At 39.1% G+C, this 71,629-nt stretch overlaps 3 protein-coding genes across 7 annotated transcripts; 1 reads left to right on the forward strand and 2 right to left on the reverse strand.

Moving 5' to 3' along the window:
* Positions 1–15,359: 15,359 nt before the first annotated feature.
* On the reverse strand, positions 15,360–17,889 carry LOC114286368 (uncharacterized). Its single transcript, XM_028229534.2, has 2 exons — positions 17,433–17,889; positions 15,360–17,305 (listed from the first exon to the last, which is right to left on the reverse strand). Exons 1-2 carry the CDS (start codon positions 17,887–17,889, stop codon positions 15,360–15,362), a joined length of 2,403 nt encoding a protein of 800 aa, XP_028085335.2.
* Positions 17,890–28,933: 11,044 nt separating this feature from the next.
* On the forward strand, positions 28,934–51,719 carry LOC114286354 (Leucine-rich repeat (LRR) family protein). 5 transcript variants are annotated; one of them, XR_014338778.1, is made up of 21 exons: positions 28,934–29,387; positions 36,984–37,047; positions 37,180–37,316; positions 37,451–37,537; positions 37,799–37,874; positions 42,121–42,195; positions 42,298–42,367; positions 42,479–42,556; positions 42,870–42,933; positions 43,062–43,140; positions 43,363–43,453; positions 44,185–44,245; positions 44,333–44,400; positions 44,591–44,661; positions 45,661–46,482; positions 46,573–46,777; positions 47,908–48,032; positions 48,126–48,222; positions 49,356–49,430; positions 49,956–50,011; positions 51,218–51,719. XR_014338778.1 is itself a non-coding variant. In XM_028229514.2 (21 exons), the coding sequence occupies exons 1-21, from the start codon at positions 29,323–29,325 to the stop codon at positions 51,291–51,293; spliced, it is 1,758 nt and encodes a 585-aa protein (XP_028085315.1). In that variant the 5' UTR covers positions 28,934–29,322; the 3' UTR covers positions 51,294–51,719. The 5 variants fall into 5 exon arrangements, 2 of the variants coding, with proteins under 2 accessions (XP_028085315.1, XP_028085316.1); XR_014338779.1 differs by having other exon boundaries at positions 42,873–42,933; XR_014338780.1 differs by having other exon boundaries at positions 42,873–42,933; positions 46,673–46,777.
* Positions 51,720–52,466: 747 nt separating this feature from the next.
* On the reverse strand, positions 52,467–56,308 carry LOC114286355 (multiple organellar RNA editing factor 8, chloroplastic/mitochondrial). The gene is made up of 4 exons (XM_082884243.1): positions 55,808–56,308; positions 55,072–55,169; positions 54,920–54,985; positions 52,467–53,800 (listed from the first exon to the last, which is right to left on the reverse strand). Exons 1-4 carry the CDS (start codon positions 56,206–56,208, stop codon positions 53,415–53,417), a joined length of 951 nt encoding a protein of 316 aa, XP_082740369.1. The 5' UTR covers positions 56,209–56,308; the 3' UTR covers positions 52,467–53,414.
* Positions 56,309–71,629: the final 15,321 nt, after the last annotated feature.

The following is a 71,629-nucleotide window of genomic DNA, read 5'->3' on the forward strand; positions in this document are numbered from 1 at the left end:
CCAAAAGTTAAATAAATAAATAAATATAATAATAATAATAATAATAATAATAATAATAATAATAAGATAGTTATCCAAACAAATTTGTAAGTTACTTAGGAGGGAATGTGGCATTTGTGAGCGAAGACACCTATACAGAATATATATAATTTTGGATTTAGTCATCATGATGAAGATACTCACCAGATGATGAGTCATCACGAGCACGAGCCTTGTGTATATAAGGCAAGCCGAGGCAACAAAGTTGAAGGTACCAAAAAGAAGGAAAATTAGAAGAGGTACTGCATAGAAGGGAGCCTCGAAAAGATAGGAAAAATATGAAGGAAATAGTAAGACTCAATCTTAAGGTGAGTTATATTATACCTTGAGTCACCATAATATATTTTACGTATGTTTTGAACTACTATGATTTATTTTATACAAGTTATATTTTATAACTTATATTTATATTTCAATTACTTTAATTATTTTCTGAATTCTATTTACTTAAATTGAAACCCATGGATATGTTTGTTTAAATTTTAGAAATTATTTGACAATGATTTTGTAAACAATTATTTTCTGTAAGTACTACCGCAGGAGTCCTATGCCTTGGGGGAGTTAAATAACCATTGGCCTCTGTTTGGCTACTTTGTGGTCCTCTGTTTGTCATGGATCTATTGAATTTTGTTCTAACTGTCAGTGACCTCTGTTTTATTCTGTTTTGTACTGTGGATCTGGTTATTTATTTACGTAACTTTTGTATTTCAGTTTCTACCATGTACATAATTTGTTTATTCAAATTACGTTTTTTTAGCTTAATAACCATCCATGGTTATTTTTGTGTTCCCCTATACTCTTGGCATAATATTCTCACTCTGCTATGTGCTTATAGTTGTTACCCTTTCAGGTGATAAAATGTAAGGAAGACCCGTAACCTCGTGTAGTGGAAGCCACACAAGAATTTGATGTTGATCCGTTATTTGTTTTTCCCTTCCTTTTCTCTTCTTTTTTGTTTTGTTTTGTTTTTTTTTTTCTTCTGAGGGTCAGTCACTAAATACAAAATAAATTTTAAAAAAAGGGCCTTATAGATGCATTTTCTTTTATCAAAATAGTCGAATGAAGTTAATTTTTTGTTTAATTTTTTTTCCTTACTTTCATCTTGTCTCTACCCCTGCTATTTAATTTGTTACGATTAGAATTATGTAATAAGTTGTGATTCCAGCCCTAATCCCTTGGGGTTGGGTTGTGACAAGGTGGTATCAGAGTAATGGTTTTATCAAAAAATATATATGTATACATACACACCTAGAACTACATAACCTGTGACGTTAGTCATTTTTTGTAAAATCTCACGTTTATTCTGGTGATGTAGGAATGTTCGAGATTAACCTTGATGAGGTATTTTGGGAGGAGCTTGGGGCTATCAATTTGGATGATATTTTAGCAGAGCACCTCGCACCCGCCTCACCGGAAGAATGGAGAGACTTAGAGGATATAGTTAGAAGATTACACCCAGGCCTTGCCCAATTGATGGGTCGGCCAATCTATATACACACTGATCTTACTGATGTACCATACTTACTGTGGAGGCAGAGCCGTGCCTATACGCGTGGATGATTTCTCGGACCCACTCGTGTCATCGGCCTTGCCCCAGGCTATGACCATCCGCACTACATCGTTGGCCCTTTGCCCCTAGATTTTGCAGCAAGAAGGGGAAATGTGTACCCTGAGGACTACATTTTTACCACTGTCCCTAACCCGTTGGAAATTATTAATATTCAAAATGTTGATTTTAGTAATGACGTATCATACATTGAACAACTAGGACGGATAGTCGACCAAGCTTTTTAGTGCTACATACAGTCCGCCCCTGTTTACACTGTCCAGGCAGCATGGATGTGTTTTGGTGTAGTACAGTTAGGATGGGAATTTGAGCTTTTTATGTGATACTACTTCCCGTGGTTGTTTGACCTGTTTGACCCACCACTATAGATTTGGTAGAAGAAAACCTCTTTTGTACGCTAATCATGATGCATTCTAATCCCTTTTTTTGTTATTTTTTGTTTTTGTTTTTTGTTGTACCACTAGGATGAGACACTAACATATTTTGACTTTTGAACAAGGATATAATATTAATTGTAAAAATAGTAAAATTGGTATTTTATATATATTGCGCTATATATGCTTATATATATGTTGCGTTATGGATGTAATGCCTCATTTATTACTTTGTAGAATGGCCAATAATGGTAACGGAAGCGAGTCATCAGTCAGTGGCACTGAATCGACGGAAAGAATCATGGAAAGAGCAGTTATTAGCTTTTTGCAAGCCTTGCAAACTAACATCAACAATGGGATGCCAGAACGGCGAGAAGAGCCGGTTACCATAAAACAATTCCAGGATTTGAAACCCATCACATTTATTGGTAGTCCAGACCTAATGGTAGCGGACGCTTGGGTAAAGACATGAAAAAGATTTTTTGTGCGCTACCCTACACCGAAAGACAGAAGGTGACTTTCGCTACTTTCACTTTTAAAGATAATGCGCAGGAATGGTGGCTTCTCACTCTGGAGAAAGAAGAAATTGTGACTTGGGCAAGATTCTTGAAAGTATTTTATGCAAAATACTTTCCAGATTCATTGCAGGAACAAAAGGCGTCGAAATTCATACATCTAAAGTAAGGAATCATAACGGTTGCCGAATACAAGAGCAAGTTCACACAACTCGCTCGGTTTGTGACATATGTTATCCCCACCAAAGCTCAAAAAGTAAGAAAATTCGAAGCAGAATTAGATGCTGAAATCAAAGATAGGCTTAAGGTTTTGAAACTACCAACCTATGTAGAAGTGGTAGACCGAGTATACATTGCAGAAAAAGGAATTAAAGCCTCTCATTCTGGGGAACCAAGCTAAAAGAAACGATCCTGGGAAAGAGACAACAAAAGATCTAGTGTTGCACCTCCCAAGAGGGTGAATACGGGCACAACCAGCTCAGGTAATCAAGGTTCTACTAACTCTGGAAGTGGCACTATTCCAACTTGCCCTACGTGTGGAAAGGCTTATTGGAGACAATGCCATCGAGATACAGACGCATGCTTTAAATACGGTCAAGTTGGCCATTTGCTGAGGAATTGTCCAAAGTTGACCAATCCTACAGCCAGCCCTTCTGGCCTAGTCAGAAAACCCATAGGACCTAGAGGAAAGAGAAAGAGCCAAAAAGGGCAAGGAAGGGCTTTTGCCTAGGTACCTAGAAAACCAGAAGTCACCGAAAACGTTGTGTCAGGTATACTTTCTGTCTGTGGTCATTTAGCTCATGCCTTATTGACTTTAGGTCAACTCATTCTTTTGTTGCACCATACTTTGCTGCTAAGTTGGCATCAACACCTGAGCCCTTAGGATATATATTGTCTGTGTCTTTTCCTTCTAGTAATTCTGTCTGTAGTACTGATGTGTGCAGATCATGCACTATATCCTTAAAAGGCAAAACCTTATACGTAGACTTGATTCCCTTCCGTATTGGGAACTTTGATATGATCTTAGGGATGGATTGGTTGGCTGCCAACTACGCCTCTATTGATTGTAAAGCCAAAAAGGTCTCCCTTCGAGTACCAAACCAACTTGAGCTTATCTTTGATGGGACTGGAGTTTCCAACCCTCCCTGTATTATATCCTCCATGAGAGCCCAACGACTTCTAAGAAAGGGTTGTTGTATTTATATTTGTTATGTGATCGATAAACAAAAAGAGGTCCCCACCGTTGATGCAATCCCCGTGGTTCGAGAATTCCCGAATGTCTTTCTTGAAGATCTACCCGGCACCCCGGTTGATTGGGAAATTGAATTCACCATTGAAACTTAACCTGATACCCAACCAGTATCAAAAGCCCCTTATCGCATGCCAATGACAGAATTGAAAGAACTGAATACTTAACTCTATGAACTACTAAACAAAGGCTTCATTCGACCTAATACCTCACCCTGAGGAGCTCCAGTATTGTTCGTGAAGAAAAAGGATGGCACGATAAGGTTATGCATCGATTACCAGGAGCTAAACAAGGTCACCATCAAGAATCGGTACCCTCTGCCATGAATCGATGACTTGTTCAATCAACTTCAAGGTGCTCATGTATTCTCCAAAATTGACTTGCATTCTGGCTATCATTAACTAAAAGTCAAAATGAAAAGCATAAAAAATACTGCCTTTAGAACCTATTACGGGCACTACAAGTTTCTCATCATGCCATTTGGCGTCACAAATGCTCCAGCGGCCTTCATGGATCTCATGAACCGAGTGTTCAAACCCTATTTTTACGAGTTCGTCATTGTTTTCATTGGCGACGTTCTCATATACTCCAATTCATCGGAAGACCATAAATAGCACTTACGAACGATTCTACAGACACTACGTGATCACAAACTTTATGCCAAGTTGAAAAAATACGAATTCTGGATCATTAGTGTACACTTCCTCGGTCATGTCATTAACAAAGATGGCATCTCGGTTGACCCCCAAAAAGTTGCAGTAGTCGTGGACTGGCCAGACCTACTAATGTGTCAGAAATTTGAAGTTTCTTGGGTCTAGCTAGCTATTATCGACGTTTCGTGCAAAATTTCTCAAAGATAACATCACACTTGACCCAACTAACTCAGAAGAGCACACCCTTTAAATGGACTGACAAATAGAAGTGTTGCTTCCAAGAGTTAAAAAGTAGACTGGTGTTAGCTCCTATATTAGCACTCCCCGTGGGAACAGCTGGATTCGTCATTTATAGTGATGCTTCATATAATGGTTTGGGTTGCATTCTTATGCAAAACGGAAAAGTCATTGCTATGCCTCATGACAATTAAAGACTCACAAGAGAAACTACCCAACCCATGATCTAGAATTGGCCGTGGTAATTTTCGCCCTCAAGATCTGGCGTCATTATCTCTACGACACAACATGCGAGATTTACACTGATCACAAGAGTCTTAAATATTTGTTTACGCAGAAGGAGCTGAATATGAGGCAACGACTGTGGCTAGAATTTATGAAAGATTATGATTTAGAGATCTATCACCATCCAGGTAAAGATAATGTGGTAGCAGACGCACTAAGCCGAAAGACGACCAGAAGTTTGACATGTACTCTCGTTTTCCCGCAAAATCAATGGACTGCTCGCCAACATAATCGTGGAACCTTCCTTGATTGAAGAAATTAGAGCACACCAATGTGAAGATAAACTTTTAAAGAAAAAGTACGAAAAGCAAAGTAGTACGCCTAATCCTGATTTCACTATAAGCAATGGAATACTAAAATTTCAAAGTCAAATTTGCGTACCCGACATTCTGGAACACAATAAGAAGATATTGGTAAAAGCTCATAGCTCGAGATTTGCAATCCACCTTGGCAACACAAAGATATACCATGATATGAAGGAACACTACTGGTGGATAGGAATGAAAAGAGACGTAGCAAGCCACGTCTCCAAATGCCTACATTGTCAGCGTGTTAAAACAGAACATCAGAAACCTGCAGGAATGCTATAACCACTCCCTATTCCTGAATGAAAATGAGAGTACATTACTATGGATTTCATGGTTGGGCTGCCACAGTCATTTTCAAAAAATGATGCAATATGGGTTATAGTCGACCGATTGACGAAGTCGGCGTATTTTCTACCAATTAAAATAACGCACTCCCTTAATAAGTTTGCCACTTTATACATCAAGGAAATTATTCGTTTGCATGGCATCCCAGTATCAATTTTGTTTAACCGAGACCCCCGTTTTGTGTCTCACTTCTAGAACAAATTACAGGAGGCTTTGGAGACTACACTGAAGTTTAGCACTGCTTATCATTCGCAAACTGATGGACAGTCCGAAAGAACAATCCAAACTTTGGAAGACATGCTACATGTGTACATGTTGGACCTCAAGGGTAATTGGGATGAACACCTACCTTTTTGTGGAATTCGCCTATAACAACAGCTACCAAGCAAGCATTGGACTGGCACCGTACGAAACACTGTATGGAATGAGGTGTCGATCACCTCTGTGTTGGACGGAAGTCGGAGACAAGAAACTGTTGGGCCCTAAGATCGTGCAAATAACAAGTGATAAAATTCAACTCATCCAGCAGTGAATTTGCACTGTCTAGAGCCGCCAGAAAAACTATATAGATACACAGAGACGGGACTTGAAATTCCAAGTATGGGATCATGTGTTTCTCAAGATCTCACCAACAAGAAGAGTTATTCGATTTGGAAAGCGAGGAAAGTTAAACCCACGATACATCGAGCCATTTGAGATATTATAAAGGATTGGTCCTGTAGCATATTGCCTTACACTACCACCTAAATTGTCCAATGTTCAAAATGTGTTTCACGTTTCGATGTTTCGGCGATATCTTCGAGATCCAGAGCATGTCGTGGAGTATGAGGATCTAAAGGTTCAAGAAGATCTCTTGTATGAAGAACAACCAGTGCAGATTCTCGACCGTCGTAATCAGGTTCTTTGAAACAAGACCATACCTCTTGTAAGAGTCTTATGGAGAAATCATCGTATCGAAGAAGCAACGTGGGAAACTGAAAGTCAAATGCAGACCAAGTACTTACACCTCTTCGAAAACCAAGGTATGTCAAGTTTGAGGACAAACTTTTATTTAGGAGGGGAGAAATGTGACGCCATGAATGTTTAATTAAATACCACTTAAATATTTATAATTATGGTTGTATGTGATATATATTATTAAAACAATAAATAAATAACTAAATAAATAAATAGGATAGAATCCAAACAAATCTCTGAGTTAATTAGGAGGGAATGTGGCATTTGTGAGTAAAGACATCTGTACAAAATATATATAATTTTGGAGTTAGTCATCATGATGAAGATACTCACCAGATGGTGAGTCATCAGGAGCATGGGCCTTGTGTATATAAGGCAAGCCGAGACAGCAAAGTTGAAGGTACCAAAAATAAGGAAAATTATGAGAGGTACTGCATAAAAGAGAGTCTCGAAAAGATAGGAAAAATAGGAAGGAAATAGTAAGACTCGATCTTAAGGTGAGTTATATTATACCTTGAGTCACCATAATATATTTTACGTATGTTTTGAACTACCATGATTTATTTTATACAAGTTATATTTTATAACTTATATTTATATTTCAATTACGTTAATTATTTTTTGAATTTTATTTACTTAAATTGAAACTCATGAATATGTTTGTTTAAATTTTAGAAATTATTTGATAATGATTTTGTAAACAATTATTTTCTGTAAGTACCACCACGAGAGTCCCATGCCTTGAGAGACTTAAATAACTATTGGCCTCTATTTGACCACTTTGTGATGCTCTGTTTGTCATGGATCCATTGACCTCTGTTTTGATTGTCACTATAGGGACCTCTATTCTATTCTATTTTGTACCGTGGATATAGTTATTTATTTACGTAATTTATGTATTTCAGTTTCTGCCTTGTAAATAATTTGTTTATTCAAATCACGTTATGTAAATGTTTTAGCTTAGCTAACCATCCATGGTTATTTTTGTGTTCCCCTATACTCTTGGCGTAATATTCTCACTCTGCAGTGTGCTTATAGCTATTACCCTTTCAGGTGATGAGATGTAAGGAAGACCCGTAACCTCGTGTAGTGGAACCCGCACAAGAATTTGTTGTTGATCTGTTATTTGTTTTTCCTTTTCTTTTTCTTTCTTTTGTTTTTGTTTTTTTTTTTTTTTACTGAGGGCCGGTCACTGAATACAAAATAAATTAAAAAAATGGCCCTATAGATGTATTTTCTTTTATCAAAATAGTCGAATGGAGTTAATTTTCTGTTTAATTTTTTTTCTTACTTCCATCTTGCCTCCGCCTACACTATTTAATTTGTTACGATTAAAATTATTTAATAAGTTGTGATTCCAGCCCTAATCCCCTAGGGTTGGGTCGTGACATCGATCATATGGCCTGTATATTAATATACATAAATTTTTTCATATTTATTTATTTTTAATCAAATTAATAATTCGGCTATCTCTTTCACCTATTTAAAAATAGTAGTCAAATTTCACAATTCATTATAATACGTAATTTATGCATGGAACATATATATATATATATATATATAAGAATTAGGATTAATTAGTGATAAATCCAATCTAAGAATGGTATAAGGCATTAGATCTAAGGGATATTTTTTGTTGATGGAAGGCCCATACTTTGTCAAATAATTTGGTGAAAAGTCTTGTAAAACATTCTAATTGTATCCCTTGACTCTTTTTTTTTTTTTTTTGACTTTTTGTTGACTATCTGTTTAAATTTTTTGTCTATCTCTTCAAATTTACATCTATATGTTCAAATTTTTTGTCTATCGTTTCAATTTTCCCTCGTAAATTATATTTATCTGTTCAATTTTCCCTAAATTCTATTTATCATTTCATTTTTTTTCTTGAATTATATTTGTTATTTTTTTATTTATTCAAATCTTTGTTATTGAAATACACTAAGCCACTATCTGTTTAGATTTTGAACAGATTTTTTTTTTATTTGTTACAATCGTCGTCATCATTATCAACAACAACAACAATAACAATCTGCTTCATCATTAACAACAATTGCAACTACTAATACTATTAGAACTACTACTACTACCATAAATAAATAAATAAATCAGATCTATAAAAACAACAACAACAAAAATTCAATAGATCTGAAAAAATAAGATCTGAGAATACCTCTCAAAGCCAGACACAGATATACACAACTATCAATATACATACAACAACCACCAAAAAAAAAAAGTGAGAGAAAAAGAAAACAGAGGTTGGTCTCCATAAATTTTCAGCATGAAATTTCACAGTAGAATGAAAGTTTCTTTTCATCATTACCAGAGGCACAAGCAATTAAAAAATCAAAGAGCATAAAAAAGTCATGTAATTAGATTTTCAACATTAAACAACATTCACAAAATTCTTAGCTGAAATCCAGGAAGTCAATTAAAATCCATCAAGAACTTCAATAAATTTGATTGCTAATAAAAAAATATAATGAATTAAACCAAAAGTAAGCTTTAAATCTGATTTGGTTTGCAACCGATTGGCTTCCATGGTTGATGGATCTCAGGTTGCGATGACCAAGAAATAGGTGAATCGGTGCTCAGAATCTCATCATCACAGATCTCAACTTCGTCACCACCATCTCGTTGCCATCAATCTGATCCACAATTTCTTCAATCTCCAAGCTTCGATGATCTGGAAAACATCATAGATTTAATAACCTCACCACCATACCAACCCACAACCCACCTCTCTCTAGAATGAGTTGTAGAAGGATGGTGAGTTGATGCCAGAGGATGGTGGTGCGATGGGGGAGGAGGAGACTAATCATTGTTGATCATTGATGAAGAGAGAAAAGAGGAGGATGACGCTTTCGTCGCTAAGTCAACGGCGATGGCGACACGGCCGTATGCAGCAACGGTAGGGGTGCTAGTAGCGGAGCATTTTCCTAAATAAGCCAAAATACTAAATCAATTCCCAAACTAAGCCTAGTTTTGAAAGAATTCCCAAAATAGGCTAAATCGTGGTTCACAACCACGATTTCAACATATATGTGCCTGTCTCGCGTGAAATTTGGGAAATCTTAAAATCGTGGTTACAAAACGCGCTTTTGATTAAGAAATCGCGGTTACAAAAGGCGCTTTTAATTAAATTTTTTTTCTTCTAAACTCGCTGTTCTAAACCACGCTTTTATCCAAAAAAAAATTTCTTCTGAACTCGTTGTTCTAAACCACTGTTGACACAAATTTTAAAACATGATGTGTTTCAACACATTTCAAAATTTTATGTTACAAATGTCCACTGTTTAGTTTTTTGACTAAACAGTGTTGATTATTTGAATAGCAGGTTCTTATTTCCGATCTGTATTTCAGATCGTTAATTACACATTTTATACAAATGAAGCCTCCGATTAATGAAAAAAACAAAATAAACAACAAAAGACAATTTAAAAAAAAAAAAAAGAAATATTTTATTGAGATTGTTATGGGTTTTGAACCCTCGAATACAAAATACAGTTTGGGTTTGGAACCCTTTACCTATTCATCGCCGTTAGCATAGGCTCTTGAGTTCTCTAGGCTTATCTTCTTCTTTCTTGTAACGATTTGTTTAGCTCTCAATTTCTTTCTCTCTCTCTGATCTTTTCACTTCTGATTCTCCTTCCCCATCTTGTGTGATGGTCCTCATATTTATGGAGGACCATCAGGTGATAGGAATGTTTCATCTTCAATTTGAATTTTAAATTGAATGATAGCGCCATTTAAATTTTGAATAATAGCGCTATCTGATTAATCGTATATCTGATTAACCGGATTGATCTTTGGGGTTTCATCCTGTGTGGTGTCCTTGCTGTAGGCTCTACAGGTGTCATCTTTTGTAGGCTCCACGTGTCATTTGAGCATCTTGAATAACGTCGTTAAGATACGACGTTGTTTTATTTATACACTTCAACGAAGCAAGTTAATCATTTTGGGAAGTGATTGCCTACAACAATCTTATCGTAGGCTCTATGTGTGTCATTGACTGTACTTGAAATTTAAACTTAAATTTGGTTTGAAATTTATGTGCCAACAAATGCCCCTCGTGACTTGCACAAGTGAATTTTCTTAACTGTGCGAGTCATGACAATTTGGCACTTTTATCTGGATGATCTGTAGGTCTTGGGTGGGATTATTTCTTTACTTTGGTCCCTAGCCTTTTTTTTTTTTTTTTTTTTGGGTTGACGGCTTTTTCATGAGCCCTTTTACTTTTGTTGCATGGGCCCTTTTTGTGGATTTGATTTTTTTTTTATTTTTTTATTTTTTTATTTTTTATTTTTTAAGGGTCATGAGTAAGGTCCAAGATTTAATTGGACGTTTCCTTTTGTGGACCTCCAACTTGCCACCATTTCTCTTTTTTTTTTTTTTTTTTTTAGGCCATAATGAACCTTTCCTTTTCTAAGCCACCATTTTTAATTGGGCCTTTTCTTTTGTGAGCCTCCAACTTGCCACTTTTTTCTATACAACAGATTTTTTTTCCCTAGGCCATCATGGACCTTTCCTTTTCTAGGCCACCATTTTTTTTAATTGGGCCTTTTCTTTTGTGGGCCTTCAACTTACCACTTTTATTTTATTTTATTTTATTTTTATTTTTATTATTATCATTTTTTTTAGGAGATTTATATATATATATATATATATTTAGGAGTTTGTCTATATGGAATAAGATGGGTTGGCATTGGTAAGATTTCTAATCCTACACAAACTCTTCTATGGAGTATTTCAAATCCTACATAAACTCTTGCTTCTTTGAAGTATTTTAGGAGACCACTACCTCTTTTCTTAAGCAAGATTTTTTACTTTATATAACACCTATTCATATATTTTTTCCTGCATTCCTTTTTTTTCCCTGCAGATTTTGTAGTGATATTAGGTCTTCATCCTTCTAGCACCTTTCCAGCAGAATTTATTCTTGGTGAACACAAAAGATTCCCTTCTAATCCCTTCATACTTCCAGCAGAAATTGTTCTTCTTATTCTTTTAAGAAAACATAAGGTCATAGCAAGTATGCTTTCCTTCTTTTTTCCTTTTTTTCTTTTTTTTTTATGCAACTAGAATTTTTTTTTTGGCAACATGTATATCACCATGTGACAGCCCTTCTCAAAAATTTTTACTAGACCCTAAGTCCAAGTAGTCCCAACAAAGACCCTTCTTGAAAGGATGAGTCATAACCTACTGCCTTCTTTCATAAACAAAAGTTGTAGGCCCTTTTTTTTTTTTTTTTAACCTAAACAAAAAACCTGCTGCCTTTCAAACAGATTTTTCCTAGCCCAAAGTCCTTCCTGAACAAAGACCCCCTTTTTTTTTTTTTTTTGGGTCACAGTTTAATCTGCTTGCTGCCTTATATATATATATATATATATATATATATATTTTGTTGTTAGATCATGAACTTAACTAGCCCAGATAAAGTCCTTGCCCTATACAAACAAAAGAGCCCCCCCCCCTTTTTTTTTAAGCAGCAAGAATTTTTGTTTTGTTTTGTTTTTTTTTATTTTTTTATTTATTCTTATGATAGAACCAACCAACACAGGTTGCTTTGCCTATCATTCGGGGAACAAACTAGCACAAGATTTACAGAGTTTGATTACTCTGTTTTGTTGCTGCTATGTTTTTTTAAAAAAAACATGAGCCCAAACAAAGACTTTTCCTGTTTTTTTATGATAACAGGAAAAATTATTTTTTACAGCAGCAACCTATTCGTTGCAGAATTTTTATTTTTTTATTTTTTTTCAAACTGTTTAGCAGGTTTTTCTTTTTAGACCATGAATCTAAATAGGCCAAACAAAGTTTCAAAATTTTTTTTTTTTTAAGCTTGCTACCTTGTATTTTATTTTGTATTAGTAGCAGCCCTTTATACAATTGGCCAAATTTTTTTGTTAAAAGTCAAATCAGCCTTGCCCCCTCGTGATTGGTACAAGTGAATTTTAATTGTACGAATCATGATGACTAATTTCACTTTTTTTTTTTTTTGTTAACAATTATTTCATATCTTTTTATCTCTTTTGCAGGCAACACGCAAGGCGTCATAGTTTGTTTGCAGGTATCATTGCCCCTTCTAGCCTAATGGCAATGAGTGGTTTGAATCATTGGCAGTGATTGTGTCCTTTCACCCCAATGGCTTGAATCCTTGGCAGTGATTATGTCCTTCACCCCAATGGGTTGAATCTTTGGCAGTGAATGTGTCCGTCACCCCAATGGCTTGAATCCTTGGCAGTGATTGTGTCCGTCACCCCAACGGCTTGAATCCTTGGCAGTGATTGTGTCTTTCACCCCAACGGCTTGAATCCTTGGCAGTGATTGTGTCCGTCACCCCAACGGCTTGAATCCTTGGCAGTGAATGTGTCCGTCACCCCAACGGCTTGAATCCTTGGCAATGATTATGTCTTTCACCCCAACGACTTGAAACCTTGGCAGTGATTGTGTCCGTCACCCCAACGGCTTGAATCCTTGGCAGTGATTGTGTCCGTCACCCCAACGGCTTGAATCCTTGGCAGTGATTGTGTCCGTCACCCCAACAGCTTGAATCTTTAGCAGTGAATGTGTCCGTCACCCCAATGGCTTGAAACCTTGGCAGTGATTGCGTCCTTCACCCCCAATGGCTTGAATCCTTGGCAGTGATTGTGTCCGTCACCCCAACGGCTTGAATCCTTGGCAGTGATTGTGTCCGTCACCCCAATGGCTTGAATCCTTGGCAGTGATTGTGTCCTTCACCCCAACGGCTTGAATCCTTGGCAGTGATTGTGTCCTTCACCCCAACGGCTTGAATCCTTGACAGTGATTGTGTCCTTCACCCCAACGGCTTGAATCTTTGGCGGTGAATGTGTTTGTCACCCCAACGGCTTGAATCCTTGGCAGTGATTGTGTCCATCACCCCAACGGCTTGAATCCTTGGCAGTGAATGTGTCCGTCACCCCAACGGCTTGAAACCTTGGCAGTGAACGTGTCCGTCACCCAACGGCTTGAATCCTTGGCAGTGAACGTGTCCGTCACCCCAACGGCTTGTGTCCTTGGCAAGGGGTTTTCATCAATTTCTTTATATTATGACATTTTGCCTCAACTAACCTCTTTGAGGCCCAATACCATGAGAAGAAGCTTCATTTCGACAAGGTTTCTAGCAAACATGAACAGTTGTTTGCTTCAATTATCAAGTCGGATGAGCACAATGCAGGTCTTAATCAAAGGTTTATTCAAACCAAAGAGTTACTCAAACAACTTGAAGAGGAATTGTCATCCACCCAAGCGGAACATGCATCCTTTATGTGTGATTTTGCACAAGCTTCCGAGAGTGTTTCTAAATCAGAAGAAGACGTGCAAACTGCTCTGAATGTTTTGAGCCAACACAAGAAGAAGAATGGACAACACAGTGAACGTGCCTTTGAAAGGGCTAAGGCTTCTCTTAATGAATGAATGCACTTTTTATTTTGTTATTCATCCGAACATAATGTATTTATGAAACTTCGCTCAGTGATGGATTTATTTGTTTTTCGAAATTTCTAAATACAATACATTGATTTGTCTTATTTTAGCCGCACACAATAGATTTATTTGTTATATGAAATTTCTCAATACAATACATTTATTTGTCTTATTTTGGCCGTACACAGTTTATACTCTTGCGGGCCAAGAGTATCCAATGTTTTATCACCTTAGATTTCAGTGAGGTATTTTAGCAGTTTAACCACATACAATACCGTTGGTGGTTTTTGACTTTTGTTTGGCAGTACACAGTTTATACTCTTGCGGGCCAGGAGTATCCAATGTTTTACCACCTTAGATTTCGATGGGATATTTTAGCAGTTTAACCACATACAATACCGTTGGTGGTTTTTTTTTTTCTTTTTTCTTTTTTCTTTGCCCTAACTTTTACCTAGGCCGCCCTTTCGGGTTTTCAACCTAGCAGGCTTTCTTAAGGGTAATATCTCTTAAAGAACCTTGCATTGGTTGGGGGAATGATTCTGTCACCATCCATCGTTATCAATAAATAGGCCCCATTAGAATAAACCTTCTCAATCACATAAGGTCCCTCCTATTTGGGCTCAAGCTTTCCTTTGGTTCTTCGTGAGACTACTATGGGTGTTCTAACCATTAGTACCAAGCCTCCCTTTTTAAAGGAACGAAGCCTCACTCTTTTATTGAATGCATTTGTCATCCTTTGTTGGTAGATTTCCAAGTTCTGTTGAGCGTACAACCTTCTTTCATCCAGGGTCTCCAGCTCAGCCAACCTCACTCTTGCACTTTCATCTTCTGTTAAGGACTCTTGTATTGCCACTCGTAATGATGGTATTTGAACCTCAAGTGGTAACACTGCTTCTCCTCCAAAAACCAACGAATAAGGGGTTGCTTGAGTAGGAGTTCTGTGCGAAGTCCGATAAGCCCACAAAGCTTCTTGTAACTTTTCATGCCAAGCTTTTTTGTTCTTATCCACCATCTTCTTAAGAATTTTGCACAATGTCTTGTTGAAAGCTTCTGCCAAACCATTGGCAGGTGCATGATATCTTGATGAATGGTTGTTTTTAATTTTGTACTTGGCAAATAACTTGTTCAAAGCATCACTCCTGAATGGCTGTCCATTATCCATGATGATACTTTCTGGAATCCCGAACCTGTAAATGATATGGGTTCGGATGAACTCAGAGAAAACTGTGCTTTTTATATCCTTTAAAGCCACGGCCTCTGCCCATTTTGAGAAATAGTCAGTTGCAGCTAGGATGTATCGATATCCTGTTGAAGATGGAGGTACAAAAGGACCAATAATGTCCATACCCCATGATGCAAATGGCCAAGAAAAACTTGTTAAATGTTAAGGCTTTGGGGGTTGGTGGAGAAAGTTCCCATGGAATTGGTAAACTTGGCATCTTCGAGCATAATCTATGCAATTTGCAATCATAGTCGGCCAATAGTATCCCAACCGTTTTAGCTGCATATGTAATTTAGGACCACTTTGGTGTGCCCCACATACACCTGCATGTATTTCTGCCATTACCTCTTGAATACGGTCATTGGCTATACACCGCATGAACATTCCATCCAAAGACCTTTTGTATAACGTTCCATCTTTCCATAGGACGAATTTGGTAGCCCTGCGTCTCACTTCAATTCTTTTTACTTTATCTTCAGGTAGCCTACCATGTTGGAGGTAAGCTATGAATGGTTTCAGCCAATCCTCCTCGTTTTCTCCTTTCGTGGTGACAACCAAGATTGGAACCAAGTCAGAAACCTCTTTTAAAGGTTGTAACACCCTTCTTTCACCTACCGTGATAGTAATTGTTTTGCTATCTGGTAGGGTGAGTGATGCAGCCAAACTTGCAAGTGAATCAGCTCGAGCATTTGTTCTTCTCTTCACATGGAAAATATGTGTTTTTCTGAATTGCGAAAGCAATTGATCAGCCCTTTCATGATACGGGATGAGACTTGTTTTCTTAACAACGTATTCTCCACGGAGTTGCTTTACCACCAGTTCCGAATCTCCATAAATTGAGAGTTCTTCAATAGGAATTTGTAATGCCAATTCTAATCCAGCAATTACAGCTTCATATTCTGCCTCATTATTGGAGCATTCTTCACTTAAGGCGAAAGAATGGGTGATTATAGCGTTGTCTGAAGTCACAAACACAATTCCAATTCCAGCTTTATTGTTTTTAGGATTTTCTTGCTTTTTGCCATCTGGACTCCTTGAAGCTCCATCAAAATACATCTTCCATCCTTTCTGAATTTCTACTTGCATAACCTCTTCATCTGGTAAATCAGTTACTAGAGGTGAGTCATCAGGTATAGGATGTACTGCCAAAAAATCTGCTAGAGCCTGCCCCTTTACAGCTCTTTGGGGAACATATTCTATTGCGAATTGTTGGAGAATTACAGCCCACTTTGCAATTTTCCCTGAAAGTATGGGCCGTGAAAGTATATATTTCAAGGGGTCTGCTATTGATATCAACTTGACTTCGTGTTCCAAGACATAGTGCTTTAGTTTTTGTAAGGCGAACACCAAGGCAAGACATGTCTTTTCGATAGGGGAGTAATTGACCTCTGCCCCAACCAAAGTACGACTCAAGTAATACAAGGCATTTTCTTTCTCATGCTCATTATGTTGTGCCAACAATGCCCCTAACGAACCATCCAAGGCTGTTGTATACAACAAAAGTGGTTTTCCTTTTATTGGGCTCATAAGTACTGGAGGCTTCAAAAGATACTCCTTAATACTATTAAAAGCATTTTGGCATTGCTGATTCCATTCAAATGGAACACCCTTTTTCATCAATCTTGAGAACGGCAAACATCGACCAGCCAAGTTAGAAATAAATCTTCTGATATAGGCCAATCTCCCTTGTAGCCCTTTCAATTCCCTTAAATTTCGTGGAGGAGGCATTTCGGCAATAGCTTTAATCTTGGTAGGGTCAATTTCAATCCCTTTGTTTCGAACCACAAACCCAAGAAATTTTCCTGATGAAACTCCAAATGCAGATTTTAGTGGGTTCATCTTGAGTTTGTACCTCCTCAAACGTTCGAAGATTTTTCTCAAATCTTCCACATGGTTTTCCTTTTCCTTTGTCTTGACGACAAGATCATCAACATAGCATTCGATGGTGTCATGGAGCATATCACCAAAAATTACAGTCATCGCCCTTTGATACGTGGCCCCAGCATTTTTCAGGTCAAAAGGCATTACCTTATAGCAAAAGACTCCTCTCGGAGTCCTGAATGCAGTCATTTCTTCATCTTTAGGTGCCATTCGGATTTGATTGTATCCTGAGTATCCATCCATAAAAGACAAGGTTTTATACCTAGTAGTTGCATCTACAAGAAGTTCAGTGATGGGCAAAGGAAAGTCATCTTTAGGACAAGCCTCATTGAGATCACGGAAATCAATGCAAACCCTGATTTGACCATTTTTTTTTCTTGACTGGCACTATGTTTGCTAGCCAGGTTGAATATTTGACTTCTCTGATGAATCCTGCATTGATAAGCTTATCGACTTCGGCTTCAATTTGGGCTGTAAGCTCTGGTCGAGTTCGCCTCTGAGGCTGTTTAACTGGCCGTTTCTCAGGGTGAATTGCAAGCTTATGGACTGCAATCTCTAGATTAAGACCAGGCATCTCACTGTAGTTCCATGCGAATATGTCATGATACTCCTTTAAAAAGGAAATATATTGCCGAGCTTCTTTTTCCTTTAAATTTGCACTAATGAAGGTTGGTTTGTTTTCTCCTTCATCACCCAGATTTATTTCACGAAGGTCATCCACGGTGGCTTGGCCTTCTGCTTCAAATTCTGTTGGTGCAGGTTGAGCTTCATATTGGTCAACATCTTCCAACACATCTTGAGTGATAGTCATGTTTACTGGAAATTTTTCCTCATTCCCCTGATAGCCTAACCCCTCTGTCCTGGTGGTGATAATACCGCCTTGTTGGATAGCCTGCCTCTATGAAGGTGTTAATGCAAAGTCAAAGGGTGTCATTGTTCCTGGTATTTTTTCAGGATCTAAACCAACTTTTACCAACATCTGTGTGATTTCTGCACTGAAGGTAGGCTTCTCAAAACTCGAGATGTTTTCTTCTGGCATTTGTTCAACTTTCACTTTCTGTTCAACATCTCCAAGCGAGTGGAATATGATGGGTTTCGACCCTTTTCCTTTAGAAGGGACCACAATCTTATTATATTTTTCCACATAGGTGCATTCTGTCCTCCTTAATGGCAATGTGAACTCACCCTTGAGATCCAAAATTGGATTTATTGGGGCTAGAGCCTTTGCCCCCAGTTTCCTTTCGGATTTTGGCACATATCGAAAAGTTCTTTTTGTTGAAACTGGAGTAGACTCTAGAGCGTCTTTGACATTCGAAGTATCTTCAGACTTCTTCACATCTTTTCCCTTTCTTTGTGAAGTCTTTGTATAGAAGCGAGCATCAGCATAGTAGGCCTCTACTTCTCCAAATGGATCATTGTCAGCCACAATTGTCCCCTCTTTTTTGGGTGAAGGCAACGGGTACTTAATACATTGGTGATAAGTTGATGGCACTGCATGATGATTATGCATCCATGGTCTCCCAAGCAAAGCATTGTAAGAGGTGTCTACATCAATAACCAAGAACTCAGTGCTTTCTTCAATATCTCCAAACTTGGTTTGTAATTCAATTTTCCCCATTGGGTGTTGCTCATTCTGATTAAATCCTTGAATGACCAAACGACTTGGGCAAAGTTGTGAAATTCGAACCCCTAATAAATTTAAGGCCCTCCGAGGCAGAAGGTTCACCACAGATCCTCCATCAACGAGAATTCGAGAAATTTTCACATCATGGATAAGCTCAATGATAAACAAAGGCCGATTATGGTCTGTCATTTCAGCACACATGCCTTTATGCATGTAGTTGCCTTCTCTTGATTGCTACCCTCAATTTCTTTGTGGAAATCCTCTGGCTTGGACAGGGCATATATTAAAGACTTTCGAAGCTCTGGAGACATTTTTAGTGCATCATATACACTCAACAATGCTGGAATTTTCTTTAGATGAGCTAGTACATCATATTTCACTTGCTCTTCCTCCAGCAAAACTTGTGGAACTTCCGACGTTTGAGGGTCCTGAGGATTTCGTAATTTCCTCCGGTAGGTCAAATAAGTCTGGTATACTTCAGCAACCGCCTTTCGTTGACCTCAACTTCTTTTATTCCCTCACTTATTTGGACCATGTTAACTGGTCCAGCTGCAGGGTGATCATCATTATCAATCACTTCTCCATCTTCTTGGAGCTACATTCTTCTCCCATTTCTTAGGTACCGGGAGTCACGCCTATAAAAGCATTGAGATTCTTCAGAACCATTCTTCATGGCCTCCCAGCTAGGCACCACGACTCCATCGAGGGAGCAATACCAGTCAAAGGCGATCCCCTCTAAGGAAAGGGGGAATTGTTTTAGGCAAAGTGCTTCATTTTGAGCTGTTTCCCCACACTGTTTCAAAAAATGCCTAATATGTTTTTGAGGATCTCCATACCCTCATATAGGACAAAATTTGGAAGTTCGTATCCTTCAGGAAATGGTGTTTGCTCTACCCATAAAGGGAACAAATCCCTTGGGCGATAAGTGCCCATCTCTCGAAGGTCAAGGGTAGTTTCAATCTTCTCCTCAATTGTGCCTTCTATGAAATCATATGTTTGAGAAGATGTACCTTCGTCATCCAAATGTTCTGACATCTCAATTTCTATTGGCCATGGTTTATAAAATGTCTTATAAAATCGATCAGCCATGGTGTCCCAATCTGGGATTGAATTAGGTGGCAGGCTGAAGTACCAATCTGTTGCCCATCCTTCCAAAGAAAGAACGAACTGCCGTAGAAGTAACGCCTGGCATTTTACTGTGTTTCCACATTGTGTAAGGAAACGAACCAAATGGCGCCTTGGACAACCTGTCCCATTATATAAAGAAAAATGAGGTACTGCATATCCTCGTGGGAACTGAACCCATTCGACCCAATTAGGGAAAGGGTGTCCAGAAATTTGATTTCTTTCAATACTCAAATTTTGATGGGCTTCAAAACCCTCATCTTTCAAAGAGACTGTTACTTTTACCTGATGTTTCGTTTCCCTTCTAGCTTCAATTTTTGCTTTCTCATCATCACCTGGATTGTGAATGATATGTATTTTTCGCTCTTCAAAATTTATGTCCACAGTGATAACATTACAAGGAAAGTCAAAGTGGTCACTTGATATACTTTCTCCATCGTATGTCCTAGCTGGGGATGTGTATGGTGAATCATCAGGGGAAAAGTCAAGTTCTCAATCTTCATTAGGATCCTCAACTTGAGATGACTTTGCTTGTTTACTTGAATGCTTCCATACTTCATCATCCGACTTACACCTGCCATTCACCTCATCATCCTTGAAATGTAGTCGTTTTTTCGCCTTTTTACAAGCTCAGAGTCGAACCTACACCCAGTGTCTCTTTGTTCTGTTCCCCTTACATATTCTGGAGTGCTTTGATAGTACATTGGTGGTACTGGTGAATACTCTGGAGAAAAGGCTTCTGGTGTATACTCTGGAGAAGCTGGTGTATATTTTGGAGAAGCTGGTGTGTATTCTGGAGAAGTTGGTGTATACTCTGGTGAGTCAGGTATACAGATAGGAGATGTAATGCAATCCCCTTCCCTAACTTTTGAACCAACTTCACCCTCATCTTCTTCGCCATCACTCAAAACAATGATGGTTAGGCAAGGGGCCAAGTAAACTTTTCCTCCCTTCTTTTATCGAAGTATGTCTGTAACTCCACGGATTGAAATTTTGAAGGTAGAAATTCCTCCAATGTGACTGAGACAAGGGGACCTTGCTTTAATTGCTCATCAGGGACCAATTTCTCCCCTTTTTCCTTCTTTGGGTTCTTATTTCCTTGTCTCTTACTTACTTTAGCTTTTTCTGTTTCCTAGAAACTTTTGGTTTTTGCTTTTTGGAAACTTTTGGCCCTTATATTGTTGAATCAACCACACTTCTAGCTTTCACTGTGGCATTTTGTTTTTTCTTCATGCTTTTTGACTGATAAACAACCCATTCACCTTCATTATCATTGTCGATAGTGATTGGGTTAGCAGATGCTTTCTCTTGAGGAGGGAGTTCGATAATTTTAGAGTCCAAAAGTTCTTGAATTTTATCTTTTAGAACAAAGCACTCTTTTATCGGATGGCTAATCAAACGATGATAGGGGCAATACTTTGGATCATTGGTCTTTCCTACCTCATGTGGTCTTTTCACCTCAGGGAGAGCAATCAACTTTTGCTCCAACAGATCTTCAAATAGGTCTTCGACCAGATCATCCATGAAAGAATACTTCTTCTCCAACCTCTCTTTCATAGTCGCCTTTTTAAATTCCTTAGGCTTTTTAGCCCCTACTACAATGGGACCCTTCTTTCTGGTTTCGATTGTAGCTGCAGTCGAGGACTCAACCCTTTCAACGGCCCTAAGCCTCCTTCGTTTAGCTAGATGCAGCTCCATATCATGAGCTTTAGTGCATAGATCATTGAATCCTTCAAAAGTTTGAGCCATAAGAGCCGTAGAAAGCTCATGTCGGAAGTTGTTAAGGCACATCCGAATTAACTCTAATTGTGTAAACTTTTGAGGACAAGCAAATGTCAAAGCTCACCATCTTGCAATGAAATCTGTAACAGACTCATTGTCACGTTGCTTGGTCTCAATCAGTTCTGGTACTCCAACTCGTCTTTGTGTGTTGCAGAACTGTTTAAGGAACTCCTTCACCATGGAATCCCAATTTAGGATTGATCCCTTAGGAAGATTAGCATACCAAGCAAATGTAGAACTTTCAAGCGATTGGACAAATAACTGCAGGCACAGGGCCTCATTCTGGACTATTGGCCCGCATCTTGAAAGGAAATGAGCCACATGTTGTCTTGGATCTCCTGTTCCATCAAACATTTTAAAATCTGGTTGGGAAAAATCAGAAGAGAATGGAACAGCATCTACCCATGCTGGGTAAGGTTTTGTAATTATTCAAAAATTCTCATCATCTTTTTTTTTGACTTTCTTTACTTATCTCCTCACCATATTATCAATCATGGCCATGAGCAATGGATTCATACCACCACTAGTTAGATCGGAGTAACAAGGACCATTGCCCCCTGGGGCTAGTGTGCTTTGTATGCCTACGGATGTCCCCACAACAGGTTGTGTCATTTGTTTGGGTGCACTTCCTGGTCCTGTCATTTGGGCCTGTAACTGTTGCATTTGCTCCAACATAGTAGCCATTTCCCGTTCTCTTCTCTCAAGTTGTTCTTGTAGGACCACCACTTTTTCCTTAAGACCTTGGTCTTGATGGACCTGCGAATTTTCACCTTCTTTCTCAACCTCAGTCATCATAACTGCGACTCTGTTGATATCTTTCAATTCATTGTTTCCAATATTCGTTGAAACAAACGAGATAGAATCATCTTGTTCGTATAAAGGATTATTAACCCCCACAACATTACTCATATTTGAAGCATTTGACTGCGATGCTTTGTTTTGAGCCTGACGGGTTATGGACCTTGTTACAGGCCCTTTTCTTATTCCCTCCATAGATAGTTCAACCAAAGTAGAAATATTTGCCAAGGGTTGCTTACCCTCCTCCACCCTAGATTTTCCAACAAAGACAGGACTTTCAATTTGTTTTTGGGGTTCATCTTTTGTGAGAGCCCTTTCAATAGCTCCTATAACATTTGTTGCCACTGTTCTTAGTTCCAGTTTCTTTAAGGCCTTATTTCTTCTTCGCCTTTGTCTTTTCGAAACTAGACCGGATGACATATCAAGTCGAGCCCCTAAGGGCATAGAAGGAACCACTTGTGCCTTTGTAAATTCCTCATGAATTTTCAAAACAGTCCCTACATTTTTAGAGCGAGTCAATTGATGTTGATTCAAATCCCGTTGGGCCAACAGGTGTTCCTTATTTGAACCTTGTTGGGCCAACGGGTGTTTCTCATTCGAACCCTGTCGAGCCAACGAGTGTTCCTTATTCTGTTGGGCCAACGGGTGTTCCTTATTTGAACCCTGTCGAGCCAACGAGTGTTCCTTTGGCTCTTGAGAGTTGACTGAGATTTGGTTTGACCGATTTTGTGCTCTGAACAGAACTATCGGTTCATAGGCAGCAACTGTTTTTTCAACAACAAGGGCCTTTTTCCATCAACAGGAGTTTGGGTCATTACCCTCCTCCCAATGGCCCTAATGATGGCCATGTTTTCAACAGAAGCTTTCTTCTGGGCAGACTCCACCATTTTAATGGAGTCTTCTACCCTTTTGAGTAGTTGGGCCACAACATTTTTTGTTGCCCCCGTTGAAGCTGCAACAAAAGTCGCAGTTGCAAACTGATTAGCCTCCTTTGCCTGAATTAGAAAGTTCTTCGTTCGGGCTGTGGCCCTCACAATTGCGTACTGCTTTGACACTTTCACATAATCTTCAATAATCTTTCTCAAACTTTCAGCTTTCTGGAGAAATGTGACTTTCTTCGTCACACCAGTTACCTTCGGGACAGCCAAGAGCTTTCGCTCCGGAGCCCCTTGGGTGGCAGGGGAAAGAAGTGCATCTTTCCAGGATTTCGTTGGCTCTACTTTTGGGACAGCCAAGAGCATTCGCTCCGGAGCCCCTTGGGTGATGGGTGTTATCTCCAACCTTGGTGATTTCAGAACCACTGGAGTGTAGGTTTGTCTCCTAACAGTTGCTTCAACATTCCTATTACAAAAGAATACGTCAGTAAGTTTCAACTATATATATATATATTTTTGTTCTTCAAAAGATGGGAGGAGAAATAATGTCCCACTGGGCGTGACAGAATTTGTAGACACAAATTTTAAAACATGATGTGTTTCAACACATTTCAAAATTTTATGTTACAAATGTCCACTGTTTAGTTTTTTGACTAAACAGTGTTGATTATTTGAATAGCAGGTTCTTATTTCCGATCTGAATTTCAGATCGTTAATTACACATTTTATACAAATCAAAACCTCCGATTAATGAAAAAAACAAAATAAACAACAAAAGACAATTTTTTAAAAAAAGAAATATTTTATTGAGATTGTTATGGGTTTTGAACCCTCGAATACAAAATACAGTTTGGGTTTGGAACCCTTTACCTATTCATCGCCATTAGCGTAGGCTCTTGAGTTCTCTAGGCTTCTCCTATTCTTTCTTGTAACGATTTGTTTAGCTCTCAATTTCTTTCTCTCTCTCTCTCTGATCTTTTCACTTCTGATTCTCCTCCCCCGTCTTGTGTGATGGTCCTCATATTTATGAAGGGCCATCAGGTGATAGGAATGTTTCATCTTCAATTTAAATTTTAAATTGAATGATATTTGAATTTCAAATTGGATGATAGCGCCATTTAAATTTTGAATAATAGCGCTATCTGATTAATTGTATATCTGATTAACCGGATTGATCTTTGGGGTTTCATCTTGTGTGGTGTCCTTACTGTAGGCTCTACAGGTGTCATCTTTCATAGGCTCCACGTGTCATTTGAGCATCTTGAATAACGTCGTTAAGATACGACGTTATTTTATTTATACACTTCAACGGAGCAAGTTAATCATTTTGGGAAGTGATTGCCTACAACAATCTTATCGTAGGCTCTATGTGTGTCATTGACTGTATTTGAAATTTAAACTTAAATTTGGTTTGAAATTTATGTGCCAACAACCACAGTTTTAGCCAAAATGTAGAAATGTGTTTTGAAAACACGTTTTCAATACAAAACCACGCTCAACTTTCAATTCATCAAACACACACAAACACTCTCTCTCCCTCTGACAACCCCACGCACAAACATCACTCACACTCAATATATATATATATATATATATTTTAATATATATTTATAATTTAATATATATATATATATATTAATTTTATTTCATAAAATTGAAACTAATGTTAAATGTATATAATAATAATTTATAATAATAAATAATAATCAACTATATAAAATAATTATTTTTTATTTTAATTCTTAATTTTTTTTAATTTTATTGTTCAGGGATAAAATTTATTTATTTTTATTTTAGGGTTTAGATTTATAAAAAAAATAAATTTTAAGAATTAAATTCTAAATTCTAAACCCTAAATTCTAAACTCTAAAATAAAAATAAATAAATTTTAAGAATTAAACCCTAAACCTTAAAATAAAAAAATAAAAAATTTTATCCCTAAACACTAAGGTAGCGTTTGGTAACATTTATGTTTTTGGTTTATGTTTACAAAAATTTTATAAACTAGTTTCTATTTCTTTTTAGAAAAACATAAATTACAAATGTGTTTGGTTTGAACAAAATGTTTAAAAAAAATTTAAAACATAAACTAAAAATATGTTTGTTCAAGCCTAAAATATTAATATTTATACTTATTATTTATGATAGTGGGATCACACATATTATAATTGAAAAACATTAATTAAAAAAATAATTGAAAAAAATTAATTGGAAAAAACGTGATTTGTAAAAATTATTGAAAAAAAATTAATTGGAAAAAACGTGGTTTGTAAAAATTATTGAAAAAAATTTAATTAGAAAAAATTTAATTGAAAAAAATTATTTGAGGAAAAAACGTAAACTCAAAAAATGAGTTTACGGTTTCAATTTTCAAAAAAAATTTTCAAATAAATTTTTTTGAAAAGTAATTTTTTTTTAATTATTTTTTTTTTCAATTATTTTTTTAATTATTTTTTTTTTCAAATATTTTTTTTTCAAATTTTTTTTAATAATTTTTACAAACCACGTTTTTTCCAATTAATTTTTACAAACCACGTTTTTTTTCAATTTTTTTTAATTAATTTTTTTCAATTATAATATGTGTGATCCCACTGTCATAAATAATAAGTATAAATATAAATATTTTGGACTTGAACAAACATATTTTTAGTTTATGTTTTAAATTTTTTAAACATTTTGTTCAAACCAAACACTTTTGTAATTTATGTTTTTCTAAAAATAAAAAGAAACCAGTTTATAATATCTCTAAACAGCAAAATTAAAAAAAATTAAGAATTAAAATATAAAAATAATTATTTTATATAGTTGATTATTATTTATTATTATAAATTATTATTATATATATTTAACATTAGTTTCAATTTTATGAAATAAAATTTATATATATATTAAATTATAAATATATATTAATATATATATATATATATTGAGTGTGAGTGATGTTTGTGCGTGGGGTTGTTAGAGGGAGAGAGAGTGTTTGTGTGTGTTTGATGAATTGAAAGCTGAGCGTGGTTTTGTGTTGAAAACGTGTTTTCAAAACACGTTTCTACATTTTGGCTAAAATCGTGGTTTAGAACAGCGAGTTCAAATGAATTTTTTTTTTGGATAAAAGCGTGGTTTGGAACAGCGAGTTCAAAAGAAAAAAAAAATTAATTAAAAGCGCCTTTTGTAACCGCGATTTCTTAATAAAAAGCGCGTTTTGTAACCACGATTTTAAGACTTCCCAAATTTCATGTGAGACAGGCGTATATATGTTGAAATCGTGGTTGTGAACCACGATTTAGCCTATTTTGGGAATTCTTTCAAAATTAGGCTTAGTTTGGGAATTGATTTAGTATTTTGACTTATTTAGGGAAATGCCCCACTAGTAGCAGAGAGGATGCAATGATAGTGGAGACGGAAATTGAGGGAATGCGTTGATAGCGGTGGCAAAACGGCACACCTAGGGTTTAGATTGAGAAGAGAGAGAGAGAGTCAAATGGTTTCTTTTGGGGAGGTTGGGTTTGATTGGTATATATATATAATAATCCTTGGTAGCTTGAGAAACGTTTGGCCCAAATTGGATCGAATACCCACAACGACGTTGTTTTGGAATTTTTTTTTTATTTTTGTTCCCTTTCCCTCTTAAAGCATCTCCAACGGTTTACTAAATTTTTTACCAAATCTGAGTAAAAAAATCACCATTTTCCCAATTTGGTAACAGATGCTCCAACAGTTCACCTTTCACCAAATCTGTCCTGGGATAACTGGTTGGTTGACTGGCCGGTCGATCAGCTGGTCGACCGGTGAGGGAAATTTTTTTTTGAATTGTTTGAACCAGAAATGTTGAATTGTTTGAACTCTTTCCGGGACAACCGGTTGGTCGACCAGTAAGCCAAAATATTTTTTTTTGAATTGTTTGAACCAGAAATGTTGAACTGTTTGAACTTTTTCATGGAAAACCGGTTGGTCAACCGGCTGGTCGACCGGTTCGTCTCCCCCAACGGTCATGTACAGTGTTTTGGTGAAATGCGAAGCCTGTTATCAGTTTGATGAATCGTTTGGTGAAATCTCATTTTGATATCGATTTGGTGCAACCGTTGGAGCAGCAAACAGTAACTTTTTCATCAAAATTTAAATTTGATATCAAGTTTGGTGAACCGTTGGAGATGGTCTTATATGGTTGAAAACAAATTGAGGAAACAGAGGGCGGAAGAGAGAGAAGAGAAAAGAAAAGAAAGAGAGAGGAAGAAAGAAGAGGGAGAGGGAATAGAAAGAGCACTATCACCGACACCGCCATCCTCTGTGTATACACAGATCTACAGATCTATGTACCTCTCTCTCTCTCGGTGTGTATCTCTCTCTCTCTGTGTATCAGTGTGTGTTGTTAATGATGATGATGATGTGTTGTTGATGATTGGTAGTGGGTTTGATTTTTGAGTTTAATTTTTGGGTTTGATTGGTAGATTGCTTCAATTTTGTGATGGTTGTGATGGGTTTGGTAGGTTTTAGAGAAAGAAAGTAGAGGAATAAGAAGATGAATGAGGTTTTGGATTTGTGTGGAGGACGATGATGAGGCGTTGATGATCATGATGTGTTGTTGATGATTGGTAGTGGGTTTGATTTTTGGTTTTGATTTTTGAGTTTAATTTTTGGGTTTGATTAGTAGATTGCTTCAATTTTGTGATGGGTTATGATGGGTTTGGTAGGTTTTAGAGAAAGAAAGTAGAGGAAGAAGAAGATGAAGGAGGTTTTGGGTTTGATGTTCTGTTTATTAGATGTTGGTTTAGAATTGTTTGAGATAGAAAAGAGAGGGGGAAGGAAGACGAAGATCAAGAAAAAAAAAAAAGAAAAAAAAAGGGCAAAACGATGTCGTTTTGCATTTTCGAGCCATTCGGGGTAACGAGTTTCGAGCTATCCAACAGAACTGATATATATATATATATATATATGAGCATTTTGACCATTTTACTTCAGCATGTCGTTATGGACAAATTATTTCTACGTCTGAACCTTTGACTGAAAAAAAATATAATCTCGGACTTTTGACATAAACACCCTAAAAATTATTGAAAAATATAATTTGATTAGGTTAGACTGAACCGAGGTTGAACTTGTTTCTAAACTCGGCCCATATATAAGTAGGCATTTACCCAGGATTCGGATCCTCTCCTTTATTTCTCTTCTTAACTCCCTACTTATTGGGTCATTGGGTTCACTTTTAGGTCAAATTTCAATAAGTTAAACCGTTCATATTTAAAGATTTATTGAGTATATAAAAAATCAAGTTGATCGGATATCAGAAAGCATGTATTCGGAAAATTGTTTATTAGATTTTTTTAAAAAAATGTTTGTACTTTGATGATCCAAACACGTAATTTCTGATATCCGATTAATTTGATTTTTTACAAGTATAATATAGTTAACAAATCTTAAATTTTAACGGTTTGAATTATAAAAATCAACAATGATACAACCCTCTAAATCAAGGAGCTCTAATGAAATGGAAAGTAAAAAAGAAAAACACACACACACATAAGACATAAACATCACTATCACAACAGGACTCACACCCATTAGAGCTATTAGAACTCTATTATTAGAATTCTAAAATATTTTTATATTAAAATTGAGACCAAAAATAAACTCAATAACTTAAAAAGTAGGGAATTAAGGAGAGAAATGGAAGAGACGATCGTAATTCATTTACCCAACCCTAATAATTCTGAATTAGGATGCTCTTGTTAAGGTTCTTACTTGACATCCTATATTTGCTGGGCCATTGGGCCAATTTTTAAGTCAAATTTTAATAATTCGAATTATTCACATTTTTAAGATTTATTAAATATATTCTCGTTGTGAAAAATTAAGTTGATCTTTGTTAAGAAACAATTGGCAGCCTAAAACCACTCCAGAGGAATTCATCGCAGAGGATTCACACCTCCAACATCTCAATTCGACGCTTTACCTTCTTTCCCAACTGGCTGTTGAAGAGAGATCTGTGAAAAAGCTCGGTGTATATTTTTGTCTCCAATCCAATCTCCTTCCGCTATGCACATCAATGGATCGAGTTCTCAAAGCTGCAAGAGCCTCCGGTTCTCTCAACCTATCAAACCGTTCTCTCAAGTGAGATCCCTAATTTATCTCAAATTAACAGTGCTTGATTTGCATTATGATCACTGAGTTCTTTTTTGGATGTTTTGATTTTTTTATTATCGTATTTGCAAAAAGTTTAATTTTTGTTGGTTTGTTTGTTATTGCTTTTGGATTACAATATTTTTGTTTTTCATAGTTGTCAATTCATTTTTTTTATACTGCATATGCAACTTGGGTGATATGACTAGGCAAATTACTCATCCAAGAACCAAAGTAACAGGGAAAATTGAAGGTTTCTCTAATTTTTCTGTGATATAGCGAATTGCGTGTAAATTGGCGGTATGGTTGTAGTTAACACTACTAGGAATTGTATCTCAAAGTGTTCGGAAGTTTCATTATTATTTTGTAGGAATTAGAATGGATCTTTTTTGTTTGAATATTTATAATTAATGGCAATGTCAATGCAAGACTCACATTGTAAGAGACTGACTATTAGGTTAAGGAATAGGCAGATTGGATGAGAGCATAGTTGTCAAATTGGGATTCGAATCGTGAATCGAAATGATATTGTATCAAATCACGAATCGAATCATAAAATTCGGTCACATTTTTTAAATTACATAGAAAATATATTTATACACTTAGATATTAAATATATCTAATAAATATGAAATATTTAGGAGTTGTCTGGGAAGTGCTAAATTAGTATATCTTTTGACTTTTTACTAAAAAACGTGAAATATGGGTTGAGTTTGAAGTGATGTGATAGAGAGGTGATGTGACTTAAAGAAGATAATTGTGACCTAAATAGGATAATGTGCTAAAATAATATATGTGCTATTTTGGCACATGTCAAACAACCACTTAGACTTAAATCAATAAAAATATTGTTCTAAATGATGATCATGTAGTCTAGGTAAGAAGTTAACACGGGTTTTCATATTTACCACTTCACATTTTTCCTGTTAGATACTATTTCTTATCAACCATTTTTAATAAAGAAAGCAAACAAAGATAAACTTTTAATCATGTTGTAACTGCAAGTATTTAGATAAAATTGAATATGTAAGGCTAGAATATTGTAGAGAGAGAAAGTTCATTTTTTTCCAGCTAAGTTTTAAGTATTTGAGAGTGGATGAGAGGGTCTGAGGGTATCGGAAGAAAATTCGAAGGTCGCCAAAAACTTTGAATCTTTAAGAAATGATGAGAGGCTTAGATTCTCCAACAGCTGTAACTAGAAACACAATAGCAAAGAGATGATGAAGATAAGAGATTCGGTGAAGAAGAAGGCAAAGTAGTTAGAGAGAGAATAATGGCAAGGCTCTCCTATGATCTCCCACTTTTACTCTTAAGGTAGATAATGGAGAAGGGAAATTAATTCTCTCCTAAAAATTGTCTCTCCAAAACTCACTCCTTGTAAAGTTATAGGTGGGTGCTATTTATAGGGACCTCATGATTTAAAATGGAGCCCATGTGCAAGGCACACGGGGAATATTCTCTCTAACTACTTTATTTGAGGAAGTGACCTCTTCAAGAATGAGAAAAATTCCAAAGAGGAGATTAACTTCTTGGCGAACCTTTCTTCTTAACCACGCCTAACAAATGATCCCCAATCATCCTAAAGGGTCAGGGCTAGTCCCAGAGGACGCCCTATCGCAAAAGGGTCAAGGGTGTATCAAGAGAACGTCCTGCCGCATACATTGTCGAGTCTCAAGGACCCCCTAGATCGTGCTACCTCAACCTGGGTATAGGCTAGTTTAATCGAAGAGTGAATTTATCTCTACTCATTGTCCTTGGGATCGGGTCCTTTGTTCGGACTCCGTCATGCCCATGGTTCTGGTGCGTTAATCCCAAAAAGCTCTGAGCCCACAAGTGTTCTGGGACTCATTAACGGAGCGACTTCTAGATTGCGTTCGAATCTGTTCGAAGCCAAGCGCTTCAGATCTCCAGGTTTGTAGATTTGAATCCTTTTGAGTTCGAACTCCAATAGGTTTCTAGGTTCGTGGTTTTAAACTCTTTCAAAACTAAGCAAATATCTCGGAGAATGGACCTTCTCTGATGGTTCTACCTTTTTCGAAAGCAACGATTAACCTTCTTAGACACCCGTATGATCTGGACCTTTTCGGATGGGTTTGTTGGACTTTTTTTAGAGATATAAGCTCAATGGGTCTTCCTCAGCCCAATTTATTGACTTTCTCGCGGGTCTATTCAATAGAATTCATTTGGAGTCATTTGATGATAATTTGTCTAGATCTATTAATTTTTGGGCTTTCCGATTGGACCCAATTAATTTAATGAACTCAAGTTAACCCCTCTTATATTTTGCCCCTCTACATGTATGGGAAATTTTGAATTTCTCGGACATGTATATTTTCACTTCTTCGGCCATGCTTCGTTTCACTCCCTCGGGCATGTCTTGTCTCATTCCCTGTGACATATTTTGTCTTCATGTGGCTTATGGATAAGATTGACAACTCATCATGATTTATGGATAAGGTTGACAACTAATAAAGATAAGAAAGAATCTTTTTTGTTCTTATGCCATGTTTGGCAAACACACTTTTTGTACCCTTTAATTTGTTTCTTCAAAGAAAATTAAAACTGATTTTATATATTATTTATTTATTTTTTTAATGTTCCACCAACTAATAATACCAAGAATTAAATTTTTTCTCTCCTGGAAATAAACAAAACCCCAAACTTAGCTTTTTGCTGAGAAATCAAAATTCTAAGGACCCATTTTCGTTTTTTAGAAAAGTGAAACTCTTTTTTTTTTTACTAAATAATTAAATAGTCAAGCTCTGTTATTTAATTCCTCAACCACGTGGATAATTCCAAATCGTTTCATTCTTCTAGAATGTTGAAAGAAACATTTTTTCACTCCAGGTCAAAGAAAATCAATAAACCCATTTTTATATTTGGGAACAGGTGAAGCCTATATTTTTTTTCTCTCTAAAATATTAAAGACCTATATCCTTCAATGCTTTTTCCTTATTTAGAACAATAGATTAGTTCTCTGCCTTTCTTCTGCAATCATCACTGAAGGCCACCACCTCCTGACTTTGTGCTTTTTTTATTTTTTATTTTTATGCTTTGGTTGAGCTGTCGTTGCCCTTTGTCGTAGCTCCATCGCAACACTGGTTTGTCTAAGGTCATCTAGCACCCGTCAACCTACACGAGAGCCAATTGCGGCCCTGCCCCGCCCTGTGCGCTTGACCACTCAGCTCGCGCAACCTGCGCACTTCACTGCAGCAATGTCAGATACGCCGGAGCTTGGTTTTGCTTCCATGATTGCCAAAGGCCACTGCTGTTGGTGTGCCGCCTGTCACTTCAGTCCCGGACACTGCCGACATCACGACCCAAGTTGCCGCTAGCTGTTGCTTGCTGTAGCTTCGTGCTGCTCCCTCTGCGCTGTCTCTTGTCGATTTCAGTCTGTATTGCTTTGTCGACTTCGGACCACACTAGTGCTCCATTTGTGTTACTTGCTTACTTTCCCACCAGAAAGGATTTTTCTCGTCAAAGTAGGGTGTGTGCTTCTACTTGGAGTTTCGAGGGACAACCCTTGCTTTCGTTCGGACTTCTGAGGGACAATCTTTACTTCCATTAGTGCGAGTTTAGTAGACTCGGTTGCCCGCCAAAAAGGATCTTTCTTGCCAAAGTAGGGTGTTTGCTACTACTTGGACTTCCGAGGGATAACCCTTGCTTCTGTTTGGACTTCCGAAGGACAACCCTTGCTCCTATTGGTGCGAGTTTCGAGGGCATTTGAGTTGTGGACTTTCGAGGGACAACCCTTGCTTTCGTTAGCAAGAGCTTTGAGGATCTTTCTTGCTAAATTAGAGTGTGTACTTTCATTTGAACTTCCGAAGAATAGCCCTCGTCTCCATTGGTGTGAGTTTCAAGGGCCCTAAGGTGGTGGACTTCTTATGGGAAGCGAGTTTCGAGGGCCCCGAGGTGATGTACTTCTTATGGGAAGCTATTTAGCTGAAATAATAAAACCAACAAGCAATGAGGACAATATCAAATTTAGATTATCGGAATTGGGTAAACATCAAACAAATGCATCAATAATTCATTTCCTCGGGTATCCACAAGATCAACAAAACAATAACATATGGTCCTATTCTATACTATGGCTTTTCATTCTTTCAAGCAAAGTGTTCACGAAGTTCAACTATTAGGAATTCATTCCATAAGTATATAAGATTCAAGTATAGGGCTAAAAATCTTAGCTTTGGGTTATGTTTATTTCCTAGAGAGAGAAAGAATTAATTCTTGGTATTATTGGTTGATGGAACATTAAAAAAAAAAAAAGTAGTTTTAATTTTCTTTGAGGAAACAAATTAAAGGGTACATAAAGTGTTTGTCAAACACGGCATAAGGACAAAAAAGATTTCTTCTTATCTTTATTAGTTGTCAACTTTATCCATAAATCATGATGAGTCGTCAATCTTATCCATAAACCACATGAAGACAAAACATGTTTGAGGGAATGAGACTAGATATGTCCGAGGGAGTGAAGTGAAGCATGGCCGAAGAATTGAAAATATGCATGTCCGAGAAATTCAAAATTTCCCATACATGCATAGGGGCAAAATGTAAGAGGGTTTAACTTGAGCCCATTAAATTAATTGGGTCCAATTGGAAAGCCCAAAAATTAATGGGTCCAGAGAAATTATCACCAAATGGCTTCAAATGAATTCTATTGAATGGACCCGCAAGAAAGTTAACAAATTGAGCTGAGGAAGACCCGTTGAGCTTATATCTTTAGAAAAAGGCTAATAAACCCATCCAAGGATGTCCAGATCATACGGGCATTTGAGAAGGTTAATCATTGCTTTTAGAAGAAATGGAACCCTCGGAGAAGGTCCATTCTCCGAGGTATTTGTTTAGTCTCGAAAGGGTTTGGAACTATGAATGAAGAGACCTATTTGAGCTTGGACTTGAAAGGATTCGGATCTATAAACCTATAGATCCGAAGTGCTTGGCTTCGAACGGAGTCCAAACAAAGGACGGTGTTAGAAAAGAAAGGGATGACAAAAAGTTACATTGATGTGATTAGGGATATGTATGAAGGTGTGGTGACTATTATTAGATCGTCTGTTAGAGAGACGAGTGAATTTCCAATTACTGTACGGTTACACCAAGGATTAACCTTAAGTCCTTATCTTTTCGCTTTAGTTATGGATGAGTTGATGTGCAATATTTAGGATGATGTGCCATGGTGTATGTTTTTTGCAGATGATATCATGTTAGTATATGAGATTAGAGCAGTTAACATTAATTTGGAAATTTAGAAAAAAACACTTGAATCTAAAGAATTTAGGATAAGCAGAACTAAGACAGAGTATATGGAGTGTAATTTTAGTAACAGTCACAATGGAAGCGTAGGAGAAGTGAAAATTGAGAACCAAGAACTATCTAAGAGTGAATATCTTCGTTATTTAGGATCGATTATCACACCGACTGGGAAGATTGGAGCGGATGTGGTCCAAAAAATTAATGCGGGGTGGCTTAAATGGAAGAGTGTGTTTGGAGTATTGTGCGATAAACGAGTATCCATTAGACTAAAAAGGAAGTTCTATAGAACGGCTATGAGACTAGCGATGTTGTATAGGACGGAATGTTGGGCAACTAAGAAACAACATGTAAATAAGATGTGTGTTATTGAGATGAGGATGCTAAGGTGGCTGTGTAATAAGACTAGAAAAGACAGAGTTAGGAATGAGTATATTCAAGTTGGGTAGGAGTAGTACTGATAGAAGATAAGTTGAGAGAGAATAGATTGAGATGATTTGGTCATATACAACGGAGACTAACAAAGGTAGTAGTGAAGAGATGCGATACAGTGATAGTAGATGGTAGTGTTAGGAGAAGGAGTAAACCTAGATTGATGTGAACTAATGTAGTAAATAGAGTATGAATCTTCTTAATTTGACTAACGAAATGGCCTTGGATAGAGTTGAGTGGAGAAGAAGGATTCATACAGCTGACCTCATTTGATTAGACTTAAGGTTTGGTTTGGTTTGGTTAAACTAGCCCATACCTGGATCAAGGTGGCACGATCTAGGGGGTTCTTAAGACTCGGTAATGTTTGCGGCAGGATGTTCTTTTGAACTACCCTTAACCCTTCTGCGATAGAGTATCCTCTGGGACTACCCCTGATCCTTTGAGATGATTGAGGATCATTGGTTAGGCGTGGCTAAGAAGAAGGGTTCGCCGAGAGGTTGATCTCCTCTTAGGGATTTTTCTCATCCTCGGATAGGTCACTTCCTCAGATAAAGTAGTTAGAGAGAATATTCTTCATGTGCCTTGGGCTTCATCCTAAATCATGAGGTGCCTATAAATAGCACCCACCCATACCTTTACAAGGAGTTGATTTTGGAGAGAAAATTTTTAGGAGAGAACTAATTTTCCTTCTCTATTACTACCTTGAGAGTGAAAGTGGGAGATCCATGAGAGAGCCTTACCATTATTCTCTCTCTAAGTACTTTGCCTTCTTCTTCATCCAATCTCTTATCTTCATCGTCTCTTTGCTATCGTGTTTCTAGTTCCAACCGTTGAAGAATCTAAGCTTCTCATCATTTCTTGAAGATTCGAAGTTTCCAGCGACTTTCAAATTTTTCGGCGACATCCTCGGACTCTCTCATACAGAGAGTAAATAGGGAGGACGAAAGTCAAAAGATGACATGTAGTAGCCCTAAAGACCTTAAAAAGGTTGTGTGAACCTCTTTTCCAACAATAAAAAAACAAAAAAGAAAGTCAAACATCGATTTTAGCAATTCATGATTCACCGATTCACCTACGATTCATAGCTATTTGCGATTCACACAACCTGTTCGTATGGATTACCCACTAAATCGAATCGAATCGTATGATTTGAATCACGAATTGTGTGATTCTAATAACAGAGGATGAGAGTGGTAAGGACTGTGAAAGGAATGAGCCTTGGTAAAGACTGTAAAAATTGAGCATCACCAATTTAATGATAGTCAAAAGGGAACATAGATGCCTATTTTTTGCAACTTTTCTATCACTTGGCCACTTCTATATTTTAAATCAGCGACAAAATTGAGGAAGCAGGCTACATATAGATAGAAATAAAATAAAAGTGGAAGCAACCTTAAGTTTTATTATTATTATATAAAATTAGTAAGAAATCAATTTTCACATTCTATATATTGAAAAAGAATCGTGAACAAAAAATCCCAAATCTATTTTAGAAGTATATTTTCATAAATAAATAGGAAGTTTTATGCTTTCGAAATCCTAAAATTGTAAAACCTAAAGGAAGTGAGATTTATAGATGTATATCCACACTATGAATTTAATCATTGGCTCCAAAATTATTTTCTTCAAACTTGCAATATGTTTTATGTACGTCGAAGCAATAGATATTTGTGTACACGAAGTGTATCCAGTGTTATTTATTTTAAAAAAAAAAAATTAGTACAACACGTTTGGACTTGTGTCTCATGAATGTTAATGTCTGACATGGACATGACACCTTCTTGTAAGTTTCGTGCTTCTAAGATTGGTTTTTGGGTGCATTACGTGAAGTGATATTCCCCACTAGGATGCAAATTAATTTTATTGCTTTGCTTTTATAACTTTAAATTTTTATTTCAGGGAAGTGCCCTATGAGGTATACAAAAGCTTGGATGCAGTTGGTGAGGGTGAAAAGTGGTGGGAGGTATTGGTGCCACTGCTTTATGTTCTGTCTCATTTGACCTGCTTAATGCATTTAATAGCTAATTGAGTAGATGAAGTTGCTGTTCTGAATTATGAATAGTGCAGATTAAAGTGCTTTGTTGTATATTTGTAGGCTGTGGAACTACAAAAGCTGATTTTGGCTCATAATGACATTGAATCACTAAGGGAAGACCTCAGAAATTTGCCTTTATTGTCTGTGCTGAACGTTAGCCACAACAAGCTTTCCCACCTTCCAGCTGCTATAGGAGAGTATGTCATTGGGACCTTTTTACCATTTTTATATTTGAAATTACCAAATCTGTCCTGCTTTTGTGCTTTCTCTCTCTCTCTCTCTCTCTCTCTCTCATTTTGCAACGTTCTGATACTTAATTTTCATTTTACAGGCTTCACATGCTAAAATCATTAGATGTTTCATTTAACTTGTTACTCAATATACCTGAAGAAGTAGGATCAGCAACTTCTCTGGTCAAGTAGGCTTTCTTTACTAATTTTCTCATACTGTCTTTTTTTTTATTTATTTATTTTTTTTTTTTTGGGGGGGGGGGGGGGTTTGTAGAAATTAGGTGAGCTTCATATATATGCATAACGAAGATAAGGATGCTGGTACTGTGTTTGTTCCCATTTTGTTTGCTAATGAACATATGGCGCAAGTTATTGAAAATAAAGAACATATGGAGAAATTTTGGTTGCTTTTTGTGGTTGAACAGTTTCGTTTCATTTGGTTGCTCTAGGTTTGATTGTTCAAACAACCAATTAAAGGATCTCCCAGGTTCACTTGGAAGATGTTTAAATTTATCAGAACTCAAGGTGAGGCATAATTCCGATCCAATCTGTCTATTTTATGGCTTTTAGCATGTGATAAATTGATAAACATAGATATTAACTTCTGGATGGACAGAGAACCTATGTGTTGAGCAGCAGCATATGTAATCTGTTGATATATTTCTCATTAGCAACTATTTATTACATAAAAGTTATATCTGAAAATTGTAAGCGAAGTATAGATTTCAGCTGTTATTGAAGAGAATCTTATTGTATCTGGTAAAATTTGACCTATACCTGTAAAATTGAGCTGCACTAAGTTGATCTGAATAGCTTTTGCTTGCAACCACTTAACTCATTCACGTGCTTTTGGTACTCCGAAGATTTGTATTTTTTGAATAAAGTTATTCTAAACAATGTGGTCAAAATTTTGACTTTGCAAGTTTTTGGTTGACTGGAATTGAGTTGGCCTGAATCAGCTGTAAATCAATTCATAGCTTTAAAGCATCAGGTCACTTTATTTAGTATTGAATTTTTTTTTTGGTATGGGTCTGGTTGGGATTTTGAAAGCTGGACAAGAATGGACTCTTGAATTGTGAGAACTAAAAACTATGCATTATTGGTTTCTCCAATAAATAAGAAAATGGTAATAACTTTATCTAGTTTGTATTCTTTTTCAGGTCAGAAGGTTTATTTTAGAAGTTTTTGTGTTTTTTTCCTTACTATGTGTTTTAGTTCACAAATCATGATGGGTTAACTGGTTATTTTCAAATGACAGGGAGTTATGTGCACATTATCTGTACTACAGAGAAAAAAATCATCACCAATTCTATGAGTTATGTTCACAAGTTGATTATCTAGGAAATTTGCCCTTAATTCTATGAGTAACTAACATCATCACCAATCTCTCTTACCATGTATACTTGTCCTAGATAATCAACTTGTGAGGTCACGAACTCTTTCTATGAAAAAAATGGAACTGCTTATGGTGTATCTTTTGGTTGGATGCAAGAACGAAATTGAAAAAGATTGTCAAAGGATCCACGAAGTCTTTATAAATAAAAAATGCACGTATGACATCTTGTTAGAATTTACCATCACCTACCACCACTACCACCTCACCTACTCCACTAAACCTAACCCACTACACCACTACCACCATCTACTACACCTACATCTATATAAGGAACCATTTGTAATAGACAGTATATCAATCAATATCAATCAATAATACATTGAATTTTATCATGGTATCAGAGCAAGGTTAAGCACTTAGTATTTTTCGCTTCACCGGCGGGCGGCAACCTTGCCTTGGCCGCCCGCCGGACCTCAACCTATTCCACTAGAATTTTCTATACATACCTTCACTCCGCTGCCACAAATTATTTCTTGATCTTGATCTTCTTGTTGTTGCTGTTGTTGTTGTTGTTCTGCTGCTGTCTCACACGGAGCTTCACCATAGACACGATACACAAAGCTTCATACACAGACAAAGCTTGTCCACTCAATCACTTGCTGGAGAAGATGATGCTACATTGCCACCTTCAAGAACCTCCACATCAACCTCTTTAGTTGCCCAGAGGTATATGGGAAAGTTGATGAACTCGGAATACCTCTTCACCAATTCCTTTAGTTTGCTCTCCTCCAGATATTCTCCAGCTTCTTCTCTGAGATGCAATCTGATTTCAGTTGGTTCATTCCATGTATCCTCAGAAATTGCAAATGCCCCACTTGCCCCACATGCCCCAAGATATTTCCCTTTACACAATAACAGCCCCATGTGCTATTTGATCCCTTTTATGACACTTTTTTAATCTTTTTTTTTTCAAATACCCATTTTTATTTTATTATATACTCAACATTCCCATCATTCTTTTCCCCACTCCAATATATTATCCTAGCCTTAATTGATTCCACTGATTTCCCCCACTTCATTTTATTTATTATTATTATTATTATTATTTTATTTAAAACAAACACACAAAAAAAAAAAAAAAAACAAATGCACTTATCACACGCATGCACATGTCAGACACCTTTTATTTTTTTTTTATTCTTCACACAACACCCCATTCACACACTTATCACACCCACGTTTCCTTTACTTTACAACCAAATTTCTTTTATTTGTTTACAACCAAATTTCTTTTATTTGTCAGACTCCACATCTCCCACACTGTGCTGTTGCCCACACCCATCATTCCTTCCACTCGAGTCTATAGAATATATATCTATATATATATATATATTTTTTCTGATTCAAAAAAAAAAAAAAAAAAAAAAAAAAAAAACCAAACCGAATGCAGAAGCGGAAGAACTGCACACCAACCTTATTTTATTCATGTCGGGGTTCACCCCGCTCACCATTTTACACCCAAAAAAAAAAAAAAAAAAAAAAAAAAAAAAAAACCAACAGCTTTGTTTTCTTTTCTGCAGCCGGCCACCACTCGACCTCACTTCTTCGCCTATTCCGCCGGTCTCTTCTTCTTGCCTCCGTCCTGGACGGCCCTTGCTGGTGTTGCCTCCGTGTTTCCCACTCCACTGGGCACGATCACTACTCCCTGCTCCTCCACTGCAGCATACGGCGGACCTCCAAATCGGAACATCACAGTGGCCTTCCGCTTCAGCTCCTTATTTTCTGCTTTCAGCACACTTATCTCTGCTCGCGCATCCTTATACATGCGTTGGAGCAGAGCCAGTTGGGCATTTAAATGCTGCACCTCATTTGTCCTACTCTGCAGCCGGTTTGACAAGTTTGTGACCGCCGTCATGCTTTCCACACATGCCTTCAAAGTATACTGATTGGCCTCCACATCCGACTGCACTGCCATTCTTTGCTCCACAGACCGCATCGGAAAGTTCAACGGAGTAAACTCCGGGGCGCTTGGTTGAGATTCCAGTGCCACCGCACCAGTTCTCTCTCTTGTTGACTCGTTGAGGTCGGGAAAGAGGGTGAGCAGTCCACGGGAAGACGAGGACGAGGCCATTTTCTGGGCAACAGCGTGTTACAGACTATCTCTCTCAGCAAAACGCACTATCTCTCTCAGCAACACGAAGAGTTTTTTTTTTTTTTCAGAGGTTTTTCTCAGTTTCTTGTCTCAGCCTCTGCCTCGGCCTCAGCCTCCGTCTTGGTTAAATAGCCGAGGCAGCCACGCGTATCGCGCGCCACTTGCCGCCAGACGACAAACGGGCACGCCAACCAAGGCACTCACGTGCCTCGCCATCATGTCCGACACACCTTTTGATGAATTGGGCACGCCTTTTGATGGCACGCCTTTTGACAAAATTGGGCACACCTTTTGAGGGTGTGACTTTTTAAGGGTCCGACAAGACTCTGTAAACTGTCCCGACATTGTTTCCGGTTAATTTCTACAAGGGTCCGACAAGACTCTGTAAACTGTCCCGACATTGATTCCGGTTAGCTCCTTCATAGGTCCGACAAGACTCTGTAAACTGTCCCGACATTGATTCCGGTTAGTTTCTACAAGGGTCCAGCAAGACTCCGTAAACTGTCACAACAACTGTCACAATAGTGTCTGCTACAACGGTCCGACATGACTCCGTAAACTGTCTGCTACAACGGTCCGACATGACCCCGTAACTGTCTTCTACACCGGTCCGCCATGACCCCATAAACTGTCTTCTACAACGGTCCGACATGACCCCATAAACTGTCCTCTACATGGTTATGACACCCCCATACAGTGTCCTCTACACCGTTATGACACAACCATTCGGTGTCTTCTCCAATGGTCTCACACGACCATACAGTGTCTCCTATCCTCTTTTATTTTTATGTATTTTCTTGTTTTGTTCCTCTCTTCAAACTCAAGTTGGTTAGTTTCTATCCTCCTTGAGTTTGCGGGGGGCTGTTAGAATTTACCATCACCTACCACCACTACCACCTCACCTACTCCACTAAACCTAACCCACTACACCACTACCACCTCACCTACTCCACTAAACCTAACCCACTACACCACTACCACCATCTACTACACCTACATCTATATAATGAACCATTTGTAATAGACAGTATATCAATCAATATCAATCAATAATACATTGAATTTTATCACATCTGTACTTCAGGGATTATATGTTATTTGTTTTTTCTTGAGTGTGGGTCTTCTCCAAGAATCATTAAGTTGAGCAGGTAGCCTGAAAGCCTTTGCAGCTGTAACAGTAAATTTGGATTGGACAAACATATCTGTCTATTGTTTTGGTGACATAATGCCTTGTTTGAGATGCTTAAGCTTTCTACCCGGTGCTTAATTTGTACTTTCCTCAGGCATCGAACAATTGCATTACCAGCTTGCCAGAAGAGCTGGTGAATTGTTCGAAATTGTCGAAGTTGGATGTTGAGGTACTATAGAAACTGCTCTTATTTAGGGTACTTGAAGATCTTTTTGGACCTCTAAGTTGGATGACTGGACTTTAAGTTTATAATTTATCTTTCTACATGCAGGGAAACAAGCTAACGGTGTTATCTGAAAGTATATTTGCATCATGTATCATGCTCACAGAACTTAATGCATGTAAATATCTGCATTCTTGTCTATGGTTTTTTAATTTTTATGTTGACAACCAATTAGTTTACTTACATTAATGAATTTTTAAGCCTCACTTTACAATGAATAATTTTTCAGCAAAAAACTTGCTGAGTGGTATGCCACAGAGCATTGGAAGCCTTTCACGTCTCATTCGTCTTGACCTTCATCAGAACAGTGAGTAAATTAAGTATCCTTATGCTATGTTTGGTTGGGGGATTTGGGGAGGTATTTAGAAAGGGAAAGGGAAAATGTGTATGAAACTAGGTGAAACTTAGATATATTTTATTCACATTTCACTTACCTTTTCCATTTCCATTTCCATTTCCAAATCCTTCGTCAAATCCTCCAACCAAACACAGCATTAATGGGTTGTGTTGTGTGTATAGGTTTGATTATAAAAGCTAACTCAATGAATACTGTGTACCTATTCTGTTATCTGTTAATTTAATTTCATTACTACTGATGTATAATCTGTGTATAAATTCGGCAGGAATTTCTTCAATCCCGTCATCAATAATGGGTTGCTCTTCCCTTGTGGAGTTCTATATGGGGTCAGATTCATCTATTAGTGTTTCAAAAGAATTGGCTAATGAGGGTTTTCATAGTGTGGTGTTTTAGATATTTTTAAACTGTCATCTCTGATAATTACATGGAACTTGTTTCTCCTTTCAATTTGCAGGAACAATTTGTTGTCCTCATTGCCAGCAGAGATAGGAGCACTTCCTCGCTTAGGGACTTTTGATCTTCACTCAAACCAGGTTGTCTTGACATCTATTTGTTCAAGTGACCTTTCTTCATTAGTTTGTCGCAACTTGCAATAAATAAGCTTGAGTATGACCCTTGTTTAATACGAGTCCCCTTAGGTTTATTTGTTTTTCTGGGAAATGCATTTCTCAACGTGGTCCAACTTTTGAAATAAAACTTGAAACTAGTTTCTCAATTAGTTGTGATGTCCCCTGACTATTTCACAATGTGTGCAGTTGAAGGAGTATCCCGTTGAGGCATGCAAATTGCGTCTTTCAGTTCTAGATTTGTCCAATAATTCATTGTCTGGCTTGCCTTCCGAGATTGGTAAGGCTTGCCTTTATTCACATTACAGTTGGCAGTAGTTTTTCATTTTGTATAATTTACGATGTATATTTTTTACATGTGGACACTTTATGTGATAAAGATTTTCTTCCTTAATATTATAAGAAATGCTTGCACACTAATCACGGTGCTCTATTTTCTGCCTCTTTTCACACACTTTCGGAAACATGAAAGGAGATGAGACTTCACCGGATTTATTTTATTCCAGGAAAATTTATAGATCGATCTAGTTGCAGTGGGATAAGGAGTGAACTGAAATGTTTTGGTGGTTTTTCTCAACTGCCTTCACTTCACGTCTTCTTTTCTAGTCAAATTACTCATAATAGCGTTATCTTGTTGTGATGGAAACACTAATAGAAGGCTTCTTTATTGATTGAGAGGATATTTGGCATGTTTGTGCTTCTAAATCTACTACTTTGTTCTCTTCATGGATTTAGTACTTGAATTAAAAGCTCTGACTTTATTTAGGTGAAGACCATTCCTTAATAAGGGATTTAATTGGTAATTGCATTCTTGTTCTAAATTCTGTTCTAGCAGTTGAGTCAACACAGGCTGGAGCACACCTCTCCCCAGAGTGAGAAACTCCATCCTGATGCGAAAATTTGGAGGGGAAATTGTTAGTTAATATTATTGATTTATATATATCAATTTCCTTGTCTAGGATATTGTTGCCTGTTTATTGTCTATCTGATCTAACACATCCTACAACCTAGGTATGATGACAACCTTGCGGAAACTTCTACTTATGGGCAATCCTATGCGAAGCCTTCGAAGGTTTGATTCATTGTCTTGGTCATTTGCTTTATTTTTCTGCTTAAGTTGGTTTAAGAGTTTTTTTAACTGATTCTTTCTCTCTCTTAGCACATTGGTAAATGGACCTACACCCGCTTTATTGAGGTATTTGCGAAGTAGACTCCCAGCTGATGAAGGTATTTAGTACTTGGGTTTGGGCCTTTTTGATGCTTTTAACACCAAGCCCTCTATGTTCTCATACTTTATGTCTCAGCTGTACAGCAGTTTAAAGTTTTCCAGCGTTTTGAAGTTGAGCCTATGAGAAATATTCGTATTGTAGTTCTTGTCAGTTTAATTTTGTGTCAAATAAAAAAATTTCTCTTGTAGAGTCTGCAGCTTCTACTCCAACAAAAGACAATGTAGTTTCCATGGCAGCTCGAATGTCCATCACTTCAAAGGTATTTTACTCACTATACACTTCTATATCTTTCTCCTTGTCTTTCTCTTGAAACCTAAGGCTTGACTCTTCTTTGATAGATCAAATGTCTAGATCTGCAAGTATTGTACTTGGGGAAACTTACAGAATTTTTTGAAAAATGAATTTATATGATCCAACCTTAGCTAGTTTGTAAACTAATTGGGATTTGTAGTGTCTTTTCTCTGTAGAGCTCGCTGGTGTATTACTGGGGTTTTAGTGTCTTTTATGTGGACATCTTGATGGCGGAGAGCATGTTTTAAAATTTACATTGAATGGAATGTATAATCCCAAAGAATAAGCAAATATATTGTTGCAAATAAGGATGATGGGATGGGAGTGGTATGACTTGAGATAGGCATGGACCTAACCTTAGCAGTGTTTGCATGAGGTGGCTGCTCTCAAACTCAAACCCGATATCAATATTTTTTAGATAAACATATGTTAAACCTAGCATTTCTTATTTGAAGAAGATTTTCTTATGTTCATGGGCAGCTAATGAAGACTGGGTGCGTAACCATAATCAAAATTATAATATGAAATATGAAGTCATTCATTACGTTTTTTAAAAGAGGCTAGAAAAGAAGATGTGAAATAGAAGCAATCTCAAGCAAAATGCCTTTAGCCTTAAATTTCATCCTCAATTTCTTCACCAAGTACAGCACTTTATAAATATGCACATATATAAATATAAAACATGTATTATATTTACACCGTCCTATTTCAATACTAAACCTTTGCATCACCTACAATACAATATTATCAATTCATGATCTTAAATCTTATAATTCTCTCTCTGCACATATATGAGATATTATGGCCCACCATGTGCTTTGAATTACTATAATGTGTCATTTATTATGTAGAACCCATTTCTCTTCATTTTATTTATGTAAAACTTGAATTCTCTGTCAGCATCCAGACCTTTTTTTTTTTGGTTTAATGTCTTTTTTCTGAGAAGTTCTTGATTTATGTTCTTCAGGAACTCTCTTTAGGAGGACTTGGTTTGAGTGCTGTCCCATCCGAAGTGTGTGAGTCAAGGGAAGTCACAAAAGTCGATCTTTCTAAAAATTCAATTGAAGAGTTACCTGCCGAACTTTCTTCATGCGTTTCCCTTGAGGTATATGTTTTGGTTTTCTCAATTAACATAAAAATAGAAATTAGGAAAGATGACAGGAAAGTGGGGATGCAATATTATGCTGTTTACAGCCTAATTGATAATAGCTGTAGTCCTGAAACTCACAGTATTGTTTCTGCAACCCAACATTATTTGCTCTTCAACAATGACAAATGTACTATGAAGTATGTAAGTGAGTGTAAGGTGGGATGAGTAGGTTTGATGTTTCTCAGGTCTAAACAAAGATTCAATATATTTATACGCATTAATTTCAGGTGTCCAAGTACAGTTGCAATCTACCACATAACCCATTAATTATACAATATGGCCAATCTGAAGATTTTTCGTAAGTTAAGAAGTTCCCTGTTTCACCTATTTTCTGGACTGCATCCAGGGAATTGGTGCATCATTGGATATTTAAGTTCCTTCAGCCAATGTGCTTCATGTGGAACAAAAGACTTGTCACTGCTAAAAAATGTTGTATTAGTGCACAAGGATCCCACTTATATTAACATTTGGAGGAGAGGTAATAGACCCACTTTTCATGTAGAGGCTGATTTCCGTGACTCAATGACGCCACAATGCTTGGCAGATGAGCACTTGCCATCCTGCTAGGTTACAAAAGATTGATCCCTGGCATACATCAAATTAAACATCCTTTCATTTGAGCCTCCAATATGATGCAAGGTACTAAACTCTTTTTAGGATGTCCGTCTTAATTGATTCAGTATACTAATGTAAGAATTTGATACATGAATTTCATCTATAACATTCCAGATATTGAGCCCTGTTTGGTTAGGAAGTTCTGCATTTCGGTGTCCAAGGATGGATCATTTTAAATTGGCTGCCCCTCATCTCAATACTTATTGCAATGCAGGCTTTGATTTTATCCAGGAACAAGATCAAAGAATGGCCCGGTGCTATTTTAAAGTCACTTTCTAACCTTTCATGTTTGAAGTTGGACAATAATCCACTGCTACAGGTAAATGAGATTTGATTCTGGATTTTGTATTACAAAATGTAAGTGAAATTGGTGCAGTTGTGAGCATGGAATTAATCTCTGAAAAAAAGCTATGTTCTAGGAAATTTGACCTGTAAATATAAGTTTCTTTTGTACACACCCACCCTTACTGTGTGCATGTGATGCAATGTGATGCATACACACTGACAAATGCACTTAGGCTATAGCAATGGCAAAATGGTTAGGAATTTCAAATACAATATAACCTTACACAAAGATGCATGCACATAAACAAAATTTAGAGTCCCTGCGCATCTGAGAGAGAAAGCTCCTGTAAGCCAGAAAAGTTTGTGAGGAATTTATCATCTGTTATGGAGTTTAAACAATCATGTATTGAAGATTGTCCTTTCTTTAAGTAGACCACTTTGGTGGGTCTCAAATTCTATAACTGCTTAAATAATCATGTATTGAAGAGATTGACCTTCTTTGAGTTGCGTTGCTAAACTACTTTGGTGGGTCTCAAATTTTGTAGCTGTTTAGTGAAACCTTTTTTTTTTTTAGGGGGTCAAAATTTGGACAATGCTTGAGTCCATTCAAATACCTTTTTTGGGTATGTAAGATTCTTTGTAGACACCCACCCAAAAAGATTCTTTGTAGACAATACAAGGGCATTCCCCACGCTAGCCTCCGACAGTAACACAGTGAGACAAACTGACTAAAGAGGCCAACAACAAATCTTAAAAAATGCAGCACATTCTTCACACATTATCGACAAAACATCCAACTTCACAACAATGTATTACAACTAAGAACAAAGATCAAACAGCAGCAAATATAGCAGCAACATAGCAATAAGTAGCAGAGACCATAGCTACACCCAGCAAAACTGCAGCCACAAGCCTCAGAAGACTCAATCAGCAACACTGCTTCATCAGGTCAAAAAAATCTTCACCACCTCAGTAAACTCCTAAACCAAACTTCCTTTCAAAAATTGTGCCGGGAATGTTTCATTGACTTTGCAAGCATCTATTCATGTTACTAATAAGCATAGGCCTTAGTTTGAAGCATTCCAATACTTTTTATACCTTATAGTTTGTTGTATAACTCCTATAATTAGTCATTTTTAAAGACCTTTTGTTTCTTGTTTCTAGATTCCATCAAATGGCTTTGAAGCTGCCTCCAAGCTCCGGATTCTGGATCTAAGTGGTAATGCAGGTTGTTTACCAGAACATCCAGCCTTTTCTAGCCTACCTCTGTTGCAAGAGCTTTATCTGAGGTCTGTCATAGAGAAATAATGCTTGTGTCAGTGAATTTGATACCCTCTTCAGTTCCTGTACTATTCATCTCACACTTCTCATTTGGTGAACAGAAGGATGCGTATATCTGAAATTCCATCAGATTTATTAGGATTACAGAAATTACGGGTTCTTGATCTGAGCCAAAATTCTCTTCACTCAGTTCCAGAGGTAAGTTTTGTTCTTTCTTATAGAACTTGTTTTCTGCATACAAATCCCCCATCAATCAATTTAAAGTTTGTTAATACTTATGTTTGTCAACCCAGCAATACTGATCTTAACTGTAGCTGATAGAGGTCCAGTTAGTGTCAAATTGATTCTGCTGTTTTTTGGGTTAAGACAACCCAAAATATTTCTTACTTGTATTCTTGATTGTGGGAAAGCAAGTTGTTGCCCTAGTTTCTTTTTGTTGGTTGGAAGTGCCTAGTGTGTATACCAATGACTAATTCATTTTAACAAATTTGCTTTTGCTCTTGTACAGCTCTATTCCTAGATACAATTGGAGTGCTATGCTTATTATATTGGTAATTTAGGGAATGTAAAGCAAAACTGTACAGTTGTCAGGGGACATAATTGTGGACATTTTAGTATCTTAAATGTTTATATGTTACTGCACTCATACTTTTATTTCATCAGAAATATAACTTTGATTCTCTCACATATCTTTGTCTAATGATATATTAGGTCTTTCACCAACATTTATTTTCACTTTAAACTTTTATGTCTTCCTTTTAGTGACAATTCTGTGTATCATTTGAGCATTTAATTTTTTTCTGAAGTCATTGTTAAATGTTAATGCTTTAATTGCTGGATCTTTGCTGAAAATTCATTGGAAGTTAACTTCATGACTTTTTGTTGTGGTGATTTATAAGTTACTACACGTGGAAACCTCTTGACAGTGTCACTTTGACGGAATGGCAAGGTGTAAACAAATGAAACTAGTTATTGGTGGGAACCTTGATTTGATTGGGTTCAGATTCACACTTAGTGGAAGTCTTCTTGGATATTCCACCTTTATTATTGTCGATAAGTTATGTAGTATAGGCTTAACGAAATATATATAATTATGTGGTAAAGCAAAAGATATAGGTGTCGTAGCATCTTTTGTGCTGCCACATGTCATGTGCACATAGGTAGTGATGGGTGTCTTGCTTAAGAGCCTGCATATGTTTGGCTTCAAGGGACAGTATGAAACTTATTATTAGTGATTACAATTTTTCTCATTTGGTGTAACTAAATTTTTTTCCCATTTTACGGTCGAAGTTCTAAATTTTTATTTTGTATATCCTGTTATTGTCTTGCAGGGTTTCAAAATTCTGACTTCTCTTACTGAGCTTGACCTTTCAGACAACAACATTACTACACTTCCCCCCGAGCTGGTCAGAATACAAAACTGTTTTCGTTTTACAATAATATTTGGGGATATCATAAACTGCAGTACTAATTGATAACGTGATGCTGCACTAGTCCTGATATTTTGATGATAAATGATTTAATATTCTTTGAACAATCATCCTCTCCTGGCCCTATATACTGGGAAATGACTAAAATATATTGTTATTGTCAATATGATCTTACATTCCTGATACTCACTTTCTATACCTGTTTATTGAGTTTGAGAAATGGTTTATTGGAAAAAATAGATCTTTCTGCCTTAACCTAGTATGCGTTTTTTTAAAACAAATTAAATGGTTTCCTGGTGCTTTGCTTAATTGTGTGACTCGCATTGGCTTTCTTTTCTTTTTTCTTCTTTGTTTTAGTAAAATTAATACAAGGTGTCCCAACTGATAGTTTTGTGATACTTTGCAACACATTTGTGGAGGGTTTTCTTCACTTAGCTTGCATGATAGGATTTTGCATACTTGATTCAATACATTCTTCTCAGCTGGAAACTTGTTCTGCAGGGATTGCTTGAACCCACCCTACAGGTGTTGAGACTTGATGGAAACCCATTAAAAAGGTGCTCTCTCTCTCTCTCTCTCTCTCTCTCTCTCTCATTGTATATGGTTAATAGGAGAGTCGTGTTTCACATATTAGCATCTTGTGGCAGTGGTCTGTTTGGCGTAGTTCCTTTTTTTTTCTTTTTTGCTTTCATTTTTTCATGAACAGAAAACACTGGAAAGTTTGAAACATCAATTGTTTTCTGCGAAAACAATTTTTGAAAATTCAAAAATAACTTTTAGGAGTTTCCTAAAAATTGGGTTGTTTTCAGAATTTTTTTCCAACCACAGTTTGTTGAACAAGTTTTAAATATTTGTTGAACGAGGTTTAAATAACTCAAAAGCTCCTTCATTCCTCTCAACTCCCTATTGGTAATGGATAAAAAAGGAATGCAATCAAAACCAGGCCTTAGGTTGTCATGTTTGACTCTCTGAGTCGTACTTAGCCAAACTTGGTTGTTAGGTAAAATTTGAGGATTATGTGTTTAGAGCGATCTACTGAAGATACCTGAGAGATATCTAGGTCAATCACCAAACAAATAGGAAATCAAACCCTATTTGGAAACATAATCAAATATCCTATGCAAATATTTATTTAAGCCCTAACTAAATGAAATAAGAAATCTACCATCCACGCAATGGACCCGAATGCTTCAATGGGCTTCCAAAGCAGATAATGGCCTTCCAGTCATCTATGTGTTTCTCAGAGTGTAATTAAAAACGTTACTTGTCTAAATATCGTGGTATGTGGAATAGAGTGCTCGTTTTTCGTGTTAACTTTTGATCATTTTAGTATCCTTTTTCATTGTGCTGCCTAGTTACATAATTAAAACAAATAAAGTGACAGAAAAAGCATTAAGGCCATGTTTGTTTGGGTGGACATGAGCTTGGGATTGGACTAATAGTCCAATAAAATTATTAATCCGATATTTGGTTAAACAATTGAATTATGGATTAATTATTTTAAACTTGACTATTAGTTAAGATAGGATACATAATCTAACGGATTGGTAGTCCTAGGACTATTAGTCATGAGAATGCTAATCCAGTCCGCCCAAACAAACATGGCCTAAGTTGATGGGAATTTCATAAGCATTCTTGTTGCTTTATGTAGTTTCATCTGTAGAACTTTCAAATAATGATTATGCTTGAAGAATGAAATACCATTTTACATTGATGCAATAACATGCTGCTCTAATACGTTTTTTTTATAATTTCTTCCCCAGCATTCGGAGGACAATTTTGGATCGTGGAACTAAAGCTGTTCTGACATATTTGAGGGACAAAATTGTGGAGCACTAGTTTGTCGGCTAAGGATTCCCTGTCCCCCAAAAATTCTTGGCCCTATGTACCAAATCACTCATAACCATTAGATATGTCTTGGGATTCTCAAATCTTGAGATTCTCAAATGATCCAATGATTATGAGTGATTTGGGACATGGAGACAGATTTTTGGGGACAGGATCCTTACTCTAGTTTGTCCTCGTGTGTGTGTGTGTGTGTGTGTGTGTGTGTGTGAGAGAGTAATTATCCTATGTTCCGGAGATTCGATGTTAGCAAGAACTAAATGAATACACGATCCTATTTAATTCTGGTGTGTGAGAGAGGGGTTGTGACACGTGATTTGAGCATGGGCTGAGCTATGCATGAAGTAGTGGGTTGAATTGAATCGACTGAACTTTGATTTTTTATTTTTATTTTATAGAACTATGGACTATTATATAAAATTTTTGAGAGGTTTTCATAAATTGACACCATTAAAATTGTTAAAAAAAAAAAAAAAAAACTTATCAACAAAAAAATTTTGTTTAAAAAAATAATTAATTCTTTATTTATCATATTTTTATATCATTTTTTATTTAGCATGCATAATTATTAGTAGTTGAATATGAATATGAATGATACTACTATGGATACAGTTACAACAATCATTGTGTATGTCACACATTAGATGTCGTGTAAAAATATAGTGAGTGAGTGTAGCCTTAATAAATATTATGATATCATTTTTTTTGTGAATAATGATATAAATACATCATTTCTGTATAAAATGATGTAATTTAAGATAGGCCTTTCATTTTAAAATTTAATGTTTTTAATTTATAACATCATTTTTGTGATTTTTCCCCCCCTATTATTCAGTATTTTCAATGCACAATATCAGTGTAATACATTTTATACTGAGTTTAACTATCTGACTAATAACTAAAAGTGATAACAAACTCTCAATTTTGTCACCTTATGACTTGTTATTTCCACATCTTTAATGATTTCATTAGCTTGTTTTTATTAGCCCCTTAAGTTTGAGGAAGGAGCTCCAATCAAAGTCTTATTCTAGAGAAAAAGAAATCTAACAATTGGAAATTCAATACCCTATTGTCCCTTTTTTTAGATGGGAAAAAAAATTTTCAGTGCAAAATTAATAAAATATCGGATTAATCTGATATAATGATATCACAAGATCTCAAAAAAAATTTAGATGGGAAAGAAAATTTTCATTGCAAAATTAATAAAAGATCGGATCAATCTAATATAATGATATCACAAGATCTAAAAAAAGATAAGAACTTAGAAGGATCTAAGCCTCCATAGAGGAGGAAAAAAGACCCTCACAAGAGAGGGAAACAAACATTCTCACATAAAAGATTATTATATCAACAAACTAAAAATTAAAAAAAAATAAACTGAAATAATCTAGATCCAAATCGTCACCATACTCATTCAAAACTCTACTGTTTATTAACCTTCAACTTGGGATGTGAAGATTCCACCTTTGCTGGTCAAGATAGAATATTGAGGTTGAGGCGATCGTTTTGGAATGTGAAGACTCCACATTTGCTGGTCAATATAGAACATTGAGGTTGAGGTGATCGTCGTGGAATGTGAAGACTCCACCTTTGCTGGTCAAGATAGAATATTGAGGTTGAGGTGATCGTTTTGGAATATGAAGACTCCATCTTTGCTGGTCAAGATTGAACATTGGTCAAGATTGAACATTGAGGTTGAGGTGATCATCTAGTGTGAAATAAACGGGTTATTCAGAGTTAGTATTAGGAAGTCAAATTTTAAAGTGTTGGACTCAAGGGTGGAGAAGGTAAGGAGGTGATGGGCAGACTGGTGAGACAAATATCAAATCTAGAGGAGGATCAAAAAGAGGAAGAGTAAAGGGAGTCCAGAGGAGGATCAAAGAGAGTTGGGATATGAAGACTCACATTTGCTGGTCAAGATAGAACATTGAGGTCGAGGTGATCGGCTAGTGTAAAACAAACATGTTATTTAACGTCAGTATTAGGAAAGCTAATTTTATAGTGTTGGACTCAAGGGTGGAGAAGGTAAGGGGGTGATGGCCAGATTGATGAGAAAAATATCAGAAGGAGGATCAAAAAGAGGAAAAGCAGAAGGAGATCAGAGAAGTAGGAGAATCACCGCTGTCTCCCCATATTGTTTGGTGGCATTCCCATATTATTTGGAGGCATTCGTCCCATGTTTTGCTGCTGCATGCCTCCCATGTTATTAGGTGGCATCCCACCCATATTGGGCTGGCCACCTCCCATGTTATTGGGGGGCATTGGTCCCGTATTGGGTGGTGGTCCCATGTTGGATCCAGGTGGCCCCATGTTGGATCCAGGGTTCTGGAAATCTCGATTCTGCATATTCTCTCTCCTTCTTTCAAAGTTTCTTGATCTGTCAAAGTTACGAGGTCTGTCATTGCGCCTATTTCTATCATTTGCCCGAGCATTGTTTCTCACCCATTCCTCGTGGTACTTGGGGTCATAAGGTACAGCTTGTCCATTAATGAAAGGCTCCCCTGCCACAAACAGAAGAAAATTTCATATGGCAAGTGATCATGCATGCAGCAGGAATGCAACACTTTTTTCTTGAGAAAATGCCACTGTTTAGTGCTTGAAAAGCTGTTTTCACATTATAATCACCAACTTATTGGTTGACCGAAAAGATAAAAAACTGAAAAATCTGTTACACATTGAGAGCCACATGGATGTAACGTAATAACACCGAATTCCTTATTTCATATCATAAATTTAAAGTTTTTGACTTGATCTTTTTTATTAGATAGTAAAAGTATATTACTAAAACTTAAGGGGTGGATCCTGTACACTCTAAAGGGCCAGAACCAGAATCCATACATCCACTAACAAGTACAAGTCTTAGTCTGGTTTATCTTTAATTACAAATTTTCACCTAAATTCTTCTTAGAAAATAAAATGACATAACACCGACAAGAAAAAATGACTACCCTTTCGCTCTAACCAGATTTGTTCATAGAGGATCTACTAAATCTAAATGTTTAACATAGAATATCTAAAAAATGAAATCCACTAAACTTCCCCAAACTCATGGCTATGTTAGAAGAGACTAAATGCCACAGAAAGTTGATCTGATTCAATTTGAATGCCTTGGAAGATATAAGAATGCCAAAAGAAGATTAGTGAGAGTGAGATACAAGTACAATAGTTTGTTAACTGACAGAAGACAGGAATGTAGAAAGAGATTAGACAGGAAAAGGGCCATGGACCTAGTTATCTTAAAATCTATTGTTCTAAGCTTACATTCAGTCAGGTACAATAGAATTTGATTTATAGCGTCAAACCAATCAACTCTTAAAGCGTGGATATGACATACTGACCAACTATCCCCAAAGCCTTAGGCACATACCCTACGTTAAAATTGGGTTTCATATGAAAACATCTACTTGGTAGTTTTCAATTTCCACTTCACACCAAATATAACCCAGTTTATCACCATAACTGCCACAAATGTATTTATGAATGAATCATATATGTTTAGCCTACCATATATTTTTATATTTAGAGAAGTTAAAATTTGATTGAAATGTCTAGCTTCAATGATGTGTTCTTTAATTTATGGTATTTCCAGATGCCTCCTCATGGAACAAGAAATATCATACCTCCATAATCTTTATTCCTAACATCCAAGTAAGAGTCAGGAAGCACCCAACGAACCCCTGGCAATTCTGCATAATATTTAAGAAGGTGTTCTTAGAACTTGCATACCAAATATCAAATGCAAAAACAAAACACGAAATGTGTCAGTAAGTACCTTTGATTTTGTATGAAACTTCTTCAGATACAAGGGCTCCAAATGCAAAATAGTGTCTAGTTGAGACTGAATAGATTTTCATCCTTGCTTCCTCCTCACTGCAAAATAGAATATGCATAAACCCAATACAAATTTTAAATAAAAAACAAATTTTTGGTACCATTATAGCATATCACTTTTTACCTAAGGAAAAACATCTTAAACACTAGGATGGCATATAGACGACAAGTAAAGATATAGTTTCATAGTTGAAAAAAAAAATACGTTAATTGCACTAGAACAAGTAACACAAATTCATAAACAGGCAGAACTAACTAACAAATAACTCATTTGTATCACTAACTCATACCAATCTCTCACTTCCAATTATGGGTTAAAAAGAGAAAATATTTCCGCTTAATATTTCATAAACCAAAAGCCTCGTTTCTCAACACAACTTAATCAGAACTCCATCTTATATAACAACGCAAAAGGACTAAAGGAACAATTAACTATCTAGTGTTCTATTTTCCTGCAAGTTCTCTGCAATAAAAACGTACATCTTTCGAGCAAAGAGCGTACGAGTATTACCAAAAATACAACCAAATAGCATTTTTCACATTTCTCATACTTTCCTAGTAAGAAGAGGGGCATTTTTGTGAAAAACAAGAAAACAGATAATTCATTATTGAAAATCTTATTCCTATAGTACACGTAACATAAGAAAAAACGAAAAGCTTGAGAATAAAATTCAAACCTCCCAACAACTTTAGCTAGGGTTTTGATGTAGCTATCGATGATCTCGTCTCTGGTGGGTTCACCCTCAGGTTTCTCCACAACAACAAGCCAGTGCTCGAAATCGCAACCATCGAGCAGTATCGTCTCCTTCGGGGGACGATTGGACCAGTTAGGGTTCGGATCGTTGAGAGACGACGAGGTCTGGCGAGTGGAGAACCCTCGGATGGAAGACGCCGCCGGAGAGAGGCGGCGGAAGTGGGCGGAGACAGCGACGAGAGGGCGGAGGCGGAGGATAGAGGAAGGAGTAGAGAGAGAAGATGAAGGAGTATAGAGAGAAATAGAGGTGTAGGAGCGAGAGAGGACCGAAGAGATGGTTTGTTTGGTTGTGAGGAGAGAGCGAGTGAAGAAGCGAGTCGCCATTTTTTTGACCTCAGCAAAACCCTAACCCTGAGCGTGGATAGAGAGTGAGACAGAGATGAGGGTTTTGGATAGGGTTTATATAGACAGATATTTCGTCAGATGCCCTTGTAATTTCAGAAAATCACATAAATATCTCCTTGTCCTTCTGTCAACACGTGTGAATCGCATCGCACGGGCCTGTATTTCTAATGGTTCTTCTTTTGTTTTTTTATAAATTTGAATAAAAGTTCTATATGATATAAATGTTTCCACATAAATTTTTATGGTTTTATCCGAACACAAGTTGATCAGGCGGATATCCGGTCAGTGAAATTTTACCTTGAAATGGTCATTCGAAGACTTCTGGGGGACATCCAGTTATGAACGTTCAACGGATATGAACAATAATTTGATGAAAAGTACATATATCCTCAATTTGATAAAAGATTTAGTTTTGAGTTGGATCAGTAAAAAAAAAAACCATTTAGTGAACCATTGCAGATGGTCTTAATTAATTATAGTTTCCAATAAATAAAAAATTCCAATTGAATATTTACTTTTAAAATCTAATATTATTTAGAAATCTTAAATAGAGGAAGATGAGCATGCTAAATAGAATTGTTTTCAAGTTTTAATCTTCTTCTCTCTTTTTTTTGTTATTATTATAAATACCTTCAATTTTAATTTAACAAATAAATTTATTCTTATTTCTACATCAAAAACTTATTCATTAGATAAAGTTATTGCTTTCTTTCTCATTGGAAGTTAGCTAAAGCTATTAAGATTGTTAATTTAGCATTTTCTTTTTTCTTTTCTTTCTTTGCTACCCAATTTTAAATTTATCAAAATCTTTTGACATGCAAAAATAAATAAATTAATTAATTAATTGACTTTTTTGTAATAACTTTTTAATTAAAATTGTGACTTCTCAAAATAAGCCTTAATATCAAACTAGTAAAATGATTGGGTTTAAAAAATGAACAAATCCTAACATGAACAAATCAAATTATCAAGAGGAACCAGAACCCAAACAGGGCAATCTAATCTTCTCTTTGGTCCTCTATAAGTGATATTACTTTCAGTTTTGCTTTATAATTTTGGTTGGTGGTAACATGTGAAGGTCCAAATTATCATTTTCTCAACCCAACCTTGCCCCTACAGTGAATGATGAAATTACCCAATCACAGTTTTTTCAGTACTCCGTCTAAAACCAATTGCTACTGTAAATTCAAAACTCTGGCCCAAAAAAGGTGAAGGGTGGATAGTTTAAATATGCAGTCCAGTCCTCAACTCATTTATATATATATATATATATAAACTTCTGTACAAGACCCGCAAACTTTGATACATATATTAAGATATGGATCCAACTTTCACATTAGTCCCTGGAAGCAAGTTCATAGGTGCAAGGGGAAAAGGAAAACACACTTGGGTACAAGATCTATGGCCGAACAAAAACCATTGTCTTTGCAAGCTCAAGCGCTTTCTTGCGCCCGAATAGCTTCTCCACGATGGCCAGTGAGAACTCCATGGAGGTTCCTGGCCCTCTGCTGGTGATGAGATTGCCGTCAACTACCACCCTGTTTTCAACTGCACTCTGGTCTGATAGCTTGTTGCACATTGCTGGGAAAGCTGTGGCCTTCTTACCCTGGACATGGACCAAAACATAATACAGTTTCAAAACTAAAACAAATATGTTTAGTATGGAAATTAGTCTGTACTTGGAACAACTCAAAAAGAAAAATGTTACAAAAATTTACATTGTTTGTTTCGGTCGTGTGTGCCAAGTTTCGTACACGACCAAGTTTCGTGCTAAACCGACGCCGTTTGGTGATTTTGGGACGTTAAATCCTCGAATTTAAGTTTTTTAAGGAACTAGTTTGCTTAAAATGAAATATGGCTCTAACTCCCAAACCGGGAACCCGATTCGAGCCCCGTCTGCTCCCACAAGTCTCTCGTGCCTAGACGGTCGTGTGTGCCAAGTTTCGTGCTAAACCGACGCCGTTTGGTGATTTTGGGGCGTTAACTCCTCGAATTCAAGTTTCTTAAGGAACTAGTTTGCCCAAAGTGAAATCCGGCTCTAACTCCCAAACCGGGAACCCGATTCGAGCCCCGTCTTCTCCCACAAGTCTCTCGTGCTTAGGGGGTCGTGTGTGCCAAGTTTCGTGCTCAACCGACGCCGTTTGGTGATTTTGGGGCGTTAACTCCTCGAATTCAAGTTTCTTAAGGAACTAGTTTGCCTAAAGTGAAATCCGGCTCTAACTCCCAAACCGGGAATCCGTTTCGAGCCCCGTCTTTTCCTACAAGTCTCTCGTGCCTAGGCGGTCGTGTGTGCCAAGTTTCGTGCTAAGCCGACGCCGTTTGGTGATTTTGAGGCGTTAACTCCTCGAATTCAAGTTTCTTAAGAAACTAGTTTGTCCAAAGTGAAATCCGGCTCTAACTCCCAAACCGGGAACCCGATTCGAGCCCCGTCGTCTCCCACAAGTCTCTCGTGCTTAGGCGGTCGTGTGTGCCAAGTTTCGTGCTAAACCGACGCCGTTTGGTGATTTTGGGGCGTTAACTCCTCGAATTCAAGTTTCTTAAGGAACTAGTTTGCCTAAAGTTAAATCTGGCTCTAACTCCCAAACCGGGAACCCGATTCGAGCCCCGTCTTCTCCCACAAGTCTCTCGTGCCTAGACAGTCGTGTGTGCCAAGTTTCGTGCTAAACCGACGCCGTTTGGTGATTTTGGGGCGTTAACTCCTCGAATTCAAGTTTCTTAAGGAACTAGTTTGCCCAAAGTGAAATCCGGCTCTAACTCCCAAACCGGGAACCCGATTCGTGCCCCGTCTTCTGCCACAAGTGTCCCGTGCCTAGGCGGTTGCGTGTGCCAAGTTTCGTGCTAAACCGACGCTGTGTGGTGATTTTGGGGCTTTAACTCCTCGAATTCAAGTTTCTTAAGGAACTAGTTTGCCTAAAGTTAAATCTGGCTCTAACTCCCAAACCGGGAATCCGTTTCGAGCACCGTCTTTTCCCACAACTCTCTCGTGCCTAGGCGGTCGTGTGTGCCAATTTCGTGCTAAGCCGACGCCGTTTGGTGATTTTGAGGCGTTAACTCCTCGAATTCAAGTTTCTTAAGAAACTAGTTTGTCCAAAGTGAAATCCGGCTCTAACTCCCAAACCGGGAACCCGATTCGAGCCCCGTCTTCTCCCACAAGTCTATCGTGCTTAGGCGGTCGTGTGTGCCAAGTTTCGTGCGAAACCGACGCCGTTTGGTGATTTTGGGGCGTTAACTCCTCGAATTCAAGTTTCTTAAGGAACTAGTTTGCCTAAAGTTAAATCTGGCTCTAACTCCCAAACCGGGAACCCGATTCGAGCCCCGTCTTCTCCCACAAGTCTCTCGTGCCTAGACAGTCGTGTGTGCGAAGTTTCGTGCTAAACCGACGCCGTTTGGTGACTTTGGGGCGTTAACTCCTCGAATTCAAGTTTCTTAAGGAACCAGTTTGCCCAAAGTGAAATCCGGATCTAACTCCAAATCCGGGAACCCGATTCGAGCCCCGTCTTCTCCCACAAGTGTCCCGTGCCTAGGCGGTTGCGTGTGCCAAGTTTCGTGCTAAACCGACGCTGTGTGGTGATTTTGGGGCTTTAACTCCTCGAATTCAAGTTTCTTAAGGAACTAGTTTGCCTAAAGTGAAATCTTGCTCTAATTCCCAAACCGGGTACCCGATTCAAGCCCCGTCTTCTCCCACAAGTCTCTCGTGCCTAGGCGGTCGTGTGTGCCAAGTTTCGTGCTAAACCGACGCCGTTTGGTGATTTTGGGGCGTTAACTCCACGAATTCAAGTTTCTTAATGAACTAAGTTGCCCAAAGTGAAATTCGGCTCTAACTCCCAAACCGGGAACCCGATTCGAGCCCCGTCGTCTCCCACAAGTCTCTCGTGCTTAGGTGGTCGTGTGTGCCAAGTTTCGTGCTAAACCGACGCCGTTTGGTCATTTTGGGGCGTTAACTCCTCGAATTCAAGTTTCTTAAGGAACTAGTTTGCCTAAAGTGAAATCTGGCACTAACTCCCAAACCGGGAGCCCGATTCGAGCCCCGTCTTCTCCCACAAGTCTCTCGTGCTTAGGCGGTCGTGTGTGCCAAGTTTCGTGCTAAACCGATGCCGTTTGGTGATTTTGGGGCGTTAACTCCTCGAATTCAAGTTTCTTAAGGAACTTGTTTGCCTAAAGTGAAATCCGGCTCTAACTCCCAAACCGGGAACCCGATTCGAGCCCCGTCTTCTCCCACAAATTTCTCGTGCCTAGGCGGTCGTGTGTGCCAAGTTTCGCGCTAAACCAACGCCGTTTGGTGATTTTGGGGCGTTAAATCCTCGAATTCAAGTTTCTTAAGGAACTAGTTTGCCTAAAGTGAAATCCGGCTCTAACTCCAAAACCGGGAACCCGATTCGAGCCCCGTCTTCTCCTACAAGTCTCTCGTGCCTACGCGGTCATGTGTGCCAAGTTTCGTGCTAAACCGGCGCCGTTTGGTGATTTTGAGGCGTTAACTCCTCGAATTCAAGTTTCTTAAGGAACTAGGTTGGCCAAAGTGAAATCCGGCTCTAACTCCCAAATCGGGAATCCGTTTCGAGCCCCGTCTTCTCCTACAAGTCTCTCGTGCCTAGGCGGTCGTGTGTGCCAAGTTTCGTGCTAAACCGACGCCGTTTGGTGATTTTAGGGTGTTAACTCCTCGAATTCAAGTTTCTTAAGGAACTAGTTTGCGTAAAGTAAAATCTGGCTCTAACTCCCAAACCGAGAATCCGATTCTAGCCCCGTTTTCTCCCACAAGTCTCTCGTGCCTAGGCGGTCGTGTGTGCGAAGTTTCGTGCTAAACCGACGCCGTTTGTTGATTTTGGGGCGTTAACTCCTCGAATTCAAGTTTCTTAAGGAACTAGTTTGCCTAAAGTGAAATCCGGCTCTAACTCCCAAACCGGGAACCCGATTCGAGCCCCGTCTTCTCCCACAAGTCTTTCGTGCCTAGGCGGTCGTGTGTGCCAAATTTCGCGCTAAACCGATGCCGTTTGTTGATTTTGGGGCGTTAACTCCTCGAATTCAAATTTCTTAAGGAACTAGTTTGCCGAAAGTGAAATCCGGCTCTGACTCCCAAACCGGGAACCCGATTGGAGCCCCGTCTTCTCCCCCAAGTCTCTCGTGCCTAGGCGGTCGTGTGTGCCAAGTTTCGTGCTAAACCGACGCCGTTTGGTGATTTTGGGGCGTTAACTCCTCGAATTCAAGTTTCTTAAAGAACTAGGTTGCCCAAAGTGAAATCCGGCTCTAACTCCCAAACCGGGAACCCGATTCGAGCCCCGTCTTCTCCCACAAGTCTCTCGTGCCTAGGCGGTCGTGTGTGCCAAGTTTCGTGCTAAACCGGCGCCGTTTGGGGATTTTGGGGCGTTAACTCCTCGAATTCAAGTTTCTTAAGGAACTAGTTTGCCTAAAGTGAAATCCGGCTCAAAGTCCCAAATTGGGAACCCGATTCGAGCCCCGTCTTCTCCTATAAGTCTCTCGTGCCTAGGCGGTCGCGTGTGCCAAGTTTCGTGCTAAACCGACGCCGTTTGGTGATTTTGGGGCGTTAGCTCCTCGAATTCAAGTTTCTTAAGGAACTAGGTTGCCCAAAGTGAAATCCGGCTCTAACTCCCAAACCGGGAACCCGATTCGAGCACCGTATTCTCCCACAAGTCTCTCGTGCTTAGGTGGTCGTGTATGCCACGTTTCGCGCTAAACCGACGTCGTTTGGTGATTTTGGGGCGTTAACTTCTCGAATGAAAATTTCTTAAGGAACTAGTTTGCCGAAAGTGAAATCCGGCTCTAACTTCCAAACCGGCAACCCGATTCGGGCCCCGTCTTCTCCCACAAGTCTCTCGTGCCTAGGCGGTCGTGTGTACCAAGTTTCGTGCTAAACCGACGCCGTTTGGTGATTTTGGGGCGTTAACTCCTCGAATTCAAGTTTCTTAAGGAACTAGTTTGCCCAAAGTGAAATCCGGCTCTAACTCCCAAACCGGGAACCCGATTCGTGCCCCGTCTTCTCCCACAAGTGTCCCGTGCCTAGGCGGTTGCGTGTGCCAAGTTTCGTGCTAAACCGACGCCGTTTGGTGATTTTGGGGCGTTAACTCCTCGAATTCAAGTTTCTTAAGGAACTAGTTTGCCTAAAGTGAAATCCGGCTCAAAGTCCCAAATTGGGAACCCGATTCGAGCCCCGTCTTCTCCTACAAGTCTCTCGTGCCTAGGCGGTCGCGTGTGCCAAGTTTCGTGCTAAACCGACGCCGTTTGGTGATTTTGGGGCGTTAGCTACTCGAATTCAAGTTTCTTAAGGAACTAGGTTGCCCAAAGTGAAATCCGGCTCTAACTCCCAAACCGGGAACCCGATTCGAGCCCCGTATTCTCCCACAAGTCTCTCGTGCTTAGGTGGTCGTGTATGCCAAGTTTCGCGCTAAACCGACGCCGTTTGGTGATTTTGGGGCGTTAACTTCTCGAATTAAAATTTCTTAAGGAACTAGTTTGCCGAAAGTGAAATCCGGCTATAACTTCCAAACCGGCAACCCGATTCGGGCCCCGTCTTCTCCTACAAGTCTCTCGTGCCTAGGCGGTCGTGTGTGCCAAGTTTTGTGCTAAACCGACGCCGTTTGGTGATTTTGGGGCTTTAACTCCTCGAATTCAAGTTTCTTAAGGAACTAGTTTGCCCAAAGTGAAATCCGGCTCTAACTCCCAAACCGGGAACCCGATTCGTGCCCCGTCTTCTCCCACAAGTGTCCCGTGCCTAGGCGGTTGCGTGTGCCAAGTTTCGTGCTAAACCGACACTGTTTGGTGATTTTGGGGCGTTAACTCATCGAATTCAAGTTTCTTAAGAAACTAGTTTGCCTAAAGTGAAATCTGGCTCTAACTCGCAAACCGGGTAACCGATTCGAGCCCTGTCTTCTCCCACAAGTCTCTCGTGCCTAGGCGGTCGTGTGTGCCAAGTTTCGTGCTAAACCGACGCCGTTTGGTGATTTTGGGGCGTTAACTCCTCGAATTCAAATTTCTTAAGGAACTAGGTTGCCCAAAGTGAAATCCGGCTCTAACTCCCAAACCGGGAACCCGATTCGAGCCCCGTCTTCTCCCAAAAGTCTCTCGTGCCTAGGCGGTCGTGTGTGCCAAGTTTCGTTCTAAAACGACGCCGTTTGGTGATTTTGGGGCGTTAACTCCTCGAATTCAAGTTTCTTAAGGAACTAGTTTGCCTAAAGTGAAATCCGGCTCTAACTCCCAAACCGGGAACCCGATTAGAGCCCCGTCTTCTCCTACAAGTCTCTCGTGCCTAGGCGGTCGTGTGTGCCAAGTTTCGTGCTAAACCGACGCCGTTTGGTGATTTTGGGGCGTTAACTCCTCGAATTCAAGTTTCTTAAGGAACTAGGTTGCCCAAAGTGAAATCCGGCTCTAACTCCCAAACCGGGAACCCGATTCGAGCCCCGTCTTCTCCCACAAGTCTCTCGTGGTTAGGTGGTCGTGTGTGCCAAGTTTCGTGCTAAACCGACGCCGTTTGGTCATTTTGGGGCGTTAACTCCTCGAATTCAAGTTTCTTAAGGAACTAGTTTGCCTAAAGTGAAATCTGGCACTAACTCCCAAACCGGGAACCCGATTCGAGCCCCGTCTTCTCCCACAAGTCTCTCGTGCTTAGGCGGTCGTGTGTGCCAAGTTTCGTGCTAAACCGATGCCGTTTGGTGATTTTGGGGCGTTAATTCCTCGAATTCAAGTTTCTTAAGGAACTTGTTTGCCTAAAGTGAAATTCGGCTCTAACTCCCAAACCGGGAACCCGATTCGAGCCCCGTCTTCTCCCACAAGTCTCTCGTGCCTAGGCGGTCGTGTGTGCCAAGTTTCGCGCTAAACCGACGCCGTTTGGTGATTTTGGGGCGTTAACTCCTCGAATTCAAGTTTCTTAAGGAACTAGTTTGCCTAAAGTGAAATCCGGCTCTAAGTCCCAAACCGGGAACCCGATTCGAGCCCCGTCTTCTCCTACAAGTCTCTCGTGCCTAGGCGGTCGTGTGTGCCAAGTTTCGTGCTAAACCGACGCCGTTTGGTGATTTTCGGGCGTTAACTCCTCGAATTCAAGTTTCTTAAGGAACTAGGTTGCCCAAAGTGAAATCCGGCTCTAACTCCCAAACCGGGAACCCGAGTCGAGCCCCGTCTTCTCCCACAAGTCTTTCGTGCTTAGGTGGTCGTGTGTGCCAAGTTTCGTGCTAAACCGACGCCGTTTGGTCATTTTGGGGCGTTAACTCCTTGAATTCAAATTTCTTAAGGAACTAGTTTGCCTAAAGTGAAATCTGGCATTAACTCCCAAACCGGGAACCCGATTCGAGCCCCGTCTTCTCCCACAAGTCTCTCGTGGTTAGGCGGTCGTGTGTGCCAAGTTTCGTGCTAAACCGACGCCGTTTGGTGATTTTGGGGCGTTAATTCCTCGAATTCAAGTTTCTTAAGGAACTTGTTTGCCTAAAGTGAAATCCGGCTCTAACTCCCAAACCGGGAACCCGATTCGAGCCCCGTCTTCTCCCACAAGTCTCTCGTGCTTAGGCGGTCGTGTGTGCCAAGTTTCGTGCTAAACCGACGCCGTTTGGTGATTTTGGGGCGTTAACTCCTCGAATTCAAGTTTCTTAAAGAACTAGTTTGCTTAAAGTGAAATCTGGCTCTAACTCCCAAACCGGGAACCCGATTCGAGCCCCGTCTTCTCCCACAAGTCTCTCGTGCCTAGACGGTCGTGTGTGCCAAGTTTCGTGCTAAACCGACGCCGTTTGGTGATTTTGGGGCGTTAACTCCTCGAATTCAAGTTTCTTAAGGAACTAGTTTGCCTAAAGTGAAATCTGGCACTAACTCCCAAACCGGGAACCCGATTCGAGCCCCGTCTTCTCCCACAAGTCTCTCGTGCTTAGGCGGTCGTGTGTGCCAAGTTTCGTGCTAAACCGACGCCGTTTGGTGATTTTGGGGCGTTAACTCCTCGAATTCAAGTTTCTTAAGGAACTAGTTTGCTTAAAGTGAAATCTGGCTCTAACTCCCAAACCGGGAACCCGATTCGAGCCCCGTCTTCTCCCACAAGTCTCTCGTGCCTAGACGGTCGTGTGTGCCAAGTTTCGTGCTAAACCGACGCCGTTTGGTCATTTTGGGGCGTTAACTCCTCGAATTCAAGTTTCTTAAGGAACTTGTTTGCCTAAAGTGAAATCCGGCTCTAACTCCCAAACCGGGAACCCGATTCGAGCCCCGTCTTCTCCCACAAGTCTCTCGTGCTTAGGCGGTCGTGTGTGCCAAGTTTCGTGCCAAACCGACGCCGTTTGGTGATTTTGGGGCGTTAACTCCTCGAATTCAAGTTTCTTAAGGAACTAGTTTGCTTAAACTGAACTCTGGCTCTAACTCCCAAACCGGGAACCCGATTCGAGCCCCGTCTTCTCCCACAAGTCTCTCGTGCCTAGACGGTCGTGTGTGCCTAGTTTCGTGCTAAACCGACGCCGTTTGGTCATTTTGGGGCGTTAACTCCTCGAATTCAAGTTTCTTAAGGAACTAGTTTGCCTAAAGTGAAATCTGGCACTAACTCCCAAACCAGGAACCCGATTCGAGCCCCGTCTTCTCCCACAAGTCTCTCGTGCTTAGGCCGTCGTGTGTGCCAAGTTTCGTGCTAAACCGATGCCGTTTGGTGATTTTGGGGCGTTAATTCCTCGAATTCAAGTTTCTTAAGGAACTAGTTTGCCTAAAGTGAAATCCGGCTCTAAGTTCCAAACCGGGAACCCGATTCGAGGCCCGTCTTCTCCTACAAGTCTCTCGTGCCTAAGCGGTCGTGTGTGCCAAGTTTCGTGCTAAACCGACGCCGTTTGGTGATTTTGGGGCGTTAACTCCTCGAATTCAAGTTTCTTAAGGAACTAGGTTGCCCAAAGTGAAATCCGGCTCTAACTCCCAAACCGGGAACCCGATTCGAGCCCCGTCTTCTCCTACAAGTCTCTCGTGCCTAGGCGGTCGTGTGTGCCAAGTTTCGTGCTAAACCGACGCCGTTTGGTGATTTTGGGGCGTTAACTCATCGAATTCAAGTTTCTTAAGGAACTAGGTTGCCCAAAGTGAAATCCGGCTCTAACTCCCAAACCGGGAACCCGATTCGAGCCCCGTCTTCTCCCACAAGTCTCTCGTGCTTAGGTGGTCGTGTGTGCCAAGTTTCGTGCTAAACCGACGCCGTTTGGTCATTTTGGGGCGTTAACTCCTCGAATTCAAGTTTCTTAAGGAACTAGTTTGCCTAAAGTGAAATCTGGCACTAACTCCAAAACCGGGAACCCGATTCGAGCCCCGTCTTCACCCACAAGTCTCTCGTGCTTAGGCGGTCGTGTGTGCCAAGTTTCGTGCTAAACCGAAGCCGTTTGGTGATTTTGGGGCGTTAATTCCTCGAATTCAAGTTTCTTAAGGAACTTGTTTGCCTAAAGTGAAATCCGGCTCTGACTCCCAAACCGGGAACCCGATTCGAACCCCGTCTTCTCCCACAAGTCTCTCGTGCCTAGGCGGTCGTGTGTGCCAAGTTTCGTGCTAAACCGACGCCGTTTGGTGATTTTGGGGCGTTAATTCCTCGAATTCAAGTTTCTTAAGGAACTAGTTTGCCTAAAGTGAAATCCGGCTCTAACTCCCAAACCGGGAACCCGATTCGAGCCCCGTCTTCTCCTACAAGTCTCTCGTGCCTGGGCGGTCGTGTGTGCCAAGTTTCGTGCTAAACCGACGCCGTTTGGTGATTTCGGGGCGTTAACTCCTCGAATTTAAGTTTCTTAAGGAACTAGGTTGCCCAAAGTGAAATCCGGCTCTAACTCCCAAACCGGGAACCCGATTCGAGCCTCGTCTTCTCCCACAAGTCTCTCGTGCTTAGGGGGTCGTGTGTGCCAAGTTTCGTGCTAAACCGACGCCGTTTGGTGATTTTGGGGCGTTAACTCCTCGAATTCAAGTTTCTTAAGGAACTAGTTTGCCTAAAGTGAAATCTGGCACTAACTCCCAAACCGGGAACCCGATTCGAGCCCCGTCTTCCCCCACAAGTCTCTCGTGCTTAGGCGGTCGTGTGTGCCAAGTTTCGTGCTAAACCGATGCCGCTTGGTGATTTTGGGGCGTTAATTCCTCGAACTCAAGTTTCTTAAGGAACTTGTTTGCCGAAAGTGAAATCCGGCTCTAACTCCCAAACCGGGAACCCGATTCGAGCCCCGTCTTCTCCCACAAATTTCTCGTGCCTAGGCGGTCGTGTGTGCCAAGTTTCGCGCTAAACCGACACCGTTTGGTGATTTTGGGGCGTTAACTCCTCGAATTCAAGTTTCTTAAGGAACTAGTTTGCCTAAAGTGAAATCCGGCTCTAAGTCCCAAACCGGGAACCCGATTCGAGCCCCGTCTTCTCCTACAAGTCTCTCGTGCCTAGGCGGTCGTGTGTGCCAAGTTTCGTGCTAAACCGACGCCGTTTGGTGATTTTGGGGCGTTAACTCCTCGAATTCAAGTTTCTTAAGGAACTAGGTTGGCCAAAGTGAAATCCGGCTCTAACTCCCAAACCGGGAACCCGATTCGAGCCCCGTCTTCTCCCACAAGTCTTTCGTGCTTAGGTGGTCGTGTGTGCCAAGTTTCGTGCTAAACCGACGCCGTTTGGTCATTTTGGGGCGTTAACTCCTCGAATTCAAGTTTCTTAAGGAACTAGTTTGCCTAAAGTGAAATCTGGCACTAACTCCCAAACCGGGAACCCGATTCGAGCCCCGTCTTCTCCCACAAGTCTCTCGTGCTTAGGCGGTCGTGTGTGCCAAGTTTCGTGCTAAACCGACGCCGTTTGGTGATTTTGGGGCGTTAATTCCTCGAATTCATGTTTCTTAAGGAACTTGTTTGCCTAAAGTGAAATCCGGCTCTAACTCCCAAACCGGGAACCCGATTCGAGCCCCGTCTTCTCCCACAAATTTCTCGTGCCTAGGAAGTCGTGTGTGCCAAGTTTCGCGCTAAACCGACGCCGTTTGGTGATTTTGGGGCGTTAACTCCTCGAATTCAAGTTTCTTAAGGAACTAGTTTGCCTAAATTGAAATTTGGCTCTAACTCCCAAACTGGGAACCCGATTCGAGCCCCGTCTTCTCCCACAAGTCTCTCGTGCCTAGGCGGTCGTGTGTGCCAAGTTTTGTGTTAAACCGACGCCGTTTGGTGATTTTGGGGCGTTAACTCCTCGAATTCAAGTTTCTTAAGGAACTTGTTTGCCTAAAGTGAAATCCGACTCTAACTCCCAAACCGGGAACCCGATTCGAGCCCCGTTTTCTCTCACAAGTCTCTCGTGCTTAGGCGGTCGTGTGTGCCAAGTTTCGTACTAAACCGACGCCGTTTGGTGATTTTGGGGCGTTAACTCCTCGAATTCAAGTTTCTTAAGGAACTAGTTTGCCCAAAGTGAAATCCGGCTCTAACTCCCAAACCGGGAACCCGATTTGAGCCCCGTCTTCTCCCACAAGTCTCTCGTGCTTAGGCGGTCGTGTGTGCCAAGTTTCGTACTAAACCGACGCCGTTTGGTGATTTTAGGGTGTTAACTCCTCGAATTCAAGTTTCTTAAGGAACTAGTTTGCCTAAAGTAAAATATGGCTCTAACTCCCAAACTGAGAATCCGATTCTAGCCCCGTTTTCTCCCACAAGTCTCTCGTGCCTAGGCGGTCGTGTGTGCGAAGTTTCGTGCTAAACCGACGCCGTTTGTTGATTTTGGGGCGTTAACTCATCGAATTCAAGTTTCTTAAGGAACTAGTTTGCCTAAAGTGAAATCCGGCTCTAACTCCCAAACCGGGAACCCGATTCGAGCCCCGTCTTCTCCCACAAGTCTTTCGTGCCTAGGCGGTCGTGTGTGCCAAATTTCGCGCTAAACCGATGCCGTTTGTTGATTTTGGGGCGTTAAGTCCTCGAATTCAAATTTCTTAAGGAACTAGTTTGCCGAAAGTGAAATCCGGCTCTAACTCCCAAACCGGGAACCCGATTGGAGCCCCGTCTTCTCCCCCAAGTCTCTCGTGCCTAGGCGGTCGTGTGTGCCAAGTTTCGTGCTAAACCGACGCCGTTTGGTGATTTTGGGGCGTTAACTCCTCGAATTCAAGTTTCTTATGGAACTAGTTTGCCCAAAGTGAAATCCGGCTCTAACTCCCAAACCGGGAACCCGATTCGTGCCCCGTCTTCTGCCACAAGTGTCCCGTGCCTAGGCGGTTGCGTGTGCCAAGTTTCGTGCTAAACCGACGCTGTGTGGTGATTTTGGGGCGTTAACTCCTCGAATTCAAGTTTCTTAAGGAACTAGTTTGCCTAAAGTTAAATCTGGCTCTAACTCCCAAACCGGGAATCCGTTTCGAGCACCGTCTTTTCCCACAACTCTCTCGTGCCTAGGCGGTCGTGTGTGCCAATTTCGTGCTAAGCCGACGCCGTTTGGTGATTTTGAGGCGTTAACTCCTCGAATTCAAGTTTCTTAAGAAACTAGTTTGTCCAAAGTGAAATCCGGCTCTAACTCCCAAACCGGGAACCCGATTCGAGCCCCGTCTTCTCCCACAAGTCTATCGTGCTTAGGCGGTCGTGTGTGCCAAGTTTCGTGCGAAACCGACGCCGTTTGGTGATTTTGGGGCGTTAACTCCTCGAATTCAAGTTTCTTAAGGAACTAGTTTGCCTAAAGTTAAATCTGGCTCTAACTCCCAAACCGGGAACCCGATTCGAGCCCCGTCTTCTCCCACAAGTCTCTCGTGCCTAGACAGTCGTGTGTGCGAAGTTTCGTGCTAAACCGACGCCGTTTGGTGACTTTGGGGCGTTAACTCCTCGAATTCAAGTTTCTTAAGGAACCAGTTTGCCCAAAGTGAAATCCGGATCTAACCCCAAATCCGGGAACCCGATTCGAGCCCCGTCTTCTCCCACAAGTGTCCCGTGCCTAGGCGGTTGCGTGTGCCAAGTTTCGTGCTAAACCGACGCTGTTTGGTGATTTTGGGGCGTTAACTCCTCGAATTCAAGTTTCTTAAGGAACTAGTTTGCCTAAAGTGAAATCTTGCTCTAATTCCCAAACCGGGTACCCGATTCGAGCCCCGTCTTCTCCCACAAGTCTCTCGTGCCTAGGCGGTCGTGTGTGCCAAGTTTCGTGCTAAACCGACGCCGTTTGGTGATTTTGGGGCGTTAACTCCTCAAATTCAAGTTTCTTAAGGAACTAAGTTGCCCAAAGTGAAATTCGGCTCTAACTCCCAAACCGGGAACCCGATTCGAGCCCCGTCGTCTCCCACAAGTCTCTCGTGCTTAGGTGGTCGTGTGTGCCAAGTTTCGTGCTAAACCGACGCCGTTTGGTCATTTTGGGGCGTTAACTCCTCGAATTCAAGTTTCTTAAGGAACTAGTTTGCCTAAAGTGAAATCTGGCACTAACTCCCAAACCGGGAACCCGATTCGAGCCCGTCTTCTCCCACAAGTCTCTCGTGCTTAGGCGGTCGTGTGTGCCAAGTTTCGTGCTAAACCGATGCCGTTTGGTGATTTTGGGGCGTTAATTCCTCGAATTCAAGTTTCTTAAGGAACTTGTTTGCCTAAAGTGAAATCCGGCTCTAACTCCCTAACCGGGAACCCGATTCGAGCCCCGTCTTCTCCCACAAATTTCTCGTGCCTAGGCGGTCGTGTGTGCCAAGTTTCGCGCTAAACCAACGCCGTTTGGTGATTTTGGGGCGTTAAATCCTCGAATTCTAGTTTCTTAAGGAACTAGTTTGCCTAAAGTGAAATCCGGCTCTAACTCCAAAACCGGGAACCCGATTCGAGCCCCGTCTTCTCCTACAAGTCTCTCGTGCCTACGCGGTCATGTGTGGCAAGTTTCGTGCTAAACCGGCGCCGTTTGGTGATTTTGGGGCGTTAACTCCTCGAATTCAAGTTTCTTAAGGAACTAGGTTGGCCAAAGTGAAATCCGGCTCTAACTCCCAAATCGGGAATCCGTTTCGAGCCCCGTCTTCTCCTACAAGTCTTTCGAGCCCCGTCTTCTCCTACAAGTCTCTCTGCCTTTTTGTCCTCCCGGATTATTAGTCACACAAATATGGGACTATTCTATCCCATGGGGGGAGGTGGGATAGAAACCATGGGATTGGTATCCCATGAGATTATTTTGTGAAGTGTTCATTTTACCCTCCATGTTATTACTTAGCAAACAATTAGAAAATGATAAAATAATTTTTTGAACATTTATAAATTATTTTTTTAGTGTTGTTAATTTAAAATTATATATTAAATAAAAAAATTTAATTATAAATTATAAATTAAATTTAATTATAAATAATAAATTATAAATTATGGCCTTATAAATTAAATTTTTTTAGTGTTGTTAAAAAATTAAATTTACATATTAAATTAAATTATTTTTTTAGTGTTGTTAATTTAAAATTATATATTAAATAAAAAATATAAATTATAAATTAAATTTATTTAAAAATAATAAATTATAAATTATGGCCTTATAAATTAAATT

Source organism: Camellia sinensis, chromosome 8 (assembly GCF_055761805.1).
Source record: "Camellia sinensis isolate YWXY chromosome 8, ASM5576180v1, whole genome shotgun sequence".
Taxonomy (NCBI): Eukaryota; Viridiplantae; Streptophyta; class Magnoliopsida; order Ericales; family Theaceae; genus Camellia; species Camellia sinensis.

Excerpts from the sequence above, each read along its gene's own strand:
- LOC114286355 (XM_082884243.1), bottom strand. The coding sequence starts at position 56,208 with ATGGCGACTCGCTTCTTCACTCGCTCTCTCCTCACAACCAAACAAACC. Across the intron at positions 54,986-55,071 it reads AGTTTCATACAAAATCAAAG|AATTGCCAGGGGTTCGTTGG; the intron begins GTACTTACTGAC and ends AATATTATGCAG. Across the intron at positions 53,801-54,919 it reads TAGGAATAAAGATTATGGAG|GGGAGCCTTTCATTAATGGA; the intron begins GTATGATATTTC and ends TGTTTGTGGCAG.
- LOC114286368 (XM_028229534.2), bottom strand. The coding sequence starts at position 17,889 with ATGACTATCACTCAAGATGTGTTGGAAGATGTTGACCAATATGAAGCT. Across the intron at positions 17,306-17,432 it reads AAAAAAATGGTCAAATCAGG|GATACAATCAAATCCGAATG; the intron begins GTTTGCATTGAT and ends ATGGATACTCAG.
- LOC114286354 (XM_028229514.2), top strand. The coding sequence starts at position 29,323 with ATGGATCGAGTTCTCAAAGCTGCAAGAGCCTCCGGTTCTCTCAACCTA. Across the intron at positions 44,662-45,660 it reads GAATGTCCATCACTTCAAAG|GAACTCTCTTTAGGAGGACT; the intron begins GTATTTTACTCA and ends TATGTTCTTCAG. Across the intron at positions 50,012-51,217 it reads GATGGAAACCCATTAAAAAG|CATTCGGAGGACAATTTTGG; the intron begins GTGCTCTCTCTC and ends TTTCTTCCCCAG.